Source organism: Zingiber officinale, chromosome 9B (assembly GCF_018446385.1).
Source record: "Zingiber officinale cultivar Zhangliang chromosome 9B, Zo_v1.1, whole genome shotgun sequence".
Lineage (NCBI taxonomy): Eukaryota > Viridiplantae > Streptophyta > Magnoliopsida > Zingiberales > Zingiberaceae > Zingiber > Zingiber officinale.
The window spans coordinates 104,623,546-104,695,634 of NC_056003.1; the positions used below are offsets into that span (position 1 = coordinate 104,623,546).

At 42.4% G+C, this 72,089-nt stretch overlaps 1 protein-coding gene and 1 pseudogene across 1 annotated transcript; both read right to left on the reverse strand.

Annotated features, from left to right (window-relative positions):
* Positions 1-22,158: 22,158 nt before the first annotated feature.
* On the reverse strand, positions 22,159-29,622 carry LOC122023255 (annotated as a pseudogene).
* Positions 27,401-29,315, reverse strand: LOC122025510 (F-box/kelch-repeat protein At3g61590-like). The gene is made up of 2 exons (XM_042584322.1): positions 29,174-29,315; positions 27,401-29,062 (listed from the first exon to the last, which is right to left on the reverse strand). Exon 2 carries the CDS (start codon positions 29,019-29,021, stop codon positions 27,789-27,791), a length of 1,233 nt encoding a protein of 410 aa, XP_042440256.1. The 5' UTR covers positions 29,022-29,062; positions 29,174-29,315; the 3' UTR covers positions 27,401-27,788.
* Positions 29,623-72,089: the final 42,467 nt, after the last annotated feature.

Below are 72,089 nucleotides of genomic sequence, written 5' to 3' on the forward strand. Positions count from 1 at the left end.
TGGGACTTTCCCTTACCTTTAGACTTGCCCTTGCCTTTGTGCCTTTGCACCATCAGAATGGAGTTAGTCTTAACCTTCTTAAGGTTGAGCTCAGCAGTTCTCAACATGCTAAGCAGCTTGGGAGTGGCTTGTCAATTTCGTGTATGTTGTAATTCATGATAAATTGACTGTAGCTCTCTGGCAAGGACTGCAAGATCAAGTCAGTGGTCAGCTCTTGGCCAAGGGGAAATCCCAACCTTTGTAGGTTTTCTATGTACCCAATCATCTTGAGTACATATGGACCTACGGGAGTCCCATCTTGCATCTTGCACTGAAACAGTGCCTTAGAGATCTCGAATCTCTCGTGCCTTGCTTGTCCTTGATATAGTTGACGAAAATGTTCAACCATATCATAAGCACCCATCAACTCGTGTTTCTTCTAAAGCTCAGAGTTCATGGTCGCGAGCATGAGACAGGACACATCTAATGCGTCATCTTGATGCTTCTTATAAGCATCTCGGTCAGCTCGCGTGGTAGTGGCAGGAGGTGCCTCAGGAATGGGCTGCTTCAGGACGTACAGTTTTCGTTCCTGTGTGAGAATTATTCTCATATTCCTGTACCAGTCCAGGAAGTTAGCTCTATTGAGCTTGTCCTTATCGAGGACAGAACGCAGGGAGAAGGAGTTCGTGTTTGACGACATGGCAATCTACAACAAAAATGTAGAAAATAAATATCATATTCCAATTATCGTGTTTGACGACATGGCAATCTACAACAAAAATGCAGAAAATAAATATCATATTCCAATTATCATTTAATTAGGTCTTTAATTAAACGATGCTCCTAATGAATTATAGAACTTTTGTAGAATCAAGTCAGGGATGTGGTCAAACTACACTTACTAGATTCTAACCAACTAGCTATAATTTTGTGGGACAAGATCCACATCATACTACGCCTTGAGTTAGTTTTGGCTAAATCGCCCAAGACTTAGTATGATTGGTAGGTAACTAATTACCAATTACATCTCTATGCAACTCTTGTTTATATGATCAAGATCCGCATGTATATTAAAACTTGAGTTAGCTTTGGCTAAATCGCCCAAGATTTAATATAAATGTGTTTTTGTCCTATCTTCCAACTATTGGATAATGCCTACAGTTAAATCTGATTTAACTAGTTATACTCAATCTAATTGAGTTTGTCGTCACCCATGCGTTGATAGGCGGGACCAAGATTGTCCCTCCGCACCCTACCAAGATAATATGCGTTGCTCTGCTTTGGCAGATTCAACAACAACATGTGATCGAGGTAGTGATGGGTATCACGGCATGGTAGCCATTTTGAGTTGACATGATTTAGATCTAATCTAATCGTTAATGTGTATCATATATGCGATTTAGATCTAATCTAATCGTGGTGCATCATATACGCGATTTAGATCTAATCTAATCGTTAAGGCACTAATTAATTACTCTACTCTAGCATGCATCACATACACGCACACAAGCAATTAATTAAATTGTGATTAGTCTTGGCCCTACTACGATCTTCTCAAGCCAATGAGAAGATCGGATGGTCAACCTAGGGTCAACAGCTTCTCCAAGCTCCTCCCTTTGACCACAATGTGTTGCTCGCACCCTCCTTGTAACTCCTCCTCGAGTGGACCTTTCACCGGTTCAATTTTTGTACATTACAAATTTGAAACTTGAGTTACATTCGAGTCTAAACTATTTACAACAGGAATATAAAATAAAGGACGGCACGACGCGCAGGTCGCGATCATATACAACACGCACAAACACACAAAATGGCACGCAGGCCATATTATGAATTACAACACATTTTGTCCAATCTTATTGGGTATTTGGGTCATGACCATCAAAAAAATTATACATAATTCTAAATTATGTAATTTTCATAATTTCTGTGATTTTACTACTGATTTTTACGATTTTACCAGTCGCAACTTCTCGGCGGTTCTGTATATCGATTTTCGAGCGCGATCGCTAGACAATGCCCCTTGCGGGGTTAGGGGCAGCGCCCCTTCTCGCGATATGAGTCTCACAAGTGTCCTATGACGATCTTACAGCGCCTTGACCCACTGTCCCAAAACATTTTGGGCAAGACCTTGCCGTTTCGGAAGGTGTTTCTTGGTAGTCGAAGCCTACAAGTGTTCAAACACTTGTTGCTTCGCTTCTACGAAAAAAATACCTATAAAATACATAAAAATAGTAAATTTACAGAAACTTATAGATCTGTAATTTTTCATAAAAATTAAAATAAAAATAAGTACATGTTCGCACGTGGCTCTGATACCACTGTAGGGATTTTCGAGCCGCAAAAATCACTTTTTGCGTTGCGGAAACCCTGAAATTCCATGCCACCAGATCCGTGTGAATATTAAATTTTCATATACATGTTTTCTAATCCTAGATCTACTTTAGATCTACATGTTTAGGAGTTTATACCTTTGATGCGAAGCCCTTCGCTTATCCCGCTCGTCCAAGAAGATGTCGGATCTCAAGGGTGTCAAGTGAACACCCCTCTATGTGTATCCACACGAACAATTAGGTGGAGAAGAAACCTTAGAGTGTGCTAGCACTCTTTGAGGGTTTCGGCCAAGGAGGAGGAGAGGGAGAGAAGAAGAAGCAAGGAGGAATAATAATGATCGACTATAAAATAAGAGTAAAAAATGGCTTAAGTATTTTTCATCTAATGAAAATACTTAATGCTCATTAACACCATTAATGAGCCTCATTAATGAGCCTTAATGAATATTTAATGAATATTCATTCTTCATTAAATGGTCATTTTGAAACTCATTCAAAATTTGAATCTAGAATTCAAATTGAATTCCATTTATCATTGAATTCAAAATTCAATGAATATCATTATTAAGCCTCACTTGAGTCTAACTCAAGTCTAGCCTCATTTGAGTCTAACTCAAGTCTAACTCAATCGAGTCTTACTCAATTAATCTAATTTGGATTACTCTTAATCCAATTTGGTTCATCACATGAACCTAATCCTCTTGGTTCATCATATGAACCGAATCTCCATCTAATTGTCATTTGTGGGTGACCCTATAGGTTCTTGTAACGTTGGCAATACTCCTAAACTCATTTAGAAGCATAAGTAATGAGCGGTATCTAGCAACACATCATTACTACCCAAGTTACAAGAATGTTGAGATCCAACATTACCTTGTGACTACTAATTGTGACACTTCACAATATATGACAATGTCCTTCTATCCTTGACATCTAGATTGATCAATGTGAGGCATAGATCGTGTCATCCTCTAATCAATCTAAATCTTGAACTCCAAGTAGACTCGCTCTAATCAAATGAGCTCAATATCTCATATTGACTCATTTGGGCATGGTCATGCACTTAATGGTCTCACTCTATCAAGAATAATGATGTCACTCCCGTCATATAGGAGGGATAGATCTCATCTACATCACTCACATCCCTCCGCATAATTTGTTATATACCCAGTAATCTCCTTTATAGTCCACCCAGTTACGGGTGACGTTTGACAAAGCCAAAGTATGCAACTCCTTATGTAGGGAACCATGGTGACTTCAGGTCCAAGGACTAGTAGTCATACTAATAGCCACATGAGAAAGTATATGACACTCATATAACGATCCATGATACTTTCTCATGGCGGATCATTCAGTATACATTCTCCAATGCATACCCATGTGTCAACTTGACATCTCTATATCCAAGACTTGTGAGATCAATGTTGGGACCGAAAAGTAGCTAGAGGGGGGGTGAATAGCTCGTCGCATGCTTCGTGGTTGGCGTTGCTTGTTTCTTCAAAGATGTGCAGCGAAAATGTACAAGAAACAAAATACTACGCTAACAAAGAGATTTTACTTGGTATCCATCTCACAAGAGGTGACTAATCCAAGGATCCACACACTCACGCACCCTCCACTATGAAACAAACTCCTCTATGGTAACTACCGAAGGCGGAGAAGCCTTTACAAACTCTCAATACAAGAAGAAAGGAAATGATATGAAATACAAGCAAAAGCTTACAATAAACCCTAACCCTAACTTCTCTTCTTGCTTTTGATCCGCCTCTTGACTTGGAAAACCTCCAAGAATCTTCAAGAACTGGCGATCTGAACTTGAGAGAGAGATGTGGAGTCGCTGGTGAAGATTGTGATTCAATAGTAGAAGTTCTGCCGAAGAAGACGCACGCCAACGGCCTTTATCTGCGCCAACGGTCGGATCTCGATCGATTGGATTGCTCCCAATCGATCGGGGAGGCTTTGGATCGATCCACGGATTGATCCAGAGTGCCTCTGTGCTCTGGAAATTCGCCTGGATCGATTGGTTGATCGATCCAGGGCTTATCGCGACATACAACACCTTCCCAATCGATCAACTGATCGATTGGGACCTCTGGATCGATCGGCTGATCGATCCAGAGGCATTCTGTGCGCTCGCGACTTCCTCCCAATCGATCCACTGATTGATTGGGATGAAAGCTTCTCGTAGGGACACTCGAATCGATCGACCGATCGATTGGGCTCCAGCCAATCGATCGACTGATCAATTCGGCTTCTGATTTTTGCCCAAAACCAAATCCCAAGCCTCCCAAACAAACATCCGGTCAACCTTGACATGTTGGTTTATCATGCCTAGCATCCGGTCACCCTTGACCTGCTAGGACTCCCTCACCAAGTGTCCGGTCACTCCCTTTGACCCACTTGAACTTTCTCCAGATGTCTGGTCAACCTTGACCCATCTGGATCTCCTTGTGCCTGGCTTCACCCACCAGGACTTCCAATCTGCCTAGCTTCACTCACTAGGACGTCTCTTCTGTCTGGCTTCACTCACCAGGTCTTTCACCTAGCTTCACTCACTAGGATTTTCACCTGGCTTCACTCACCAGGACTTTCACCTAGTTTCACTCACTAGGATTTTCACCTGGCTTCACTCACCAGGATTTTCTTCTGCCTGGCTTCACTCACCAGGACTTTCACCTAGCTTCACTTACTAGGATTTTCCTCACTACCTAGCTCTTCACTCACTAGGTCTTTCCTTCTGCCTAACATCCTAGTTAGGACTTCCCAGTCAAGTATATGGTCATCCTTGACCTACTTGACTCTTCTTCAATCAACCTTGTATTGTCAAACATTGAAACCCAAACCAAGACTCAAGCTTGGTCAACCAGGTCAACCTTGACCTGAGGGATGTTGCACCAACAATCTCCCCCTTTTTGATGTTTGACAATACCAATACTATCACTTACAATACCACATGTAAGTTAGGCTAATCCCATAGCCTAAGCCTTCTTCATGCCACTAGGTAATGAATACATAAGTTAATCCCTTCATTCTCCCCCTAAGAGGGCAAACTCCCTCTAGGTAATGAAAGCCTAACTTACTCCCTTTCATTCTCCCCCTATTGGCACACATCAAATCATGCCCCATTTTTGGGCACACATCAATAAATTTACTTGTTGAAAACTCTCCCCTTGAAGAGTTACTCATCGTTGTTCACAACTTCACTCGTTGTGATCAACATGATAATGAAGGTCTCATACCCTTCATTATCCTTAACCCTACATTCTCCCCCAATGTAGGCAAATGCCCATCCTTGAGCATTATCCACTGGAAACCACTTGAACAATGAGGATATCCACTCCCCATTAAAGTTGAAACGCTCAACCTTGAGCATGTTCTTAACGAAAGGTTAACCACCTTCCAAGGTTCATGAAAAATAATTTTCATGTCTTTTAAGAGTCCCTCCCCCTAAAGACATGGTGGTAACTTCTGTCATTGCACCAACAATGACTTGGAATCCCTAAAACTTTTGGAAACCCAATTTTAGAAGTTTTGAGTTTCAAATATTCAAAATTTGAAACAAACCTCAACCTAAACTTCAACTTAGCCTTCCTTAACCAATCCATCCTTGTTTTCCACATAAAAACACCTTTTTTATATATACAAATGTATTTTCAGGGGTTTGGAATGGTTACCTAGACTAAAATAGGTTCAAAAATGCTGAAATTAGGTCTTCCCAGCCAAAATCAGCAACTTGGATCGATTGGAGTTGGGTTCCAATCGATTGAACCTTGCTGAATCGATCCACTGATCGATTCAGGAGGGCTGGATTGATCGGTGGATCGATCCAGGAAGCTTCCATTCGCGAGAAGCTTGCTCTCAATCGATCGCCCGATCGATTGAGACCCTTCAATCGATCGGGTGATCGATTGAGGTCTGATAGTTGCTGAAATTCACTTTCTGTGAATTTCAGAAGCCCCTAGAAAAATCTACAAAATTCCAAAAATCGTAAAAATTTGTGTAGACATTATTTAGGGTATATATTATTAAGGAAAAATAGTTTTCTAAGAAAATACTTCATATTTTCAAAGATTGACACAAACTTGAAACCTTGCAAAAACTTTAGTATTTTCTTCGAGTTTGTGTCTAACTATTCAATGGTGATTACTCTCAAAAGATAGCCTTCACCAAGATTTTCCAAAATTATTTTTAAAACATTTTCAAAACCAATATCCCACCATATTCCTTGGGCTTAATGCACATGACTTGTACATTAGCTTTCCCAATGATGGGAAAACACATAACTATGTGTTTTGATAAACTTAAAACTCAAAAGAATGCACTAAATCAACATCTTGAGTTTTGTTCATCATCCTAACATCTCACTTGTATCTACTGTGCACTAAAACACATACAAGTCATCTTATTGGTCTTTGTGAGATGTAAAGTTTGGTTTTGCCCTAATCTAGGGATCATGCATATCTATCTAGGCATTTTGTGGATATTGAACATCCACTTAGGATGTTACTTGTTAATACCACTTGTTGACAACACTTGTTGAAAACACTTGTTGATAAATGTCATTTGTCCTTACTTTTAAGGAATTAAACATAATGCATGATAATGTTATGGCATACATCAAAATGAAATAGCTTTCAAAAGAAAGATTCCTATAATTACATGATGTATGTATGACATGACATGATATTTTTGCATTTTTCATAATAAGTCATAAATGAAAAATACAAAACTAAATATGGTGTCATGGCATGTGATGGGCAAACATAACATGGCAAGGTTTAGCATAAATAAAATTACCTAGATTACCTATCTAAGTATCCTTAATCTTAGCTAACTTAAAAATTAAACCTAGATTGCCCAAAAGTGCTTCAAGAAAATGCCAAAACCTATATTGGCATTTCTAATTCTCTTGATTAATTTTTTGCCAATTGAAATTAAGTGTATTCCTCAAATATTGGCAAATTTCATTTTTCCACAAGAGTAGCAATTTAAATTAAGGCTTAGCTTGCCTTTAATTTCCTAAGAACATACCAAAATCCCAACTTGGTAGTTCTTATGTTTTCTCAAATTGTGCCAATTTAAAATAAAATCAATACTTCTCCAATTTGGCACATTTTACTCTTTCAAAGAATAAATCATAAATCCATTTCTTTTTCAAAGGTTAATAATAACCTTGAAAATGCTCCTTGAGTGTCAATTTCTTCAAAGTTGGGTTAACTGCCCTTCTTCTTAGAGTTGACACTCTCTAACCCATCTATGGGGTAGAGAAGATGCTCCTAGGAACCCAAAACCTATTGGTGCTCCTTGGATGCTCTAGGTATTCATTAGGGATAACTTCCCTAGATACCTTCCTAGTGACCTTGTTTGGCTTCTTAGAAGCCTTGGTCACTTTTTCTAGGTCAACTCTAGGGATTGCTTCCCTTGTAACCTTGTTTGTGACTTTCTTAGACTTCTTAGAGGCCTTAGTCACATTTATTGTAAAAATACTCTTAAGGATGACCTCCCTAGTATTTTTGGCTTGCCCACTAGACCTAGGATTGATTCCATAACTATATGGAACCCTATGATAAGAAATTACATCCTTCTTGGCCTTTGATTTGTATCCCAAACCTCTATGATAATTGAATGACTTTGATACTCCTAGCCCTAGATTTTTACCCTTAGACCCTTGTGTCATATTTGTGATTTTTCTAAGGGTCTTCTCTAAATTATCAAGTCTTGACCTCAAGACTTGATTTTCCTGCCATAATTCTTCAACCTTAGGTTTTTCACTAAAACCTTGATTTTTCTTCTTCTTAGGCAAATACCTAGAATCCTTAGGGTTCTTGCCTAAATTTCTATCTACCTTTTTAAACCTAGGTTGAGAGGTTTTAGCATAATAAGATATATGTTTTTCTTTAATGCTATCATGCTTCCTATTTTCATGGTAAATAGCATTAAAATGATATAGATTAGAACTAGCATGCTTTTTACCATAATTTAAAGGGGTAGGCTCAATGAAAGTTACCTTTCTTTTTACCTTGGAGGCTCCCCCTTGAATTGAGCTTCCTCCTTGAGCCTTTACCACCTTCTTCCCCTTTGGGCATTGACTTCGGTAATGCCCCTTTTGATTGCAAGAGAAGCACACAATGTGCTCCTTGCTCTTCTTTGTTGTGAGGATGCTCTCCTTGGGCTTCTCCTTACTCTTTTGTGCCACTTGGCCCTTCTTCTTGGCCAATTTAGGGCATTTGCTCTTGTAATGCCCATGTTCCCTACATTCAAAGCATATGATATGATTTTTATTATTAAATGAACTATTTATACCTTCTTGTGTAGGGGTGGCTTCTTCTCCTTTGGATCTGGATGCGGAGGCTTCCTCTTGATCCGATGATGATTCTCCTCCAATAGATATGTCTTGATTTGTGGAGGTGGAAGCTTCTTCATCCTCTTCTCTTCTTGACCCGGATGTGGAGACTTCTCCTTCTACTTGATCCGGTGTCACCAAAAGTTGCTCCCCCTCAATCCTAGAGGTGAAGATTTCTTCATATTCATCTTGTACATGGAATAAGGAGTATGCTCCCTCCTTGCCCTCTTCATTGCATCCCTTTGAAGATGAAGCTTCTTCTTGGACTTCTTCTTTGGAAGTTGAGCATCTCTCAACTTCAGAGTCCTCCTCTTGGTCTTGATCCAATGAGTCGCCCTCTTTGGATTCCTCTTGATTCAGTACAGTGGAGGGGATCTCATGGATTGATGCCAATTTGCTCCAAAGCTCCTTGGCATCCTTGAACTCTCCAATTTTTCCAAGAATGTGGCTAGGCAATAGATTGACCAAAAGCTTGGTCACTTTATCATTTGCCTTGCTCCTTTGAATTTGCTTCGAGCTCCATTTGCTTTTCTTGAGGACTTTTCCCTTGGAGTTCTTTGGAGCTTCGAAACCTTCCATAAGAGCAAACCATTGCTCTATCTCCACCATCAAGAAATTCTCGATCCTTGATCTCCAAAGATCGAAGCTTGTAGATGTGTATGGTGGAGCCACCCTCGTGTCAAATCCAAGTCCATCTTGGAATTGCATCTTGAAGTTGAGCTTCTTGAATTCTTTGACTTTTGATGAGTTTGCTCCAACTTCTTCACCCTCTAGCTTTGCTTGTTTTGTTTACCCCTTCCGGCGATGATTCCGGTGAAGAGCGACCTCGCTCTGATACTACTTGTTGGGACCGAAAAGTAGCTCGTCGCGTGCTTCGTGGTTGGCGTTGCTTGTTTCTTCAAAGATGTGCAGCTGAAATGTACAAGAAACAAAATACAACGCTAACAAAGAGATTTTACTTGGTATCCACCTCACAAGAGGTGACTAATCCAAGGATCCACACACTCACGCACCCTCCACTATGAAACACACTCCTCTACGGTAACTACCGAAGGCGGAGAAGCCTTTACAAACTCTCAATACAAGAAGAAAGGAAAGGATATGAAATACAAGCAAAAGCTTACAATAAACCCTAACTTCTCTTCTTACTTTTGATCCGCCTCTTGACTTGGAAAACCTCCAAGAATCTTCAAGAACTGGCGATCTGAACTTGAGAGAGAGCTGTGGAGTCGCTGGTGAAGATCGTGATTCAATAGTAGAAGTTCTGCCGAAGAAGACGCACGCCAACGGCCTTTATCTGCACCAACGGTCGGATCCCGATCGATTGGATTGCTCCCAATCGATCGGGGAGGCTTTGGATCGATCCAGAGTGCCTTTGTGCTCTGGAAATTCGCCTGGATCGATCGGCTGATCGATCCAGGGCTTATCGCGACATACAGCACCTTCCCAATCGATCAACTGATCGATTGGGACCTCTGGATTGATCGGCTGATCGATTGGGACCTCTGGATCGATCGGCTGATCGATCCAGAGGCATTCTGTGCGCTCGTGACTTCCTCCCAATCGATCCACTGATTGATTGGGATGAAAGCTTCTCGCAGGGACACCCCAATCGATCGACCGATCGATTGGGCTCCAGCCAATCGATCGGCTGATCGATTCGGCTTCTGGTTTTTGCCCAAAACCAAGTCCCAAGCCTCCCAAACAAACATCCGGTCAACCTTGACATGTTGGTTTATCATGCCTAGCATCCGGTCACCCTTGACCTGCTAGGTGTTGGTTGCTACTCGGAAAGCCTAGAGGTTCCACTGTACAAAAATTTTGTACAAAGGTCTGAACCTTTTCCTAGCTACCATGTGTTCTTTTAAATTAAATTTTGGATCGCCTGCGGAACTTAACACGTTTGATCCAAAACTTAATCTATTTGTTCTTTTAGGTTTTGACTTGGATCTCCTGCGGAACTTAACACGTTCGACCCAAATCACCTTAAGTTATTAATTCCATTAAATATTAATTTCCATAATTGGTTCCCAGTACTGACGTGGCGAGGCACATGGCCTTCTTGGATATGGGAGCAACCACCACCGACTAGACAAAACCTTTTATAGAAATCTAATATTTAATTTCCTAAAATAACTTTAGGTTAACCGAAAAGAACAATCAAATCACAAGGAAAAATAAAACAAAAGAACACAACTTCGAAAAATATATTCGAAATACTAGAATCGTAAGCCTCTTGTATTTGGTATTATTTCCAAAATAACTAGTATGATGCGGAAAGAAAAATACTAGTTATACCGTTTAGAAAGACCTCTTGATCTTCTACCGTATTCCTCTTCTAACCTCGGACGTTGTGTGGGCAACGATCTTCCGAGATGAGAATCCACCAAAGCACCTTCTTCTCCTTTCTTCAAGTTTCGCCAAGCACAAAGCTTCCAAAAGATGAAGATCTTTTCCACCAACCAAGCTCCAAGGGATACAAGCTTTGTCTCCTTCTTCTTCTTCTCCAAGTAGTATCCGGCCACCACAAGAGCTCCAAGCAAATAGAGAAGGTTTGGCCACCACCAAGAGGAAGAGAGGAAGAGAGGTTGGCCGGCCACAACACCAAGGAAAAGAGGGAGAGAAATAATAGAGGTTGTTCACCATGAAGCCTTCTCTACCCCCTCTTTTATAATCCTTGGTCTTGGCAAATAAGGAAATTTAATTAAAAACTTCCTTAATTCTTTTGCCATGAAAAGGAAAAATTTATTTAATTAAAAACAATTTTCCTTTTCTCAATTTACATGGCCGGCCACCATCAAGCTATAAACAAGGAGAGTTTTAATTAATTAAAACTTCCTAATTTGTCTCCAGAAATTTATAAAATTTCTCCAATAATTTAATCCCTTCATGATTGGTTTATAAAAAGGAAATTTAATAAATTAAAATCTTTCTTTTAAACATGTGGATAAAAAGAAAGTTATCTCTAAAAATTAAAATCTCTTTTAATCTACAAATAAGGAAAGATATCAAATCTTTTCTCAATCTTTTGTAGAAACTAATAAAAGAGAATTATTAATTTTTAAACTTTCTTTTAAATCATGAACATGGTTAAAAAGGAAAGTTTTCTTAAAATTTAAAATCCTCCTTTAATCAACAAATAAGGAAAGATTTCAAATTTTAAACTCTCTTTTAAACATGTAGATGATTTACAAATAAGGAAAGTTTTTACCAAAAATTAAAATCATCCTTTTAATCTACAAATAAGGAAAGAGATTAATCTCTTCTCTTAATCTTTTGTAGAAAGTTATAAAAGGAAATTTTTAATTTTTAAACTCTCTTTTAAAATCATGATATCCACATAAGAAATAATTTTAATAAAAATCCTTTTAATATTCTAGTGGTCGGCCACCTAAGCTTGGGACCCAAGCTTTGGCCGGCCACCTACATGGCTCATCCACTTGGTCTTGGCCGGCCCTAGCTTGGGTTCCAAGCTAGCTTGGCCGGCCCCATTGGATGGGTAAGAAGGTGGGTATGCGGTGGGTATAAATCTCTATATATTAGAGGCTACGATAGGGACCGAGAGGAGGAATTGGTTTTGGTCTCCCGATGAAATTAAGCATCTCGTGTTCGCCCCAAACACACAACTAAATTTCATCAATAATAATTCATTCCACTAAAGAACTATTATTGAACTACCGCACCAATCCCAAATTACATTTTGGGCTCCTTCTTATTATGAGTGTGTTAGTCTCCCTGTGTTTAAGATATCGAATGTCCACTAATTAAGTGAGTTACTGACAACTCATTTAATTAATATCTAAGTCCAAGAGTAGTACCACTCAACCTTATTATCATGTCGGACTAAGTCCACCTGCAGGGTTTAACATGACAATCCTTATGAGCTCCTCTTGAGGACATTATCAACCTAGTATCTCTAGGACACAGTTTCCTTCTATAATCAACAACACACACTATAAGTGATACCATTTCCCAACTTATCGGGTTTATTGATTTATCGAACTAAATCTCACCCATTGATAAATTAAAGAAATAAATATCAAATATATGTGCTTGTTATTATATTAGGATTAAGAGCACACACTTCCATAATAACTGAGGTCTTTATTCTTTTATAAAGTCAGTATAAAAGGAACGACCTCAAATGGTCCTACTCAATACACTCTAAGTGTACTAGTGTAATCATATAGTTAAGATAAACTAATACCTAATTACACTATGACCTTCCAATGGTTTGTTCCTTTCCATATTGGTCGTGAGCTACTGTTTATAATTTATAAGGAACCGATAACATGATCTTCTGTATGTGACACCACACACCATGTTATCTACAATATAAATTAATTGAGCAACTACATTTATCATAAATGTAGACATTTGACCAATGCGATTCTTATTTCTAGATTAATGTTTATACCAAAAGCTAGGCTTTTAGTATACACTCTAACAATCTCCCACTTATACTAAAAGACTAAGCTGCCATATCTGCTGCCATACATCTGATTCCCAACCCTTCAACATGTCCATCAAAAGCTCTTGCCTTAAGGACCTTAGTGAAAAGATCTATAGGTCATCACCTGATGCAATCTAGGCAGCAACAACTTCTCCTCGTTTATATGATTTCTCGTATTGGGTGGTACTTGCGCTCTATTGTGTTTACTTGCCTTATAGACTTATGGTTTCTTCGAGTTTGATACTGCACCAACATTATTACATTAAATTGTAACAATCTTTGGATAAACCAGAAATCATATCTAAGTCTATCTTGAGGTTATTGAGTCATTCAGCTTTTATGGCTACCTCAGAGGCTTGCCATATACTAAGCTTCTATGGTGGAGTCCAGAAAAACACCTATGCTTATCACTCTTCAATAGTTATGACTTTACCTCCTAAAGTAAACACAAAACCCCGAGGTCGACTTATTATTGTCCCTATCCGATTGGAAGTCAAAATCCATGCAGCCCACAGGGACCAAATTAATCGCCTTGTAAGCTAGCATATAATCTCTAGTTCCTCTAAGGTACTTTAATATATGCTTTATCGCAGACCAATGTCCTTGTCTAGGGTTACTTTGATATCTGCTAACTATGCCCTTGGCAAAACAGATATCCGATCTCGTGCATAGCATACATTAGGTTTTCTAACAGCCGAAGCATAAAGAACTGCCTACATGTCCTCAATCTCCTTTGATGTCATCGGAGACATCTCTTTAGATAAAGACACTCCATGCTTAAAAGGTAAGAAACCTTTCTAGGAGTTTTGCATGCTTAAAATGAGCAAGGATTTTTCCGATGTATCAAGCTTGGGATAAGTAAAATATTTTTTTTTTCTTGCGATCCCTTATTACTTTGATCTCAAGAATATATACATTCTCCCAAGTCCTTTATATCGAATTGTTTGGACAACCATACCCTTACTTCTGACAATATTTTGATATTGTTTCCAACTACCAAAAATGTTATCTACGTATAGTACAAGAAATACCACCACGCTTCCATCACACCTTTTGTATACACAAGACTTATCCGGTTACTAAATCCATAGATCTGGATTACTTTGATAAACCGGATGTTCCAAGACCTTGAAGCTTTACCTCAGTCCATAGACTGATTGAGCTTGCACACAAGATGCTCTTAGCCCTTTGCAATGAACCCTTCTGGTTGCTTTATATGGATGCTTTCTTCAAGACTTCCATTAAGGAATGCTGTCTTGACATCCACTTGCCAAATAGATAAAAGAATCCGGATAGACTTAAGCATGGCTACCAGTGAAAAAGTTTCCTTTTTCATCAAGCCTTGCTTTGAAAGTTACCACCTTCCTGTCTATCCCTCTTTTCCTATTATATACCTTTTTACACCCAACGGCTTTTACACCATTTGGTGATTCTATAAGCTTCCAGATTTTATTAGAATACATATATTCTAATTCTGTTATTCATTACTCTTTGCCAAGATGCTGCATCTTTATCTTGGAGTACTTCATCATATGACCGGAGATCAGGTTCATGTCCTCCAGGGATCGAATCCAAAAACTCTCCCAAAACATGAACCTATTTAGGTTGCCTAACAACCCTCCCACTATGACAAGGCATTTTCTGCAATTGTGTATCATATGTGATACGTGTTGCAGTTTTCTTGTGGTATCTCATCTTGTACAGTTGGTACTAGGTTAGACATGTCCTTTATTATTTCTTTAAGAACAAATTTACTTATGAGCACGTGGTTTATTATATAGTCCTTTTCTAAAAATCAGTCATTGATGCTAACAATGACCTTCTGATTTTTAAGACTATAAACCTACTTTTTTTTATCTAGGATAACTTACAAACAAGTGAACTCCTATCCAACTTATCATTATCTCTCTTTAACATATGTGCTAGATTACCCGAATCCGAATATGCTTCAAAATAGGCTTACGCCTATTCAACAATTCTATATGAGTAGAGAGTTATGACTTGGAAGGCACTATGTTCACTTTCATTTTCAGAGTTTATCCTTAAAACAAATTTGGTAATTTTCTGAATAACTCATCATCTATCTAATTATTCCATAAGAGTTCTTTACCTTCTTTCTACTACACCATTCTGTTGGGGTGTACCAGATGCAGTTAGTTGGGATTGAAATCCAACTTCTGATAAGTGACTCCTAAAATCTCTCAAGAGGTACTTGCCACTACGATCTTCCATAGTGACTTTTTACTTTATTTCTCCGCATCAACCTTATACTCTTTGAACTAATCAAAGTACTTAGTCTTGCGGTACATTAAGTAAATTTATTTGTATCTTGAATAGTTGTCTATAAATTAGACAAAATATTCAATACTACCTCTTGTCTGGATAGTCATAGGATCACACAAATCAGAATGAACCGATTTCAACATATCTTTGACTCCATACCCCTTGGACTTAAAAGCTTCTTGGTTATTTTTCTTCCAAGTAAGACTCGCAGGTTGGAAAGATTTCCACTACCAATGAACCCAAAAGTTCATCAGCTACCAATGAATCCTACTCAAGTATAACCTAGCTTTAGATGCCAAAGACATAATTGGTTCATTTTCGAAGGTTGCTTTCTCTTAAAATTAGAAGATGTGTTACTAATTTCCATTTATTACATCGTGGGAGTTATTGGATTATAAATTGTCAACCATCATACCAGAATAGATAACTTTCCTATTTTTCTTGATAACAATTTTGTTATCAAAATAGACATAATATCTATAATAGTTTAGAAACTGAAATCAGGTTCTTTCTAAACTTGGTACGTAAAGACAATTACTTAAAATCCATATTTTATTCTTATCAAAGGATAAACATCTCCCACTGCAACAGTTACCACTTTTACAGTAGTGCCCATATGGACGGTGATTTACCTTTCATTTAGTTGTCGGGTTTCCTGGAACCCTGCAATGAATTGCAGACATGATTAATGGCATCTTGTATCTACACTCCAGGTTCTGGTAGATAACACCACTAGACATGTTTCAACTAATGAATTAAATACACCTTAATTATTCTTAGTTCTAAGAAGACAGTCTACCTTAATGTCCAAGTCCTATTTCTAATCATTACAATTGGGACTACTAAGTCTTTTTCTATAGTATGACTACTAGGGATTGACAAACATCCTAAGAATCACAAAAACATTTGGTCAATATCAACTCCTTAAAATCTCCATGAATTTTGTGTATACAAAATCGAAGAGGAGATTTTATTCATTAATTTTATTATCTCGTCAACTTTACTTTATGACGAATAAAATTAATAATTGATCTGTCTTTGATCAAATATTTGGTCAAAACTCTTTGAATTTAAAATAACATTGATTCCTCAAACAATATTATTTAAATTTACCAACACCTCAAACACCGTGAATTTTGCATGCCACGTTAGTGTGGACGTATACAAATTCAACATTTGTAAAAGGAGGGTTTTACCCATTAACTATCTTGTCAACGTATCTTTATGACAAATAAAATTATCTCAAACACCGTTAATTTTGTATGCCACGTTAGTGTGGACGTATACAAAATCAATCATTTGTAAGAGGGGTTTTAACCCTTTAATTTTATTATCTTGTCAACCTAGTTTTATGACAAATTAATAGTTGGTTTCATTTGGTCACACAAATAATAGCAGTGACTCCGATGGGGAGGATACTATTAGATGTGTCTAAGTGTATACCATTACTTGACACTAAGTCCATTAATAAGATTATGCCCCTTCCGTTGGGGAAGATCACACGCTCTTAATTAACTTCCTATAGTCATCCAAAAATGGAAGTCTGTTCTAGTGATCCACAAACAAGCTCATCCGTTATGGAGGAAGGCACTCAGAGCCAACGCGCAAGCTTGTTTGCATCACTTACAAACCAGTAATGGAGACCATGGGATTTATTTAAAAATCCCTCTCCCACTTAGTTATTTATAAACGAGGAATTTTAACTATGCTAGCCTACTAGTCATGTATACTAACATGCACACACAACACAATATAAAAGCAATAAATAGAAAATCTAATTTTCAACTATTATGGCTTTTATCTCTAGTTGTCCTCCGTGTGTTGTCATCCCAAGCTGCTGCCATATTTGGCCGGGTCTAGCTGTCGCATCCATCTTGCTCCTAGTTCCGCTGCGCCTCTAGTCCTTAGAAGGTTCCACGCTTTGCAAGATTCGATCCATGACATAAATAGAATTTTACATTTTAATCCTATATTCCATAAAAGGAATGTACATGTATCTAGATCAAAATAAAATCCTAATAAAACTAAATATAGCACCTGCTGTATTTTAATACAATCATGCACACACAGATAAATGCCCTTGACATGTCCAAGGGTCCAATCACACACATAATAACTAAAAGCCATAATAGTTGGATCCTGCATCCACAAAGTTAGCACATCCTACTATTAACCTGCCTAAATTATGTATGACATATGCATAATTAAACTAATACCAAATACACAGAGGCAAAACCCTAGCTCTGATACCAATTGTTGGTTGCTACTCGGAAAACCTATAGGTTCCATTGTACAAAAATTTTGTACAAAGGTCTGAACCTTTTCCTAGCTACCATGTGTTCTTTTAAATTAAATTTTGGATCGCCTGCGGAACTTAACACGTTTGATCCAAAACTTAATCTATTTGTTCTTTTAGGTTTTGACTTGGATCTCCTGCGGAACTTAACACGTTCGACCCAAATCACCTTAAGTTATTAATTCCATTAAATATTAATTTCCATAATTGGTTCCCAGTACTGACGTGGCGAGGCACATGGCCTTCTTGGATATGGGAGCAACCACCACCGACTAGACAAAACCTTTTATAGAAATCTAATATTTAATTTCCTAAAATAACTTTAGGTTAACCGAAAAGAACCATCAAATCAACAGGAAAAGAAAAACAAAAGAACACAACTTCGAAAAACATAATCGAAATACGAGAATCGTAAGCCTCTTGTAGTTGGCATTATTTCCAAAAATAACTAGTATGATGCGGAAAGGAAAAATACTAGTTATACCTTTTAGAAAGACCTCTTGATCTTCTACCGTATTCCTCTTCTAACCTCGGACGTTGTGTGGGCAACGATCTTCCGAGATGAGAATCCACCAAAGCACCTTCTTCTCCTTTCTTCAAGTTTCGGCCAAGCACAAAGCTTCCAAAAGATGAAGATCTTTTTCCACCAACCAAGCTCCAAGGGATACAAGCTTTCTCTCCTTCTTCTTCTTCTTCTCCAAGTAGTATCCGGCCACCACAAGAGCTCCAAGCAAATAGAGAAGGTTCGGCCACCACCAAGAGGAAGAGAGGAAGAGAGGTTGGCCGGCCACAACACCAAGGAAAAGAGGGAGAGAAATAATAGAGGTTGTTCACCATGAAGCCTTCTCTACCCCCTCTTTTATAATCCTTGGTCTTGGCAAATAAGGAAATTTAATTAAAAACTTCCTTAATTCTTTTGCCATGAAAAGGAAAAATTTATTTAATTAAAAACAATTTTCCTTTTCTCAATTTACATGGCCGGCCACCATCAAGCTATAAACAAGGAGAGTTTTAATTAATTAAAACTTCCTAATTTGTCTCCAGAAATTTATAAAATTTCTCCAATAATTTAATCCCTTCATGATTGGTTTATAAAAAGGAAATTTAATAAATTAAAATCTTTCTTTTAAACATGTGGATAAAAGAAAGTTATCTCTAAAAATTAAAATCTCTTTTAATCTACAAATAAGGAAAGATATCAAATCTTTTCTCAATCTTTTGTAGAAACTAATAAAAGAGAATTATTAATTTTTAAACTTTCTTTTAAATCATGAACATGGTTAAAAAGGAAAGTTTTCTTAAAATTTAAAATCCTCCTTTAATCAACAAATAAGGAAAGATTTCAAATTTTAAACTCTCTTTTAAACATGTAGATGATTTACAAATAAGGAAAGTTTTTACCAAAAATTAAAACCATCCTTTTAATCTACAAATAAGGAAAGAGATTAATCTCTTCTCTTAATCTTTTGTAGAAAGTTATAAAAGGAAATTTTTAATTTTTAAACTCTCTTTTAAAATCATGATATCCACATAAGAAATAATTTTAATAAAAATCCTTTTAATATTCTAGTGGTCGGCCACCTAAGCTTGGGACCCAAGCTTTGGCCGGCCACCTACATGGCTCATCCACTTGGTCTTGGCCGGCCCTAGCTTGGGTTCCAAGCTAGCTTGGCCGGCCCCATTGGATGGGTAAGAAGGTGGGTATGTGGGTATAAATCTCTATATACTAGAGGCTACGATAGGGACCGAGAGGAGGAATTGGTTTTGGTCTCCCGATGTTCGCCCCGAACACACAACTTAATTTCATCAATAATAATTCATTCCACTAAAGAACTATTATTGAACTACCGCACCAATCCCAAATTACATTTTGGGCTCCTTCTTATTATGAGCGTGTTAGTCTCCCTGTGTTTAAGATATCGAATGTCCACTAATTAAGTGAGTTACTGACAACTCATTTAATTAATATCTAAGTCCAAGAGTAGTACCACTCAACCTTATTATCATGTCGGACTAAGTCCACCTGCAGGGTTTAACATGACAATCCTTATGAGCTCCTCTTGAGGACATTATCAACCTAGTATCTCTAGGACACAGTTTCCTTCTATAATCAACAACACACACTATAAGTGATACCATTTCCCAACTTATCGGGTTTATTGATTTATCGAACTAAATCTCACCCATTGATAAATTAAAGAAATAAATATCAAATATATGTGCTTGTTATTATATTAGGATTAAGAGCACACACTTCCATAATAACTGAGGTCTTTATTCTTTTATAAAGTCAGTATAAAAGGAACGACCTCAAATGGTCCTACTCAATACACTCTAAGTGTACTAGTGTAATCATATAGTTAAGATAAACTAATACCTAATTACACTACGACCTTCCAATGGTTTGTTCCTTTCCATATTGGTCGTGAGCTACTGTTTATAATTTATAAGGAACCGATAACATGATCTTCTGTATGTGACACCACACACCATGTTATCTACAATATAAATTAATTGAGCAACTACATTTATCATAAATGTAGACATTTGACCAATGCGATTCTTATTTCTAGATTAATGTTTATACCAAAAGCTAGGCTTTTAGTATACACTCTAACACTAGGACTCCCTCACCAAGTGTCCGGTCACTCCCTTTGACCCACTTGGACTTTCTCCAGATGTCTGGTCAACCTTGACCCATCTGGATCTCCTTGTGCCTGGCTTCACCCACCAGGACTTCCAATCTGCCTAGCTTCACTCACTAGGACGTCTCTTCTGTCTGGCTTCACTCACCAGGTCTTTCACCTAGCTTCATTCACTAGGATTTTCACCTGGCTTCACTCACCAGGACTTTCACCTAGTTTCACTCACTAGGATTTTCACCTGGCTTCACTCACCAGGATTTTCTTCTGCCTGGCTTCACTCACCAGGACTTTCACCTAGCTTCACTTACTAGGATTTTCCTCACTGCCTAGCTCTTCACTCACTAGGTCTTTCCTTCTGCCTAACATCCCAGTTAGGACTTCCCAGTCAAGTATCTGGTCATCCTTGACCTACTTGACTCTTCTTCAATCAACCTTGTATTGTCATACATCGAAACCCAAACCAAGATTCAAGCTTGGTCAACCAGGTCAACCTTGACCTGAGGGATGTTGCACCAACAATCAAGTCATCGAGTTGACCTACATGCTAGTCTCATCGCATTAACATTGTTCCTGAATGTTAATACTTGATTAGGAATGATTAAGAGTAGCGTTCCCTATATCATCTCACTATCGATTCAACCAATCGATTGATATAGGTAAGAACCTTCTACTCAAGGATGCTATTATACTTAGTTATTTGGCACCAATACAAGTAAGTATAATAACCAAAACAAAAACTTTTATATATATAGGAATATGATACAATGAGTTCATACAATAATTATCATATGATTGGCTCTAGGGCTCTAACTAACAGTTACAATGGTGCAGTAGCTGCTACAACATAGCAGTTACACAATAATATTGCTACACGTTATAGCAGTTTCTGTATAGTAGCTGCTATAACGTGTAGCAGCTATTGTGTAGTAGCTACTACAACGTTGTAGCAGCTACATCACCTTTAAAAATTAGTAGCACAGTGATTGTTGTATGCAATCAGATTATGAGAGAGAGATTAAAAAATTTTATAGTTGCATGTAGATGAGAGAGAAAAGTTGTTGCATGCAGATGAGAGAGAGTTTAAAAAAATTAGGTTTTGGCCACGTCAGATAGCCCACGTCGGATTTCGCTCACAGTCGCACACAAAGTGTCGCTTAGCATTTGATACTTGTAAGAATTTGCCATTCACGTTTTCCTCCAGAATAAATGGCAATCAATGCTCTTATACCTGCATCAAATATATATATATATATATATATATATATATATATATATATATATATATATATATATATATATACACCCAACCAATCAAGCTAGAGAGTATTCTTCGACAATCTTGTGACATAATAGACTAGTACACAGTTTTTCTTAGGAAATAATAGCATGCCATGATGTAACCACTAGTGATAGAAAGTAATGACTACGTTGATTTCTAAGACCTCAACAGGAAGGTAAGATACTTATTAAATCCTAACATGGGTTATTAGCAACCAAATAGAAATGAAGACTCATTCATAAATGCAACTTATAGTTCTCTGGGGATCAATGTTTGCAATCCTGAGAGTGTGCTCAATGGTAATATATATATATATATATATATATACACCCAACCAATCAAGCTAGAGAGTATTCTTCGACAATCTTGTGACATAATAGACATAATAGACTAGTACACAGTTTTTCTTAGGAAATAATAGCATGCCATGATGTAACCACTAGTGATAGAAAGTAATGACTACGTTGATTTCTAAGACCTCAACAGGAAGGTAAGATACTTATTAAATCCTAATATGGGTTATTAGCAACCAAATAGAAATGAAGACTCATTCATAAATGCAACTTACAGTTCTCTGGGGATCAATGTTTGCAATCCTGAGAGTGTGCTCAATGGCTTCAATGGATGGTTTACACAATATTGATGTCTTTGGTAGATCAACATTTGGATCAGGTTGTTGGATCGAAAAGAATTTAGATATCTCCACAATAGCATGATATTGTCCACTTTGGGCCTAGACCCTCATGGCTTTGCTCTTGGGCTCTCCCCAAAAGGCCTCATGCCAATGGAGATATCTTTTCTCTTATAAACCCATGATCTTTCCCATGTGTTTCCAATATGGGACTATGTTTGCAACCTTGCAACCCCAACAATCCCCCCCTCAAACAAAGGACCATAGGCTTCCCATGTCTGATCCTCGACCCACCAGGTCTTCCTGCCCCTCGGTCCACCCGACCTACTAGGACTTCCTTGCCTAGCCTCAACTAGGACTTCCTGCCTGGTGTCTGGTCCTCTTGATCCGAACATAGGAGCCCCCACTTTCTTTGTTCGAGGTCAATATTGTACCCACATGGTTCAATCAGACCATAGCTCTTGTGCACAGTCGGCGGCTAAACCTTCTGGCAGTCAGGGCTCTGATACCAATTGTTGGATCGAAAAGAATTTAGATATCTCCACAATAGCATGATATTGTCCACTTTGGGCCTAGACCCTCATGGCTTTGCTCTTGGGCTCTCCCCAAAAGGCCTCATTCCAATAGAGATATCTTTTCTCTTATAAACTCATGATCTTTCCCATGTGTTTCCAATATGGGACTATGTTTGCAACCTTGCAACCCCAACACAGGTTTCGATAAGTAGCCAATTATGTCGAAGATGTTGGCTGAATTATCTTCTGTAGATGAAGAGGATGGTGGGTTTAGTGTCTCAAAGCAAATAACAATATCAAAACAATCTTCCAGATACAGTTTCTTAAGCACTTTAGCAGCATGAACTTGATCACCATTAGTGAATATGTATTCATTCAGGTCAATTCATGAGCTTGTTACTGAAGTGAAAAAAAACAAAGTTGAATCAGAGAGTTTCAACATCCATGCCCCAGAAACTCGTAACTTTTCGAACTGGAAGGCTCAGCAAGAGTTGACTTATAACAGGATTTGGCTTTAATGTTTCATATGGTAATCTTCCATGGACAAAGCTATTAAACCATAGGAAATCAGTAAACTCTTTGCTTCACTAAAACCATAGAATGAAACATGTGAAGCAAAGATAAAAAAAAATAATGATAGAGCCAAACCTATGGAAATCATCATAATCGAAGTTATAGCCAATGACCTGAAAAACAAGTAGAAAGTTTCTCATTACTGCAAGTGCACCTTTGTCGAACATGAATATAACAATTACCTTTAAACCAGCCATTGTTGTTCTATAGTGCTTATACAGAACACTACACAACTCTAGTAAATTGCTTTCTTCAACCTCTTAATTTTCAAGCATATATTCTGAAAAATGATAAAATATGTCTCAATTCTTAGGGAAAAGTTGATATAGAAACAAAATAGAGACCATACCTAAAATATTTTTGCAGCACTCGGCGGTAATTCCGGAACTCAACGGATAGAGGGTGTCATCAAGATTTGAAAAAAAAAATCAAAGGCAAGCAATAGTGAATTAAGAAAGGATTCGTATACTATAACTTCAAACCTATCACCAAATAGCCAAATGTCAAAATGTACCGAAAAAAAGGCAATCATATCCGATATTAGCTTTCGTGCACATCTCCTTTGATTCCATATCTATAGCTCACAGCTTCAGAATCATAAACCTAAGGTTAGGAAAAAGCAAAGCATGACGAATAAAGGTTTGATTTGGACCAATCTCTCCCAAAAGATCAAGGTTTGTTCGGGAGAGGAGACAAGGGCCTGGCTGGAAAATTCTTGTGAGGGGAAGACAAGGTCGTTCTCCTCGAATTCTAGGGGCTCACCAAGGATGACGGCGTTAAGGTGTGAGATCTGACCAGTGCCTGAGGGGGTGCAAGGACATGGATTCCACGTGCCGAAGGCGGTTGGAGAACGCGACACCCACCTTCGGAGACGTTGCCGCCGCCGCCGCTTCATCGGTCGTCATCACACACCGATCACGACACCCTTCGGAAGAGGAAGAAGACCGGTGAGGAGGGAAGAGGTTTTGGCGAAGAGGGACCGAGCACAAGCAAGGAGAGGATTCGCCATTGAGATCTGAGACACCCTAAGCCTTTCGCATCCTCTTCCAGGATGAAGAAGAGGAGATAGCAAAAGAAGCGCGGATTCATTCCGCCTTCCTCTTTCAGGATGAAGAAGAGCTCGTCGAGGAAGTTGGGGGGATTTTGGTGGCAGCGAGGTGGCGGTAGAGGGGGGGGGGGGGGAATGCTTAGGGATCGAGAAGAGATCAAGAAAGAAAAATGCGAAGTAGGTGAAGAGATCGTAGGTTGGACGGAAATGCTTAGGGATCGAGAAGGTAAAGGGGCGGAATGCGGCGGTAAAAAATTTCAGGGAGAGGGAAAGAAAAACTCGGCTACAAAAAATGACGAAGGGAAAAAAATGGCGAGGGAAAAAATAATGGTATATAATAACACTTAATAGACAACAGTTTTTAAAAATCGTTGTCGTAACCCAAAAAAAATGTACACATAGACAACGATTTTCAAAAATCGTTGTCGTAGTTTTTAAAAATCATTGTCATAGTCCCAAAAAAGCATAAATAGATAATGGTTTTTAAAAACCGTTATCGTAGGCCAAAAAAATTGCTAAAAGACAATGATTTTTGTTAAAACCGTTGTTAAAAGACAAAAAAACAACGATTTGATATAAAATCATTGTCGTTTGAGTGTTGTTGAATGAGAATTTTCTTATAGTGCATTTGGCTAATCTACTCGCTTGCTTGATCTGCTCGCTTGGTCGCTCAGCTCGTTCGGATACTGTGCAGTCTGCGTTCAGCACTTAGCCGAAATCAGTCTATGATAACAGCTTGAGATTATCTATTCAGGTTATCTCGACAGATAAGTTAAATTTAATTTAATGTAATTTATATTCAACTAATTCTTAAAATCTTTGATACATTGTCCAGTAAATATAAATACTATTTTAGATTATCTTGTGTCCCTGTTGAAGAAGAATGTTCAATTAATATGAAATAAGTCCATATAATTTATCCCTATTATATCACTTTATAGAGTGTATGGGGCCGTGATGACTTTATTTTTTACCATTAGAATATTTTGATAAGTTGATAAATTTTTTTTAATATAATAATATTCGATTTGTTGTCATTTAATTCACTTCGAGCAATTTTATTACGATTATAGTTACTAAAAGATGATAATTACTAGAACAATGTTAAACTACTCTAACTAAATTAGAATAATTTTAATTAAATTAATAAAAAAAATTATATAATAATATTGTATATATAATAATTTTGTCAAATTAAATTAAAATAAATCGAACTAATTTACCTCCAAGATAGATATGTTTTCTTACCTCCAAACGAGCTGACAACAAGAATTTGGAGCATGCAGACTTAGTTCCAAACGCATCTTGGACCGGCTCCAAAATGGACAGGAAAAGGACAAAAAAATACTAAGTGGCCCATTTTGACTCGATACATTGGACACGTAACATGTGATCCATTGTTGGGTCATGAATCAATCCGACTCGATACATTGGACGCGTGACATGTGATCTATTATTGGGCCATGAATCAATGCATAAAATATGGAATCGACGCCTTTAGAATTAATCTCATAATTAATCTCATAGATATAAAAAAAAGGTAAATATAGAAATATAGTTGAAAATGTATGACCATAACACTAACCCCAAATAAGGCCATGAATCAATCCATAGTACTAGATATGGGAGAGATAGTTTGTCCTCACAAAGTCAAATTGATTTGTAAATTAGTAGTCAAATAAAACCAAGTCGGATCACGACGGGATCCGAGTTTACACTCTCCGAATTACGTTCAAATCGGATTTGGCTTACGTCCAATATGAATTTGACTTCAGGACCAAGGCTACTCAGCACCCTACTCTCAACTCCGGGATCAACGTTATTCAACTCCACACTTCGGGACCAATACATTCCTTACTCCGGAACCAATGCTACTTGACTTCTTATTCTCAAATCTAACTTTATCACTCGGTGCTTGTGTATGGAGAGCATGGTCAACTAAGAACGTGGAGAACGAATGTAGATGAGACATCCCCTCAATCCAAACGTGTAAAAATATAGGGGTGAGCATTCGGTTAAAATTAAATCGAACAAATAAAAAATTGAACAAATCAAAATTTTTTCTAATCAACATCAAGTTTTCTTAAAAAACTGAACAAATCAAATCGATTAAGGAGCAGTAAATTCAATTTTCGATTGAATTTATCAAATTAATCAAAATTTTAAGACAAAATTAATCAAATTTAAATTTTATTTAATTAATTACATTTTTAAATAAAAAAATTAAATTAACATTCTTATTAGTTTTATTAGATTAGCCGAATTATAAATTTTAAAATTGAAATAGTACTAAATTAACTAAAAATCAAACTGTAATTAAAAAATAAAAAACGAATTAAATTTCTAAATTTGATTGGTTAAATTTGATTAATTATTATTATTTTACTTATCCCTACGCAAGCGGAATACATGAGCCCACTTCACGGATATACGCATACAATTTCAACGACTTTTCTTCTATTTCACCGTACTTTAGTTTTCGATTACCGAAATTGAGACGTCGGAATGGCTGCGCTAAAATCGATCTCAACTTTCATTCTAACTCTCTTAAATTTCGCAGAGACTCGTCTCGAAGAACTCCAATCCGTGACCAGCTTCTTCATTGATGGTTGACTACCCTTACGGAAGCAATTCACCGGCCATCGTCCCCAAAGCAACGATAAAATAAAATCTCTTGTTAGGAGATGTAAAAACAACGTAGGTGAGCGATAGATTACTGATTACTCTCTCTGCCAGCGCAGGAGCAGTAGCGGCACGGCAGCGGCAGGAGGCGGGGCAGCTGCCGTTACAGCTCAAAAGCCAGCAGTACCACCATGGCTCTGCTTCTTTTGATGGCTGTGGAAAGGGCAGTGGAGGCCAGAAGTCAGGCCTGTGGGCAGGACAGCGGCTGACATGCCCCTGCCCGGAAGTGAGAAGTGGGAAGTGGGGGAAGAGCTGTGGAGAGGCCCCCCAGCGCACAGATCTCCCTTCCAAAATGGTCCTCGTCTGTTGGTGTTAGGCTGTAAGCTGGTCACTTCCCACCGTAACAAAAGCTGATCATCAACGCACTGGCTTCTTCCTCTTCGCTTTGCCATTTTTATGCTGCTCTTCCCCAGTAGCCTTTCAAGCCTTGCCCCAACTGATGAGTGCTGCTGCAGCAGCAGTAGCTTGTCTGTTTCTCATTTCTATTTCCATTTCCATTTGGGTAGTGCATCTTCTTGCTTTTGCTGCTATTTTAAACATGAAGAGTGGAGCAATTTGCTGGAGCAAAGGGATCAAACAGAATTGTGCGTGGATGATATAACTAAATCATGGACTCTCAACTCTCAAAACAAAGTAGGGTGTGTGGCCAAAACTAGAGTAGACAACAGAATTGGCATCTTTGTTGAGTTGTAAAGCAAAAGGCAGAGGAAGGAGCGAAGGAAGAGAGATCAGGAAGCCACCTCGAGCCTGGGCTCGAAGCAGAAGCCGGTGAAGAGTTGGAGGGGGAAACGTTTGGTCACGGGGCTCTTCACCGACCACTTCCACAGCTTCTGGCTCATGTCGAAGGTCAGCAGCGCCGGAGAACCGAAGCTCTGTATGTAGACTAGGTCGTCGGCGCCGCTGCTGGCGAAGACGTCGTCGAATTCGCCGAAGCCTTGGAAGAATTTGTGCGGCATCCGAGCCACCTCCCACCATTCCTTCTTCTCCAGCTCCCAAATCCCGATCCCTTTGATGATCCCCGGTCGGTCATGCTTCCCTATCCCGCCGACCATGACCAATCTGTCGCCGAGATTCATCAATCGGCCGCAGGTCAGAGAGCAGGGCGCGGGGATAGCCATTTGCATCAGAGACGTCCCGGACGAGGAGGGCCGCGCGGCCAGGTCGTACATCACCAAGCAATGGCGCGACTCCACGTTGCGGAGGACGCTGGTGGAGTAGATCAGCAGGTAGAGGACGCCATTGCAGATGACGCACTCATCGCCGCTCCTCCAGCCGGCGAGGACTTGGGTGAAGAGGGTGACCCAGGAGCTGGTGGCCGACTCGTAGATGTGGATGGAGAAGTCCCACTGGTAGTAGTCCTGCGGCACCTGCTTGCACTTGGCGACGGCCACCGTGTAGCCGTGCGTGCGCCGGTCGACCGACACCGCCAGGGCGCAGTAATCGGGGGAGCACCCGCCGGGGGCGTCGCCCAACCTCTTCCAGTCGCGCGTGACGGGGTTGCAGACGAAGATGCGACTCCGGTCTTCGCCGTCCATGACGCAGACCAGGCCGCAGGAGGAGGAGGTCAACCAGTTGCTCTTCTCGATGCACGGGAAGTCGAAGCTGTACCACTTGCGGAGGCTCGGGTCGTAGGCATAGCCGGAGACGGCGTCGTCGCTGCAGGTAAACATAAAGTACCATGGCTTCTGCGGCGACATCTTGGCCCACGACGGCCGCCCGGAGTGCACGGCCTCGTACCACCGTTTGCAGACGGAGCTCGACCGGACGATGCTGGCGATGGGCAGGAAGGAGAGCACCTTCTCCAGTAGATCGTCGGGCAAAATCGCGTCTAACGAGATCAATGTGTCCTCCTCCTGGTCGCTGCTGTCTCTATCTCCAGGCGGCATGGGCTTCAACACTGCAATCTCGCGGTGGAAGTAGGCGATGGGATAACTCTCCTCCCACGATGCATCACCAGCCATCAGGAAGACGAATCCAAAGAAGAAACCCTAAATTTCGGATCCTGAGCAAATTTGATGACAAAATGGAACAGCAACGGAAGATCAACCAAACAATTAAGGAAGGGAAGGGAAAAAAAAACAGAAATTTCTGCATCGGAGCGAGGACTACCTACCGATCGTTTCGGACGGCAAAGACACTCGCATTGCCAAATAATCGAACCTCTTCGGATTTAACAGCCAAATCTCCAAGAACCAAAAAACCAACCAAACAAACAAAAAAAAGGCAGACAGAAAGAAGAAAGCTCGTCGTCCCTTTGATTGCGATTCAAGAAGCCGCCCTACCCTATCCACTCTACAACTGTACAGTAGCAGGGAAAAGGACAAGACAGCCAATGAACACTTTTCGGTGAAGATCAGGAGTGACGCAAGGGAGAAGCAAGGAACCTACTAAGAACCGATCGAATGAAACAGTTGATAAAGTGGCGGAAGGACGTGCCTTATTTGCATTGAGCGCGGCTATAGAACGGTCGCGCGCGCGCGCACATATATAGTCACAGGCCGAAACGGAGCGCACCTGCCGCTTTGGATTAAAGCACAAGCCTGTCACGCTGTCACCGCTCATCGAGGAAACGATGGCTACCTTCCTCGACCACGACCTCCTTCAAACTGATCATGTGCGAAGCAATCCTCCTCAGGAATCTAACTATGCTTATTTGTATTTGTTTTTGTTATTATTATGTTAGTTAGCATAAGTATTCAGTCATTTCAAACAATTAATTCTGAAATGATCGATTCAATCTTAAATTTTTTATTATGAATACTTAAGTGAACGAGGCTTTCCCACTTTTGATGGTAGAAATGACATGCTGAATAGGGTTATCAATTAGTTTAAAATTTAATAGATCCAATAAATTAAAATTGATTTAATTAATTTTTTAAAAAAATAAATTGATTTGATTGAATTTTATCATCGCGATCAAATAAATACCGAACTAATATAAATTGATTATCTAATTCATTAAATTTTTTTATATGAATTGATTGCCAATGTTGTCAATTTTTTTATTATCAGATATTAAGATTTTACAATCTGATTAATTCTGCGATTGTTCCTGATGTTATGCTCCGCTTCATCAATAGTTCAATCTTCATATATGTACCCTATAGGATAATTAAATTATAATTATTTGAGAAATATCATATATCTCTTCCTACCAAGCACGGGACATTGACCATATTATCAATGGATTAATCAGACATTTATCAATCAAACTATGTCCGATTAACATATTATTTGTCTGAATATAATACATCAATCACGATTGTTCAACTTACTAGATTTGTGAAATTTAAAATTAAAATTGAATCGGATAAATATTTCAAATTGGCTTTTTAAAAATAATTTAATATTTAAATTTAGTAAATTTGTAATATATTATATAAGTCAAGTTTTTAAAAATAGTTAGTATATTCAAAATTTTAATTTTAATTTTTTATTATTCTTTTTGAATATTTACAATTGTACCACATCCCTTAGAACGTGTTCAGGGCCGGCTCAAGGTATAGGCCATTAAGGCCTATGCCTAGGGCCCCTATTATATTGGGACCCATAAATTTTACATATATATATCTATGTAAATTAAATATGAATATTAATTTAAAAGCATATGAGTATGGATATTAAATATTTAAAATTATGGTTAAAATAAAATTTAGTTGAGATTTATTTTTATTGGTAATTGTAATTTTTTACTAGCTAAACTATATTTGGTCAAAAATTTTAAACTTTTTATAGATTAAATTTGGATCATTTTTATTTTTTTACTCGTGTTAGATTTAATTGATCATTTTAATTTTTTATTATTAAAATTAGATTTAGTTAGTAATTTATTTTTATTTTTTTATTAAAATTTAATTAGTAATTTTAAATTTTTTAATGATATATTTATTGATTACACTTAATTTATATATATATATATATATATATATACACACTTTTAATAGTCAAAAACATATTGAAAATGTAGAATTATTTCTTTCTTAAATTTTATTTTTATTTCATTTTTTTAATAATTCATCATCAATATTTTCTAGCTAAATATTTTTAGATAAATAAATTTTATTAATAATTTATCAAAATTAAAATAAATAAAAAGACAATTAATTCATGAAACTCCCGTCAATGAGGAATTTTGAGGAAGAGTCTATTATACATAATGACTATATTTAGTATTCGAACATATTTCTTCTAGGTCATACAATAATTTTATTATTGTGTCGAAACTTTCCTTCCTCGAAGTTAAAAATGATTGATATTTTTTTAAAAAAATTATAATTAAAATGTATATTAATAGTATTACAATAATTTATTATTGTTTCTAAATTAGATAACATAAAATATTTTTTATTTTTAAAATTTTACTAATAATAAAAAAGTGAGGTTTGACATAAGATAAAATTTTTGTGACCTAGTTGGTCACTGCTACTAATTGTATAAATAATCATTGGTAATATATGAAACTACCCTTTTAAATTTTACTAACAAAATTAAATGTCGCCCTCGGGATATGGTTGAGTTGGCTATACGGGTAGATATTGTTACAATGGGCAAGGTGTCGAATCTCGGCAAAGTAAAAAAAAAATGCTCTCCCCACAGTGGACAACTGCTTTCCGATTTACCTCCTCACAGATGGTCGTAAGATTGGTCATGTTGGGCTATTAGGGTGACAAATTCCACCTTTTGCTATAACTAATAAAATTAAATGTTTCTAATATTTATTTAAAAAAATATTAAAAAAAAATTTCGCCTAGGGCCTCAAGAATGGTTGAGACGACCCTGCGTGTTCATTTAAGAAGGGGGAGAAGGGTGGATGGGTCCCAGGGTAAGGTAGGCTTGTGTTGGGTTCTGATTGGTGGGGGCTGTGGGGCTTCTTCCACCTAACCTCGGGCCACCAGCATTGCCCATGCTTTTGTATCGATTAGCTGGTTGCGCATTCTCTAATGGTCCGCGAGGGCATGCAAGACACTGTGACTAGGTGAGCATGCTCTTGCATCATTTCTTTGAAAGCATGCTCATGCCTCTCCTTCCTCGTCGTCTTCTCCTTAAATGGAGAGCCTCCATGTGCTGTTGTAGCAAATATTCAAATGATGATCAAACGCTTTGGGAATGTGTTTGTTGTGTTGCAAGGCATGCTTCACTTCACGATCCACTCCAAAGCTTATATATGGAAGGATGGTGAATTATGATATTGAAGGGCCTAAATGGAAGAAATTATTTCCTTAAGAGAATGGATCTCAGGTGTTTCAAATGTTGCTCCTGTGTTATAATTTTATCACCTAGTACCAAGTTGACTACGTCCGTAGGGGTCCGGTTGTGTTTGTTGTAGCATGATAAACTAGGGAAGGGGAGAATTAGCTAAAAATCCATAAGAGGAACGATTTTATATCAAAATTATTTTTTTTTTCATCTTTTACAATAATTTTAAATCGTTGTCTTTGAACTCTTTTTTAATCAAAAATAACTGTTTATAAAAAAAATAATTACCTTTGTGTGATTTTTTTCAGTGCTACAAGTGAAAATCATTATTTATATGTATTTTTTTAAGATTATGATAACGATTTTTGAAAATCATTGCCCCCTTTTTAAAAATTTTTCCCCCCTTCGACTATTTTTTTTCGTTGTTTTTCTCTCTTCATAGTATTTTTTACCATCATTGATATGGTGCATGTTCGTGAGGTCAGTAAGATGATGTGGTTAGGAGTCAGGACCACAAGATGATCAGAAGTCAAGCTTACGTGGAGGTCAGAAGTCAAGCCTCTGTGGCTGGTCAGAAGTCAAGCTTACGTGGAGGTCAGCAATCCAGCCTCCGTGGCTGGTCAGAAGTCAAGCTTGCGTGGATGGGGTCAAAGTCTCAACTGACAGGGCGGTCAGACGGGGTGGTCAAAGGATAGGATTATAGGTCAGACAAGCGTCGGGCCCGATAGTGGTCAAGGACCGGGCCCACAAGCCAAGTAAAGGTAAAGGAAAGAAGACCCCTGGTGTAGAACAACCGAGGCATGCAGGTCGGAACGAACAAGCCATGGAAAATAACGGACAGAGGCAGGTCGGGATACAGACCTGAGCGTGCAGGTCGGAACGGATAAACCATGGATAACCACATAGGCAGGTCGGGATACAGACCTGAGCTACAGGTCGGAACGGACAAGCCATTGATAACCACAGAGGCAGGTCGGGATACAGACCGAAGTGTGCAGGTCGAAACGGACAAGCCCTGGATAACCACAAAGGCAGGTTGGGATACAGACCGGGGCGTGCAGGTCGGAACGAACAAGACATTGATAACCACAGAGGCAGGTCAGGACACAGACCGGGGCGTGCAGGTCGGAACGGACAAGCCATTGATAACCACAGAGGCAGGTCGGAATACAGACTGGGGTGTGCAGGTCGGAACGGACAAGCCATGGATAACCACAGATGCAGGCCGGGATACAGACCTGGCGTATAGGTCGGAACATATAAGTCATGGATAACAACATACAGAGACAGGTTGGAATACATATCGCAGAGTATAGACCTAGCATCCAGGCATTACAGGACAAACAAGTCAGGGAATCGCAACTTCCTGTCAGAGAATGCCAGAGAATAATCAATGTGTCAGGGAATATGCTAACAGTCGGGGCTCATTACCCCTTTTGATTCCATCGCCAGCCTATAAGAAGGTGCCACGTGTCATTCACCGCCAGACAAAGCCTGACAGCCGACATTCCCTGACACCCGTCAGATCCAGAAACTTCCGTTGCAGTATAAAAATGGAGGCTTTGTCCCTTACGCAGGTAGGCTCACTCGTCATTTCTCACTAGTCTTTACTTTTCGTCCTTTCTCTGTGTTTTTCTGGGGAAAAAGTACCTGACTTGAGCGTCGGAGGGCCTGACCCGGGGACTTTTTCCCTGGTTTCTGGTCTCTAACGACTCAGGTGCTCGTTTGAGTGTGCGCAGAACCGTATTGTCATCACCCTGGTCATCTCCCTTCGTCAGCCACCCGTGCGAACCTTTCCAGGGGGTGCCAAGTAGATCTGACGCCTCGGCGACTTTCTGTCAACTTCCAGTACAACGAGGCCCGCCTTCATAAGAGTCAGTTTCCGGACGGGATCAAATTTGGCGCCTTCTGTGGGAAACACTACAGCCTGTTCCAGAACGTGACGATGGGGGACTCAGGACGCATCAACGTGACCATGACTGTTGGAGAATATGAGCTCTTCAAGGAAGCAAAGAAGAGGGTTGCCTTAGAAAAGCAACAACAAACAACGGCTTCTCGACCAAAAAAGCTACCGGATGTCTCTAAAGAGCCTGCTCACGCCTCATACCGGGGCTCTAAGCGAAAACAACCTCTGGAATTTCCCCCTGCCTTCTACAGAGAGCCAGGCCAGGGATATTATCAGCCAGACCCTGGATGTTATAGCCACAAAGAGTAGCCGCAAGTCTCAGTGGCCGAGAGTTCTTTACCTAAAGACTCCAAGAAGGGGAAATCTATCATTCCCCGCAAGGAATGCTGATCGGAGCCGGAAGAGAAAATCCCCTTTTCTTCTAAAATCTTGGAAGAAAAGTTGCCTAAAGGGTACCGCCCCCCTGCTATAGGGGAATATGATGGCAGTAAAGATCCTGAAGATCATCTTTGTAAATTCAAGAACGCAACCCTGTTACATCAATATAGCGACGCTGTTAAATGTCGCGTGTTTCTGAATTCTTTATCGGGTTCTGCCCAAAAATGGTTTGATGGACTGTCACATGGGTCCGTCACCTGTTTTGCTGACTTCAAGAGTGTCTTCCTGCGCCACTTCGCCAGCAGCAGGAAATATCAAAAGACAGATCACTGCTTGTTTGCCCTCAAGCAGGGATCTGCGGAGCCATTGAGAAGCTATATTAAATGCTTCAATCAGGTGGCTCAAGATATTCCTTCAGCCACATCCGAAATACTCATGAGCACCTTCTCCCATGGGTTAACTGAAGGAGAGTTCTTTAGGGATCCCATTAGGAATCCCGTAAAGAATTTCGATGAGATGTTGGAAAAAGCGACCAACTATATCAATGTGGAAGAAGCGCAGGCGGCGCGAAAGAAGGCAGACAAACCGCCTCCCATAATGAACCGGCCAGAGAGGAGAGTACCTCCGCCGCCTGCTCAGCCTCTCCCACATGCTCGGGATGCTCGACCCACTTTCCACCCTGGTCAGGATACCCGACCGGTGCCACGGGTAGCTGCAGTTCAGGTCCCCCGACCTAGTCCCTAGGGACCACGCTATTGCACATACCACCGATCCCACACGCACGCCACCAATGACTGCTACCAATTCACCCAGGATGCCCGGATAGCTGCTGAGAGGCGTCTACCGCCACCAGAATTGGCCCCTCAAGTTCAGCGAATGATGGAGGAGCGGTGCAATGCTACAAGGCAGGCTGGCCGACCCCACGTTGAGCAAGAAGGACCAAGCATACAACCACTAGGGCGCGTCGGAGAAACAGAAGGAGCCCGTGAGGTGGAAAATCGAGGCAACGCAACATCAGTTTTGAACTGCAGGACCTGGAAGGACTAGAACTACCCCATGATGATGCTCTCATTATCAAAGTCATCATAGCCAACAGCCGAGTGGCTAGAGTCTTCGTGGATACAAGCAGTTCGGTAAATGTTTTATTCCGGTCAGCTTTCGAAGAAATGCAGATCGATGCCAATGAGCTCCAGCCAGTGGTTACCTCCTTATATGGTTTCACTGGCAATGAAGTAAGACTCATGGGCCAGATCAAATTAGTTTTATCTTTGGGAAGCGAACCATTGGTCAGAACCAGGAGGAGCATTTTCCTTGTAGTGGACTCGCCCTCCTCTTACAATGTCATTTTGGGTCGACCATCCTTGCATGAATTCCAGACGGCCGTCTCCACATTTCATCAGAAGATCAAGTTTCCGGTCGGTGATCAAGTTGGAGAAGTTAGGGGCGAACAGCGAGTCTCTAGGAAGTGCTACATTGATATGGTCAAGGTAGAAGCTCGCAAAGCCCAGAGAACTCATGATGGAGCTGTACATGCTATCCAAGAAGAACCTTTGCCTTTGGCCGAAGAGCCTATCCCCTGGGAAGAAGTTCAGCTCTACCCTGAATGCCCAGAAAGCCTCACTCGCGTGGCAAACGATTTACCTCCAGAGCTCAAAGAGGAACTGGTTCGGTGTCTGACTCGTAATAGAGATGTCTTCGCCTGGTCCACTGAAGAATTACCTGGGGTCAGGCCGGAACTAGCTGAGCACAAGTTGCATCTTCTACCAGACGCCCGACCTGTGAAGCAGAAGAAGAGGAATTTCTCGGCGGACCAAAATAAAATTATCAAAGCTGAAGTAGATCAGCTCAGGAAAGCAGGGCATGTTCGCGAAGTGCAATTCCCATCTTGGCTTTCCAATGTCGTCTTGGTAGCAAAACTCAATAACAAATGGAGGGTCTGCATAGACTTCAGAGATCTCAATAAAGTCAGCCCTAAAGATTGCTACCCCTTGCCCAGGATTGATCAACTGGTGGATTTGACGGCAGGTTGTGAAAGAATTTGTATGCTAGATGTTTATCAGGGGTATCATCAAATCCCCTTGGCCACGGAAGATCAAGAAAAGGTTAGTTTCATCACGACAGATGGTACTTTTTGTTACACAGTCATGCCTTTTGGACTCAGGAATGCTGGAGCTACATATCAGAGAATGATAGACAAGATCTTCCGCAAGCAGGCCGGGCGCAACGTAGAGGTATATGTAGATGACATACTTATCAAATCCCCCCTAGCCACGAATCTAATATCTGATGTGGAGGAGACCTGCGACACCTTGCGACAGTATGGGTTGAAATTAAATTCTTTGAAGTGCCTCTTTGGAGCTAAGGGAGGGAAGTTCTTGGGTTATCTTATCACTGAGCGGGGAATTGAAGTCAATCCAGAGAAAGTCTGAGTACTCCGAGATATGAGGGCTCCCCAGAACTTGAAGGAGGCTCAGAAGCTGGTTGGCAGGATAACAGCATTGTCTCGGTTTATTTCCAGAGCGACGGACAAAGCGGCACTCTTCTTCAAAGTCCTCCGAAAAGCTTCTAAATTCCAATGGGATGAGGAATGCACACGGGCCTTTAAAGAATTAAAAACCTATCTGGAGACACTGCCTTCCCTGTTTAAACCCGTCGCAGGGGAACCACTCTGGATTTACTTATCATCTACCCCCGAGGCTGTGGGGGCAGTACTGGTGAAAGAGCAAGATAATGTACATAGACCGGTGTATTTTTTCAGTCATTTACTAAAAGAGGCTGAGTCTCGATATACAGCTCTGGAAAAATTAGTTTATGGATTGGTACTTATGGCTCGATGTCTGCGGCCTTACTTTTTGACGCATCCTATTACGGTCCTGACCAATAGTATAATGGGCAAAGCTCTAACCAGTGTTGAAGTTGCAGGCCGACTCATTAGATGGGCGACTGAATTGGGAGAATATAACATCGCATACCAACCTCGAACCGCTATTAAAGCACAGGCTTTGACTGATTTCCTGACTGAGATTCATCAGCCCGACTCAGAGGAGACCTGGAAAGTATATGTGGATGGATTAGCTACACGTTAAGGGAGCGGTGTGGGAGTTCTTCTGATATCTCCTCAAGAGGATGTTTTACAGCTGGTCGTGCGACTAAACTTCAGAGCCACTAATAATGAAGCAGAATATGAAGCTTTATTGGTAGGCCTGCAAGCAGCTCGGCATGTGGGGGCTGCCCAAGTTATCATTTATTCGGACTCCCAATTAGTAACTCAACAAGTAGCTGCCAACTTTGGGATCAATAGCGACAGGTTACAAATATATCAGGAGGCTTATGAGAAAATGAAGACAGAATTCAAGGAGGTCATTATAAGCAAGATCCCCATATCTGAGAACAGCAAGGCTGATGAGTTAGCAAAGATGGCCAGCTCCTTAACCACGTGGGTGTTGGATAGGCCAACATCCCAGACCTTCTTAATAGTCCAGATAGATCTGCTAAACAACCTGGACGGGATCATTGACTAGCGGGCACCTATGATTAGTTATCTTCAGCAGGGCACCTTACCCACAGATTTGGAACAAGCGCGGCTAATCAAGAAAAAGGTCCATGCATACACCATGGTAGGGGATCAACTATACAAGTGGCCGTTCTCTTGACCTTTACTCAAATGTATAAGTATGGAAGAAGCTAATCAAGTCTTGCGAGAGATGCACTTAGGATGCTGTGGCAGTCATGCAGGAGGTCGAACCCTTGCTCGTAAAGTGCTGCTGGCCGAGTATTTCTGGCCTACTCTGCAAAAAGATGCTCACCAGTTGGTGAGCACTTGCCTGTCTTGTCAAAAACATCAAAATCTGACACATATACCTACCTCGGTGTTAAAGACGTCTATGGTTTCTTGCCCCTTTGATCAGTGGGGTATGGATATTGTAGGACCTTTCCCTATGGCATCCGGCCAAAGGAGATTCCTGCTGGTAGTTGTAGACTACTTCTCGAAGTGGGTGGAAGCGGAAGCTCTGACCAGGATTATCGAAGGAGCAGTTATTCAATTTTTATGGAGAAACATTCTATACAGATTAGGTATACCCCACAAGTTGGTATCAGATAATGGGAGACAGTTTCAGGGTCGGAGGATCCAGGCCTGGTGTTTGGGGTTCGGCATCATATAGGCCTTCACTTCCGTAGCTTATCCTCAAAGTAATGGCCAGACCGAGGTAATCAATCGAGAAATTGTACGAGGGCTTAAAGTCAAACTGGATCATGCTGGAGGAGATTGGGTGGACGAGCTACAAAGTGTTCTTTGGACCTACCGCACAACGCCGCGAGAAAGCACAGGTCTTACTCCATTCCACCTGGTCTATGGTAGTGAAGCAGTGGTACCTGTGGAGATCGGGGTGCCTTCAACCAGAAGAATTTTATATGATGAAGAGAACGTTGAATGACGGTTAACAGAGCTGGACCGCATCACTAAAACCCATGAACAAGCAGCAGCTCGGCTATTTGCATATCGGCAAAGGATGCGGCAGAATTATGATAAGAAGGTAGTCCCTCGTTTCTTTGGGGAAGGAGATCAGGTCTGGAAGCGAGTCAAACCCGTGGGGGGCGTGGCCAAATTAGCACCCCAGTGGGATGAGCCTTACACAGTCATCAAAAAATTATCGTCCGGAGCTTATTACTTACAAGATGACCAGGGCAAGAAGTTAGATCGACCATGGAGTGCCAACTACTTGCGACCTTACAGAGTCTAAAGAAGCATATAAAGAAGAATAGGTCGGGCTGTAGGCCGAGCTGTCACCTACTTGACAGACCAGGGTAGCAGACCGGGGAAAAAGCAGACCGGATAGAGCGGTGAGGGGATATGAAGGCGAAAATTATATATCCTAATATTTCTGTAGGCAAACTAAGTAATTTTAGCAAAAGTAAACCTTAAAGTGCAAACGGAAAAATAGTGGAGTAATTCACAAGAAATTGTTAAGTCATTACACATAAGTAGTCAAGAAAGATCATTTGAAAGAAGCAAAAATCTCATTCGGAATCTCCTTAAGGATCCGGTCATGATCTAAAAACTCGGCAGGAGGGCATGATTTCAAGTAGCCTTGTTCGTAAAGTTGTCGCAGAGCCCCAGCCGCACCATAGATGACAGATATGGAGAAATGCTGCCCTGCTTGTGTATAAAATTCTGGAGAACGCAGGTACAAAGCGCGGCTCTGTTGACAGCGGTCATTTTCTCCTTCTTTATAAATGGCCAGGGCTGTAGATACTCCTTTAGCTGTAGCTCGGGCCTGGGCCAGTTCAGTCCGGGCTGCCAGAAGTTCTGCCCCTTGAGACGTTAATTGGGTCGTCTGGGATTTTAATTTCTTATCATGCTCCTGTGCTAAAGTTTCGGCAGCCCGCAGCTTCTGGGTCAGCTGGTCAACGGCTCGTTGGTGCACCAAAGCTTGTTGATCCATGCGTTGCTGGTGCACGACATCGACCTGGCTTTTTTCTTCCTTAAGGCCTTTAAGCTCGTGGTTAGCTATCGCCAAGGATACTTCCAGATGATTTTTCCTTTTGGTCAGATCCTTTCTTTCGGCCCTAAGGGCATGACTAGCCTGCGCTGAGTTATTTAATTAAAGATCTAGTTCAATTACCTTGTCCCACAACATCTTATTTTGATGATGAACGGCATGGAAGGACTGGTTTATTGCCAAGGACTCTGCACAGGCCTGGAACATAAAGGAAACATCTGATAAGAATGGGGAGGATAATAGAGGTGGTAATCAATCATGGAAGCCTACCTTGATATATAGCTCAGAGAATCTATCCATCTGGGCAGGGGGCGGCAAAAGTTCCATCTGATACATACTTTCTTCCCACAAAGTGGCGAAGCTGTAGGTCCCTTTGGAGGCCGGCAAGAGGGGAGGGGTGAATTGCCCTACAAAATAAAACCAACAATCCTTCTCGGATATTCAACTAACTTAAAAGAACTTGTAATTAAAAAGGCAGAGACTAATTAAAACAGAAAGTAGACACAGAGGAATTACTTGGTTTACAATCAGAGGATTTCTAATCCAAGGCAAAGAAGGATCACTAATTGATTCTCCTCTGGGAGGAGTAGCCTCTTACAGCGTTGAAAGCACAGAAAGAAATAACACAAATGAAAGCACTGGATTACAAGTAGTTCATCGTAAGCTTCTGGACCAAGGCTATATTTATAGTCTTGGTCCGGGCGCCTGGAAGGGTTCCGGGCGCCCTGGGGGGGATAAATTTTATCCCCCAACGGTCGGATCGAGTCAAAACTCGATCCTGTTGAAAAGTCGATTCCGGGCGCCCGGAAGGGTTCCGGGCGCCCCGGTCGGTTCCGGGCGCCCGGAGCCCTAAGGTCAACATAAGTTGACTTTTCGACTCCGGTTCAATTCGTCTCAGTTCAGCTCGTCTTGGTCCGGGTCTGTTCGCTCCGGCTCCGCTAGCTTGGGTGATCTCGGCCTTCCGAAATAGGGCTCACCCCTGCCTTCTCCTCGAGCAGCCTTCCTTCCCGGTTTCTCGTCCCTCGAGCGCCGCGCACGCTCTTCTCGTCCACCGGTGTACTCTTCCGCGGACACCTCGTCCCTCAGATGCACCGAGCCTGTCGGCTCTCTCCCCGTGCTGTCCTTCTCGCTAGCCGCGTCTTCCGCTCGACTTCCTGTGTTCCTAAGCTCCTGCACACTTAGACACAAGGCTTCAACAAACGCAGGACCTAACTTAGCTTGTTTGATCACATCAAAACACCTTGGGGTTCCAACAATCTCCCCCTTTTTGATGTGAGCAACCCAAGTTAAGTTAGGGTAACCATATGCAATAAAAATAATTTATATTCAATTAAGTCCAAATATTTTTCAATTGAAAAATTATTTTACCTCCCCCTAGACTTAACATACTTCTCCCCCTTTGATCACATAAAAATTGGGGTTATAAACTAGTCTAAGGTAAATTCAAAAAAATTTTGAGTGAAAAAAAAATGTCTAAGTCAATTTAAGTAAAACTTAAGTTTTCAGAGAATTTTTCTTTCGAGAAAAATTTAAGTAAAACATTTTTCAGAGAATTTAAGAAAAATTTAAGTTTGAAACTTATTTTAACATTCCCAAAAATAACTTTTCTAAAAATAATTCTAAGTTAATATTCATACGAAATAATTCTAAGTCAATTTTAAGAAAAAAATTATAAGGCAATATTATCAAAAAAAAATTCTAAGATTTCTAAGTCAATTTTCATTAAAAATTTCTAAGATAATAAAAAATTTTCTAAATTTTTTTTTTTTTAAATATTTTCTAACACAAATTGAAAAACTCTTTTAAAGCATTAAGTAATTTAAATTAATACTTTTTCAGTTAGTCAATTAAACTTTTCATTTCGATACTTGGCTTCCAGGTCGTGGCGAGGCACTAGGCCTTCTTGGTTATTGGAGCAATAACCACTTCCTTAGACAAAGCCTCATAAAGAAATTAGTTGTTTAATTTCCTTGCTGAAAGTGCTAAGTCTAAATTTAATTTTAAATTAAATAGGTTTTTGGAACCCAATAGAGGTTCCTACCTACAGGATTGACCAAGTATTTCCTAGGTATATAGATTTTTGATATATTTCTAATTTGACTTTGATGAAATCTATAATACCAATTTAAACCTCTATAATTTCTAAAAGTAGAAATATTTGAACCATTGGATTTTTTCAATCTTTCTATCTCTTCTTTTAGTTTTTCATTTTCAATTTTCAATTTTTCAAAATCCTCTATAAGACATGATTTTGCCAAAAATCTCTTTGTTTCTAAAATTTCATTTTCTAATTTGGCATTTTTATTTTCTAATTTATACATGGATTTAGTCATAGCTTTGATACCGGAGTAAAGCTGATCAAGGGGTAAGAGGCATATCTCACTTACCATGTCGGACTTGAAGCCTGAATCTCCCCCTGCTTCACTGCTTTCATCCGAGGTCGCTCCCCCTTCATCGATGCTAGGTTCTGATATACTTTGTCTATCATAGCTTGCCATTAGTGCTATCCCGGCATATTCTTGAGCTTCTGATTCGGATGAAGAAGTGTCGTCCCAAGTTGCTTTTAGGTTGTGTTTCTTGGGAGACTTCCTTTTGACCTTTTTGAGTTAGTCTTCTCTTAGGTGTCCCTCCTTCCGACATTGGTAGCACCGCACCTTTCTTCCACCTTTTGATTCTTTTTTTTGCATTTTAAATTTATTAGATCTAAAAACTTTTAAAGTTTCTTACCATGTACGCTTCTTGATCGTCTTGGTCGACTCGGGTTCATCCTTATTGGTTGCGTTCAGCATAGTCCAGGTTGTGTCCTTTGATATCTCTGCACATCTAGCTCGTGTAATTCAAGGGTGAAAACAACTCTTCTAAAGTACTTACCTCCAGGTCTTTTGAGATGTAGTAAGCATCGACGATTGATGTCCACTCCGGAGTTCTTGGAAACGCGTTGAGCACGTAGCGTATAGTGTCCCGGTTTGTTACCGTTTCACCAAGGTTTTCGAGACCAGTAACTAGTTCTTTTACCTTTGCATGTAGACCGGCTACTTTCTCACCTTTCTCCAGACGGATATTCATCAGTTTATTGCGGAGGATGTCCCTTCTAGCGAGCTTTGCTTCGGACGTGCCTTCATGGAGTTCCAAGAACTTCTCCCAAAGTTCTTTAGCAGATAAATAGTTTCTGATGCGGTTGACCTCTTGAGGCGGTAACACCCTCAGCAGGTGATGTTCCGCCTTCTTTGTCCAATCGCTCTCTTCTTTTTCTTTTCCGTCTTTATCTATTGGAGCTACAAAACCATATTTCATAATTGAATTTCAAAATCTGGTTTTAGGAATACCTCCATCTGACGCTCCATCTGCGAAGTTCCCCTCGAATTTTGGTGGGGCGATGCTTGGTCCGCCATCTTTGTTGCTTCGATCGGTTAGTCCTCTGAAGCACTCGGCTCGATACCACTTGTAGGTCCTTTGGAGGCGGCAAGAGGGGAGGGGTTGCCCTACAAAATAAAACCAACAACCCTTCTCGGATATTCAACTAACTTAAAAGAACTTGTAATTAAAAAGGCAGAGACTAATTAAAACAGAAAGTAGACACAGAGGAATTACTTGGTTTGCAATTAGAGGATTGCTAATCCAAGGCAAAGAAGGCGCACTAATTGATTCTCCTCTGGGTGGAGTAGCCTCTTACAGCGTTGAAAGCACAGAAAGAAATAACACAAATGAAAGCCTTTGGATTACAAGTAGTTCATCGTAAGCACGGACCAAGGCTATATTTATAGTCTTGGTCGGGGCAGGGTTCCAGGCGCCTGAGAGGATAAATTTTATCCCCAACTGTCGGATCGAGTCAAAACTTGATCCTGTTGAAAAGTCGATTCAGGCGCCGGAAGGTTCAGGGCCCTTCGGCGCCCGGTCAGTTCAGCGCCGGAATGGTTCGCGCGGAGCCTAAGTCAACATAAGTTGACTTTTCGACTCTGTTTCAACTCGTCTCAGTTCGGCTCGTCTTGGTCCGAGTCTGTTCGCTCCGCTCGCTAGCTTGGGTGATCTCGGCCTTCAGAATAGGGCTCACCCAACCCATGTTCGGCCTTCGAGCAACCTTCCTTCGGTTTCTAGTCCCTCGGCGCGCACGCTCTTCTCGTCCACCGGTGTACTCTTCCGCGGACACCTCGTCCCTCGGACGCACCGAGCCCGTCGGCTCTCTCCCCGTGCCGTCCTTCTCGCTAGCCGCGTCTTCCGCTCGACTTCCTGTGTTCCTAAGCTCCTGCACACTTAGACACAAGGCTTAAACAAACGCAGGACCTAACTTAGCTTGTTTGATCACATCAAAACACCTTGGGGTTCCAACAGAAGCAACCTTTCATTGTCAAGGAGCTGGTGGGAACATCATGCCGTGACTGTAACTCCGCCTCAGAAGGAGCAGTGGTACGATAATAGAGAGGAACAGGTGGTGGTGGTTGGGAAAGTCCAACAGCTGGGCCAGAAGGCCCAGCAGCTGACCTAGAGGGAGCAGAAGGAGGTGTATGAGAAGGCTCTGGGCGATGCAATGGGTCGGCCTCGGTGCTCTGATGCTGCTGCGAGGTAAAAGGTTGAGCTGGCGGAGGCTCAACCGGAACCGCGGAGGGAGCAAGGGGAGCATCTGCCTCGCTCGGGACATGAGTTGGGGTTGCGATAGGAGGCGAAGGAGGAGTGGCTGTTGCAACAGGAGATGAAGGAGAAGGAATAGCGGAAGGGCCCGAGTCTTGGCGGGGATGGGGGGCTCGGCGGCGAAGTCTTTGAGCCAGAGGCTGTTCATCCGAGTCAGAATCCTCAGATGGTAGCCGAACCCTGCGCCGAGAAGAAGAAGGGGCATCACGATCCAAGCGGTCATTTGTAGAACGGGCCCGTCGAGCTGCTTGAGAAGCTTCTCTGAAGGCAGGGCTGGTGATCCGGCGGTTAGAACAGGGGACCCCCATTTTGAGGGGTCAATGCCACGCTGGAGTCAAAAGGCCAAGGGGCCGACTGAAGAAGGAGGGGCCGACCTCCCAACCGGCCCCGGCCGGCCGACCGGTGAATAGCCGAAGGCAAAAGGCGCCCCGACAGAACCCGGGTTCTGACGCTCAATGGAACAGTAACAAGGAGCCAAGCGGAAGACCTAAGAGAAGGTGACATACTGCTAACAGTCCCCACATAGTACCCTACCGAAAATATCCCCAGCATATCGATACCAACGGCAGGTCGGACGGGATGTGAGTGTCGTCCGGCGCGTAAGATGAGGGCTGGCCGGACGGACTCCCCGTCCAGCCGGCCTGCCGGACCCCCCGGCCTGTGGTCGGTAGAGAAGGACCAGAACATCTTATGACAGCTGTCAAGTCCTATGGCTAGGCCATACTCTAAGTCTGACAACGAGGTGTTCTGTTGTCCCATCGAGGACATACTTGGACTGTAGCAGTATGGTGTCAGGTAAGCTTTCTGACAGACACATACCGAGGTATGGGCTGCGGACATGTAGGTGCCTCGGTGGACGTGCAGGAGCTCTCTCACCACTCTATATAAAGAGCCTCATACTTCGCCGAAGGTAGAGGGGATACAACTTTGGAGCCACTTGTTTTACTGCTAGCTTGCCTGACTTGAGCGTCGGAGGGTCGCCGCCGGGAACCCCTTCCCGGCCCGACTTCTGTGCAGGTTCGCCGGAGCTTCGTACAATAAGCCGGGGATCTCCATCAGCGACCCGGAGAGCGCCACGTGCCCAACGTCCGTTGATTCAGCATTCGGACAGGATCAAATTGGCGCCGTTTGTGAGAACGCTCCTGCATCGAGCGGAGCAATGGGCGACAGACGACCGCGTCGGTAATGCTCTCCGGAGGAACTTGATCGTTGATCGAGACAAGAGTGCCAAACTTATGGGCGAGACAAAGTCACTGGTGGCGGGGCGACAAGCAACATCGACATCGGTGGAGGCGGAGGCATCGCGAGCCACCGTTGCATTTCATCGGGCCCTATTCCGCACCCGCGGCAACTAATAGAGATCGGGATCTTCCTCGATGAAGGCCTGAGCGAGATGACGAGAAAGAAAGCACCCGGCGGACGCATCGGCGGATCAGCGCCAATTTTGAGGCCATTCTAGAGACCCTCCCCAAGCACTATGTGCCTCCGACGATCGGCGAGTACAATGGGACAACCGACCCGGATGATCATCTGGGTAAGTTCGATAACACAGCTACTCTCCATCAATACACAGATGGAGTAAAGTGCCGAGTTTTTCTTACCACTTTATCGGGATCGGCTCAACGATGGTTTCGGAGGCTGCCGGACGGATCCATCACAAGCTTCAAGGACTTCCGGACGGCCTTCCTCCACCACTTCGCAAGCAATCGACGCTATCAAAAAACCAGCGTTAGTCTGTTCACCATCAAACAAGAAGCCCGTGAATCACTCCGAGCTTACATCCAGCGGTTCAACAAGGTGGCAATGGATATTCCAACGGCCACCTCGGAGACCATGATGAATGCCTTCACACAAGGCCTCGTGGATGGGGATTTTTCCGATCTCTCATTCGGAAGTCGCCACGAGACTATGATCACATGCTACACCGGGCCAACGAATACATCAACGTGGAGGAAGCGCAGGCGGCCAGGAAAAAAGAAACTCCAACCGAGCGGGCTCCCATTGCCGAGCGGAAGTCGCACGCTGCCCATCCACCCAAAGGACCAAGGGCCAAAGCAATCCACTCCCCCCATGCCAGGTCTCACGTGCAAGAGGTAGCTGCTGCCCGACCCAAGCCAAAGAAGAAATGGACCCCGATGTTCTGCTCCTTCCACCGGACGGATACGCACAACACAAGGGATTGTCGGAGTCTTCCCTTCGTGGCTCATCCCGTTCCCCGGATTCTCCGTATTCTGCGTCAAGCTGAGCACGCAGAATACGGAGAATTTCCCGAGTAGCTACTTCAGCTTGACCATTGCTTTGGGGGTATGCTACGGACGTGAAGTGTTGCTCGATGCCATAGCTTTGGCACCAATCTTCGAGCAACTTTCTTGTGAATTGCTGCCCGTTGTCGGAAATCAGTCGGCGAGGGATGCCGAACTGACAGATGATGTGCTGTCATATGAACTTTTTGACCATCTGTTCGGTGATCCTGGCTAGCGGCTCGGCCTCCACCCACTTGGAAAAATAATCGACCGCCACTAGCAGAAATTTCCGCTGTCCGATCGCCATAGGAAATGGACCAACGATATCCATTCCCCACTGATCGAACGGACATGAGACTGTTGATGCCTTCATTTCATCTGCCGGTCGGTGGTAGAAGTTATGGTACTTCTGGCACGAAAGGCATGTCGACACGGTCCGAGCGGCGTCTGCTTGTAAGGTTGGCCAGAAGTACCCGGCCAGCAGGATCTTCTTAGCCAACGATCGTCCACCCGGATGTCCTCCACATGATCCTTGATGTACTTCTTGGAGGATGTAAGCCGAGTCCTCTGAGGTCACGCATTTCAACAGCGGGCGTGAGAAAGCCTTCTTGTAAAGCTGATCGCCGATGAGTGTGAACCGACCGGCTCTCCTCCTTAGCAGCTGGGCTTCATTCTGATCAGACGGTGTGGCGCCCGAGCGCAGAAACTCCGTGATGGGTGTTCTCCAGTCGCTCGGAAACGTAAGGCCTTCCATACGGTCGACGTGCGTCACCAACAATACTTGTTCAATTGGCTGCTGAATGGCGATCGGCGTTATTGAGCTTGCGAGTTTGGCTAACTCATCGGCCGCTTGATTTTCTGCTCTAGGTATTTTCCGGACAATGACTTCTATAAAATTGGCTTTAAGCCTCTCAAAAGCTTCAGCGTAGAGCTTTAGCCGAACACTGTTGATCTCGAAGGTACCAGAAAGCTGCTGAGCGGCCAACTGGGAATCCGAATAAAGCGTTACCCGACCGACACCCACATGTCGTGCTGCCTGCAAGCCGGCTATGAGGGCTTCATACTCTGCTTCGTTGTTTGTAGCTTTATAATCCAACCGGACGAATAAGTGCATCTTTTCTTCTTGAGGGGAGAGCAACAGTATTCCAATCCCGCTTCCGAGCCGAGTGGATGATCCGTCCACAAATATTTTTCACATAGCTTCTGGCTCTGAATTCTGCACTTCGGTCACAAAATCTGCCAAGGACTGCGCCTTGATTGCCGAGCGGGGTTGGTACTGGATGTTAAATTCACTTAACTCCATCGTCCATTTGATGAGCCGCCCGGACGCTTCTGGATTTAGTAATACACATCCGAGTAGGTTATTGGTTTTAACAATGATTGTATGCGCCAGGAAGTATGGACGAAGGCACCGAGCGGCGAGGACCAGAGCGAAAGCCAGCTTCTCGAGCCCAGTGTAGCGAGATTCAGCATCTTTTAAGATATGACTAAGAAAATACACAGGCTCTTCTCCGCTCGCCCTCACTAGTGCCGAGCCAATTGCTTGCTCTATTGAAGATAAGTACATATAAAGTGGCTCACCCACAGTCGACTTGGCTAATACCGGGAGAGAGCTCAGATATGCCTTCAAATCTTCGAACGCCCGATCACATTCTTCGTCCCAATGAAACTTATTGGCCTTGCGCAAGATTTTGAAAAAAGGAAGGCTCCAGTCAGCTGTTTTGGAGATAAATCTGGACAGAGCAGTTATCCGACCGGTCAAACGCTGCACTTCCCTTGTATTTCTTGGAGGCGGCATGTCCTGTAGAGCTTTCACCTTGCTGGGATTTGCTTCGATGCCCCGCTCGGTCACTATGTACCCAAGAAACGCCCTCCTTTTACTCCGAACAGGCACTTATGGGGATTTAGCTTGACTCCATATTTGCGTAGCGTTCGGAAGGTTTCCTCCATGTCTTTGAGGAGATCGACCGCTCGGACGGACTTGATGAGAATATCGTCCTCGTACATTTGGGAGGAAGTTAGGTGGATGAAGTGCCGGGCGTCTTATGGGCTATCCGAACGACTCCAAAGGAAGGGACAGGCGTCACGCCTTTCCACCTGGTGTACGGCGGCGAAGCGGTCATTCCTGTTGAAGTCGGCGTCGAGTCCGTCCGGATCCAGAGCTATGATGATGGCAACGCCGAACGGAGGAACATGGAGTTGGATTTGGTCGACGAGGAGCAAGCCAAGGCGTCCGTTCGGCTGATGGCGTATCGGCAGCGGATGAAGCAAAACTGCAACCGCCGTGTAATCCCCAGATCATTCCAGGTCGGCGACCTTGTCTGGAAGAAAGTCAAGGCGGTCGGCGATGTCGGCAAGCTGGAAGCTCCCTGGGTGGGCCCCTTCAAGGTTATCGAAAAGCTCCGCTCGGGTGCTTACTATTTGGAGGATGAAGACAGACGGCAGCTGGATCGGCCATGGAGCGCGAATCATCTCTATCCTTATCGAGCTGGATGAGAGGTGCACCGATGTAACTCATTTTTGTGTATATGCTAGTCGCCTATGCCCTTGTAATGCAGGAAGCAAAAAGATAAAAACGCATTGAGCATTATCCGCCGAACGGCCTACTGCGTGAAGACCCCGTGCCGTTCGGCCGGGCATATAAATTACATGAGCCAAAGGCTCGAAGGCAAAGACCCCGTACCATTCGGACGGGGTGTATATTATTCGAAGCAAGATCGGGGGTCAAAAATCTCGCGCCGTTCGGCCGGGAGTATGTTAGCCGAGTCGGGGGCTCAATGACGAAGACCCCATGTCGTTCGGAAGTATATAATAAAAATTAGCCTTAATAGGTCGTCGAGCTCCGACGTTAAATATCGAGAGACGAGCCAACGTCTATAAACCCTCTGAGCGGAAGACCGTCGAGCTCTGACGTTAAATATCGAGAGACGAGCCGGCGTCTATAACCCTCCGAGCGGAAGACCGTCGAGCTCCGACGTTAAATATCGAGAGACGAGCCAGCGTCTATAAACTTCCGAGCGGAAGACCGTCGTCGAGCTCCGACGTCAAATATCGAGAGACGAGCCGGCGTCTATAAACCCTCCGAGCGGAAGACCGTCGAGCTCAATCGAGAGACGAGGCAGCGTCTATAAACCCTCCGGCGGAAGACCGCCGAGCTCCGGCGTTAAATATCGAGAGCCGAGCCGACGATCCGAGCGGAAGACCGCCGAGCTCCGACGTTAAATATCCGGAGACGGGTGGCGTCTATAAACCCTCCGGCGGAAGACCGTCGAGCTCAGGCGTTAAATACGAGCCGGCGTCTATAAACCCTCCGAGCGGAAGATCGTCGAGCTCCGACGTTAAATATCGAGAGACGAGCCGGCGTCTATAAACTTCCGAGCGGAAGACCGTCGAGCTCCGACGTTAAATATCAAGAGACGAGCCGGCGTCTATAAACTTCCGAGCGGAAGATCGTCGAACTCCGACGTTAAATATCGAGAGACGAGCCAGCGTCTATAAACTTCCGAGCGGAAGACCATCGAGCTCCGACGTTAAATATCGAGAGACGAGCCGGCGTCTATAAACTTCCGAGCGGAAGACCGTCGAGCTCCGACGTTAAAAATCGAGAGACGGATCGGCGCCTATAAGCCTTCCGACCGGAAGGTAGTCGGGATCCAATGATAAAATTCGATGTTAAAAGATGGGCAGCCGGAGCCGGTAAGGCCGTCGGACGAATGGCTCTAAGCGAGGTCCTCAGTTGAAAGGGCCGAACGGTGATCGGGTCGGCTGTGATAGCGAGAATGAAGCCATCGTATGGCCGAGCAGCTCCTTTGCCAAATGTACTTGGGGCACAAAAAACTTAAGACCAAGGCAAAAATCGAAAATTGGATGCTGGAAGAACGAGCAAATAACAAAAGGAGACAATTCATGCACGCCGACCGGCGGATAGACAAAATTTATAATGTTTGCCCCGAACGGCATGCATACAGAAAATTACAAAATAACCTCACAGACACTCATTCTTAGTCATCAAAATTAAAAAGATGGTCAGGGATGGAGCCCATCATGGTCGCCAGGTCTTCGGTAGGGACGGACAGATCGGCAGGAACATGGCCCTTGTTTTCCATGTATTCCACCGCCACTTTGATTGCCTCCTCAAAAGTTAAGGAGAGCTTGTCGCTAAATTTCTCACCAAACTCGTCCGAGCGGACGAAGGCTTTTGCGCACCACCTCCGATCGACCTGGCTCTCCATCTTGATACTCCTTGAGAGTAGTCTTGAAAGCATCCAGAGCAGCTTGAAGATTTTGCAAGGCCCCTTCTGCTTTTGTCTAATCGGCGGAGCGACCCTCCCGTTCGGCAGTCAGTGAGGCGTCCAGCTCTTTCACCCACTGCTCCAGCCCCCGATTTTCTACCTTCATCAGGTCCATGTCATCAATGGCCTTGAGCTTCCAGGTGGTAGCGGTCTTTACTTCTTTGTCCCGCTGCTTGACCAAGGCTTCTAGGCGGGCCACTTTGCTCGTCAAGCCAGAGGATTTACCCCGTTCGGCTTCCAACAACCTTTTGGCCTTCTCCAGAGCGGCCGTCGATTGTCTGCTGTTCCCTGCGGCCTTGAGCTTCTTCAGCTCGTCCTCCAGTTCGGCTAGGCGATTGCTGATGGCAATCTGCTCCACCCAGTTCTGCGAACGAATATGAGCAAGTTAGAGGCTCAATCCAAAAAAAAAAAAACAACAACAAGGCAAAGCGGTATACCCCGGTCGCCTGTTGAAGATTGCTGTCGCCGAGTTGACCAGGAGTCATCATGGCAATTCGGAAACGAGCATCCTCCCAAGCTTTGGCGAGGGGACCCGTGAGTGTGATTTGTTGTTCGAGGATCACTGGCCGATCAGTGGCCACCATGTATTCTTCAAGCGGGAGGCGCAGGATGGTTTTTATCAGTTTTGGGCCGCTCGGATCACCCTTCGAAGCAGCGGCCTTACCGGACGGCTCACCGGTGGAGGAAGAAGGACGGTCGCCCAATCGCTTGAGGCGTCGCAGGGTTCGAGGAGGACTGGAGTGCGGCACCTCAGAGGTAGCCCTTGGAGAGCCGAGCGGCGTAGGGGTGCTCTCTATAGAGACCGTCCCGGATAACACCAGAGCTTCATCGCCCCGCTCAGCACGTAGCGGAGCATCGTCGGCCGAACGGCCCTCTACCTCGGCTTGAGCAGAGGGTTCTATGTCGCCCGCAGCCTCGTCGGGAGAAGCAGGGGCGTCTAAGGCTTCAGGGACGGTTTGCGTCCCCTCATCCTCTTCGCCGGCCGGACTAGCTGGAGCAAGGCCCCGCTCGGCGACCTCTTTATTCTTCGCCGCTCGATCTGCGGCTCAATTTCAGCTGTCGGTAGCCTTGGCGGCCACATGACTTCAGCTGAAGTAAAAAATAAATCAGTTAGAACAAAACAAACGGGATGATAAGGGAACTTACTCATACTGCAGGGCAGATCGGCCGGGGTAGAAGACAAGCCGAATATATACATTACTCCCGGGAGGAGCAGCTTGTCGATGTGATAGCGCTGACCGACCAGCCGATCGGCTGCATGAAGGTAGGCCGCATCGCCTCTAAACTTGCCGAGCTCCGGTTGCGCTGGCATCGCCATTTGCCATTTGATACGGAAGGTCGGCGGCTCGGGGAAACGCACATAGAAAAAGTGTTCCTTCCAATGTTTATTGGAGCTCGACATGTTATCAAAAAGAACGAAACCTATCCTAGATTGAAAAACAAAAGTTCCCCACTCGGCCTGCTTGGGGTAGTAGAAGTAATGGAAAACTTTGGGGTCTAGGGGAATGTCGTTCAGTTTGAATAAGATTATCACCCCGCTTAGCAACCTTATGGAATTCGGAACTAGCTGGCCGAGCGGGATGCGGAAGTATTTACAGACTTGCAAGAAAAACTTATGGGGGGGAAAGCGTAGCCCGACCAAAAATTGGTCTCGGAAAAAAAGAACGGTGTCGGGCGGCGGTTCATGAGGCCGATCGGCCGGTGTGGCTAGTACTATGTGGTGGTCGGAAGGAATGTCATAAGTCCGACCGAGATGCAACGCGTCTTCCTCGTCAAAACGGCTCTCCATGGTCGTGTACCATAGACCAGGAGCGCCGCTGGTCGACTGCGAGGTGCTAGTCATGGTCGAAAGATAAGAATGCGGGACCAAAAGGGAAGGTTCGAGCAAGGAATGGAGGGAAACCGACTGAATGAAACGATTAACAGAAAGAAGAAAACGTAGGGAGCGAGAAAAGGGGTCTTACGAGCAAAGGAGAGGATCGACTGGGGCCTGGGGGTTGCCGAAGAGTTGAGGGGCAAGGTCGCCGGAGAAGGAAACGAACTGAGGGGCGCTGGAGGAGGGTGAAGCCACAATGCGGCGGAAAAGAAGTCGCGGGCTTTATATCGCCGCCCGGGAGCAATCTCCACCGTCTGATCCAGGTCGTAAAGAACAAGGCCATCATCCAGCCGTTCATTTCAAACGGCGGCTGTCCCATCGGACGTGATGCCACCACCATACGCTGACAAGCGCATGATCGCCATGTGTCTGCAGGATACCGGTCGCATTTAATGAGCACCCCTTACCGTGTGCAGCACACGTGATGAGTAGTAGGGGAGAGAAGTGGGCAAGGATTCCAAGAGAATACAAGTCACGAACAAGATACCGCCGAATGGATGAACATCCCCAAGCCTGGCTGAGCGGACTAATGTAGCGGTCGTTACTCAGTCAGATCGGCAGTCCAGTCAGGCGGACTTCGCCTCCTTCGACTAGACTTGAGGGGGAGGCAATTGATCCGGCGGTTAGAACAGGGGACCCCCATTTTGAGGGGTCAATGCCACGCTGGAGTCAAAAGGCCAAGGGGCCGACTGGAGAAGGAGGGGCCGACAAGGCCAAGGGGCCGACCGGAGAAGGAGTGGCCGACCTCCCAACCGGCCCCGGCCGGCCGACCGGTGAATAGCCGAAGGCAAAAGGCGCCCCGACAGAACTCGGGTTCTGACGCTCAATGGAACAGTAACAAGGAGCCGAGCGGAAGACCTAAGAGAAGGTGACATACTGCTAACAGTCCCCACATAGTACCCTACCGAAAATATCCCTAGCATATCGATACCAACGGCAGGCCGGACGGGATGTGAGTGTCGTCCGGCGCGTAAGATGAGGGCTGGCCGGACGGACTCCCCGTCCAGCCGGCCTGCCGGACCCCCCGGCCTGTGGTCGGTAGAGAAGGACCAGAACATCTTATGACAGCTGTCAAGTCCTATGGCTAGGCCATACTCTAAGTCTGACAACGAGGTGTTCTGTTGTCCCATCGAGGACATACTTGGACTGTAGCAGTATGGCGTCAGGTAAGCTTTCTGACAGACACATACCGAGGTATGGGCTGCGGACATGTAGGTGCCTCGGTGGACGTGCAGGAGCTCTCTCACCACTCTATATAAAGAGCCTCATACTTCGCCGAAGGTAGAGGGGATACAACTTTGGAGCCACTTGTTTTACTGCTAGCTTGCCTAACTTGAGCGTCGGAGGGTCGCCGCCGGGAACCCCTTCCCGGCCCGACTTCTGTGCAGGTTCGCCGGAGCTTCGTACGATAAGCCGGGGATCTCCATCAGCGACCCGGAGAGCGCCACATGCCCAGCGTCCGTTGATTCAGCATTCGGACAGGATCAGCTGGCATAGGTGACATTGGCTAATCTTCAACCAAGGCCACGACTAGGGATATAAGTCAATCGAGAGGGATTGATTGATTGAAGAGGGGTCAGAGCAAAGGGCCGGGCTGTAGTCGGGGCTCGGGGACGAGCAGGGGCGGTAGTCTGGGATGGAGGTGCAGTCCGGGGATGAGTGGGGTGAGCAAAGGAGGCAGGTCGGACAGTCAAAGATCCTCTGCGAGGGGGACTGGGTCGGAGATTTGCAGTGGTAGCCATACCGACACGGGTCGAAGTCGAGTAGGGGAGTGATCTCCTTTCTAAGATAACTCGACCGCGCCTCATTATCTCCATATCGCTTATAGGAAGAGGTTGAACCTCCGAAGCGCGGGTTAAGACCTCAGTTGTACAAGATAAAGTGGGGGGTCAGCCACAGTAGGAAAAACAAAATGCTTATGAAGCTATAACAGAACTGAAAGAGAAACTTACCCAGGGAGTGAAGCATATCAGGAGTAAGATAGCTCAGGCGGAAGTAGGATAACAACTCCTCAGACAATAAGTGTGTTAAATTTAGTTGTCATCCCGCTAAGCGAGAGGAAGCCTCTATATAGGAGGTATCCAGATGAAAATCTTCTAATGGCGGGCTCGGGGGAAGTGACGATTGCCATTGCAGGGGCCACTCTACTTCATGAGGAAATCGAATGAAGAAGAATTTGCTCCTCCAGTTTGGTTCAGAAGGTGGTAGGGGTGAGAAAAAAGCAGTCCGAAGACGAGGCTGGAAGTGGAATGTGCCTTCTTCCTGTTGCCGGAGGGTGAAAAAGCAGTGGAACAAATGGGCAGACCAGGGCAGCTCGCATACATCACAGAGCACTACAAATCCACAGAGGATCCTTATAGAATTCGGCGCCAATTGTCCCAGGGGAATTCTGAAGTGGCGGCACATGTCAGAAAAGAAGGGGTGGAGACGAAAAAGAAGGGGTGGAGAGGAAGACGAAGGCCAGCCACAAATTGCTCTTTAAAGAAGGTACAATATCCATCAGGAGGATTGAATAATTGGTGCACTCCGGTGGGGATGACCACGTGTGCATCATCCCCAACTCCGTAGGTATACCGCAGGTCATCCCGATCCAGTTCGTCAAAAGTGGATGAGCCAGGAAAATGCATTGCTACTAAAGAATACAAAAGAGAGGAGGATGCCATGAGAAAAAAAACAGGAGGAGAAGAGATCAAGCGGGAAGTTATCAACGTAAAAACAGAGATTCGGGATTAGTAATGGATTCAAGCGGAAGGAAGAAGAAAATGTGCAAAGTCTGAAGGCAAAAGCAAGAGGAGATTATTTATAGTCGTTGGGCAGAGGGGTAATTTCGTCAGACATCATCCACCGGTGCACAATAATTGGCTGGAGCAAAAAGGACCAATGGATCTTCTTTGAAAACAACGCCCGAGGGTATATTTGAAAAAGTATTAGCACGAAATACGAGGAGAAGAGTTTCAAGAAAAGACACAACCGTCTTTAAGTATTCTCTGATTCCCGGTCTGGTCTTAACGCTTGATTTCCCATTCTGGAATTATCCGGATCTGGATTACGGTGAAGAGAGCGGACCAAGGTATATGAATGAGCCACGGCGATCAGCAGAAAAAGGCAAGTTAAATAGGTCGGGCAGAAAGCGCGGACCAGGTTGATTTACTAAGTCGAGTTGAGCGGTCAGCCGAAAAAGGCAAGGGAAACAGGTCGGGGTAAAAAAGAGGGATCCCGACCGGGGCTAGATAAAACTTGAACCAGAGGGTCGAAGTACACCTCTATATTGCCATAATCCATACCGGTCGGGAAACATCAGTAACGCAGTCATATCATAACACAGCCTAAAAAGGTTAAAGAGTCTTATATAACAATAAGTTGGAAAATAGGAAATTCTTGACACTCTTTTAGCTGCACTGCCACATTAAGGGTTAGCATACAGAGCCACATCAGGGTTCATCTTCAGTAGGGGGCTCGGGGAGGAGAAACAGGTCGTCATCATCCTTAAAGGTAGGATACGACTCGGTGGGAAGCTCGTTCATCAAGTGAGCAGTGTCCAAAATTTTTTTCGAAGGGGCCGTGTGAAGTAGACCCTGCTCAAACATTTGGCGAGCTCCACCGGCCGCTCCGCTGCACAGCATAAGATTCATCAGACCTCCAATCTTCCGTAAGAAGAAAGGAGATGCAACGTAGGACCGCCTGTAGGCTCTTAGACGATAAGTTTCTCCCGCTCGGTAATCTGCTAGCTCTGCCCGAGCCTTCTCAGCATCGGTTTGGGCCTTCAGAAGATCGGCCTGCAGGGATGTGAGGGTTGCTTGGTCAACCTCCCAGCGACTCTGAAGGGCCTTCTCCCGGTTGACACTAGAAGTGAGCTGACCTTGAACGTCTGTTAAACTTTTCTGAAGAGCCTCTCGGGTTTCTTGTAGACTCTTCAGATCAGAGGATATGGCGGTCAACTGGGCGTCCTTCTCATCAAACTCAACTACTAGCGAGCGACGCCGTTCTGCCTCAGAAGCCAGTTTGGACTCACTGATCTTCAGAGCCGCCTCCAGGGTCTTTATTTTGTCAAAGGCTGCATGGGAGATGTTGCGGGCAGACTCTGCAGACTCCCCAATCAATCAGAGATAACTCGCTAAGTTCCCGGGGGTCTGGTTTAGGGGATCGCGGGGAGTTAGCGGCAGCTCAAACTCCTGGAGACGAGCCTTTAACACTTCATTCTCCCTCTGTAAGCGGGTGCGTATTGAATGACACTCAAGTTGGCAGAACAGGCCTGCATTAGATATAGAAAGAAGGATTATAAAAGATTCCAGCAGAGGAGCCTTGATAAAAGAAAATTTACAGAGACTATTTGGCGAGAAGCTTGATCTAGCCCTTCCATCGGCGGATTGTTCCAAAATTTCTGATTGTCTGATCGCCAGGACACGGCTAAATCACCTTGCAGCTGAACCAGGGCAGCAGGGGGAGGAGCCTCTTCAACAGTTTCTTGGGCGGCGTCGGGCTCGGTGGAGGAGGGCAGGCGCCAAGAGTCGGTAAAGGCATACTTCTTGGAGATTTTTCCCCGAGATCGAGAAGTAGAGGCCAGAGCGGCTACTGGAAGAGGGGCGGTTAAAGTTGTGGAACTCCCGAGTTGGTTCGTTACATGAAGAGGAAGCTGTCCAGGAGAGAAGGCCTGAGCGGGAAAAGAGGCCTGCTCGGGAGTTACAGCCCGACCGGGTGTCGAGGTTGATATTCTGAGTGATAGAGCGGGAACCTCTGGTCCCATATCAATCTCCCGGTCGGGAGTAACAACCTTGGCCGCTGAAGAGGGAGAGGTCGCGGATGAGCGCCGACCTGAGGGAAGAGGCGGAGGAGACTCCCAAATCACAGGAGTAACTTTCTTCCTTTTGCGCTGAAGGCGTAATCGTTTGGCGGGAGGGGGAGAAGCAGCTCGCTCCTCCTCAACTTGCTCCAAGGGGGCAGGGTCTTCTACAGAAGCCACATCCAGGGGAAGAGCCGAGGAAGCTTCCTCCTGGGCTGGCGCAAGTGGGGCGGACTGTGAGGCAGAAGGGGTCGACTGGGAGGAAGCTGCCAAGCCCTGTTTAAGCTCCAAGCTTACGGCTCTCAAAATGGCAACAGACTGGCGTTTTACATCTGAAGAATAAGCCCGGAGCATGGCAGCTTCTGCGAAGTAAAAGAAAAATACCTCAGTTAGCGAAGAATAACAAGAAGGAAAACAGGGTCTTACCTAACGGAGCCCCTATCTCCGCCTGAACGGGGCTGAGCCCGAAAGAATACAAAAAACCTTCCAACAGTAATATAGACAAGCGAACGCTCATGCCTTGAAGTTTAGCTGAAGCGACGTCGCAAGAAGATTGATGTTGATGCACAGGGAGGTTGGAAGGAATGTCAGAACGCCATTGGGTCAGCTCGACCAAGGGTAAAGGCGCGGGCTATCTAACAAAGAAGAATCGAGATTTTTACCCTTTATTGGAAGAGGACATGTCAGAAAAGAACTTATAACCAGGTCTAGCCTGTACCATGAATACCCCCGGTTCAGAACGTTTGAAGGAATAAAAGTGATGAAATATCTAAACTGTTAAGGGGATTTGATATATGCGACATAGAATGGCAGTGCCGCACACTGCTCTGAAGAAGTTGGATGCAAATTGAGAGGGGCAGATACCAAAATAGCGGCTCAGTGAGGAGATGAATGGATGGATAGGAAAACGAAGGCCTCCTAAAAGTTGGTACCTAAAAACAGTGATGAAGCCTGCAGGAGGATTTGCGGGGTGTTCGCTGGGGGTGGGAACTCAAAGTTCGTAAGCATCACTAAGTCTCAAGTCAGACCTAATCACAGACAGGTCATGGTTATCTATGTCAGAAATGTAGCATGAATACCAAAAGGAGGCCTTACCGTCCGCCATTATCAAGGTGAGGAAGGTCGAAGAAGAGGTCAATCGAAACGAGGGAGAGCACCAGGCATAAGGCGTCGAGAAGGGGAAGGGTTGAAACGCCAGAGATAGCAAAGCGATGAGGGGACGAAGGTAGTCGAAACGCTCAAGGCAACGACTATGGACGCCTTTAGGGATTATAAAGGGAGTTTTCCTAGGGAATATCGAAAGATGAGACGAATATATTTTTGGGTAAAGCGTCCAGTGCCGTCCGATCACATAACGACATACTCTTATGGGAAGTCGTGTACAAAAAGGAGTGGAATCGGCGGCGTCATACGGCGTAAGCAATAAAGGCGTGGGACAGGTGTCGCCCCCCTAGGAAGCGTATTAATGATGGACGTGATAAGGAAATCATGAGATAAAGCGGGTGTACGAAAACGTTCACCACGCGACTTTCTCGGGAAGTGGCGAAGAAAAGTGGCGGGAAATAAATTTGAATGTTGCAAAGCCACGAGCAAGGCCACAAGACATCCTTCTCTCAAGGGATGAATAAATTTTAATATTTTTATCTGCACAATACATCTGATACTGTATATCTCTTGCCTGCAGACGAAGTCGGAGCAATCTCTTCAAGTAATCCCTGGTCGGGAAATCACCCCCAGGTCGGTGACATCTATCCTGGTCGAGAAATCACCCCCAGGTCGACAACATCTCTCCTGGTCGGGAAATCACCCCCAGGACGGGGCCCAGACTCTCACCCTAGTGCGAGTTATAAGTGAGCATGCTCTCACGCCCAACGACGGTCCAGGTCGGGTCCCAGACTCTCGGCCCAGTGCGAGTTATAAGTGAGCATGCTCTCACGCCCAACGACCGTCCAGGTCGAGTCCCAGACTCTCGCCCCGGTGTGAGTTATAAGTGAGCATGCTCTCATGCTCAACGACCGTCCGCCCAACAACTGTTCAGGTCGGATCCCAGACTCTCGCCCCAGTGCGAGTTATAAGTGAGCATGCTCTCACGCCCAACGACTGTCCAGGTCGGGTCCCAGACTCTCGCCCCAGTGCGAGTTATAAGTGAACATGCTCTCACGCCCAAGGATCGTCCAGGTCGGGTCCCAAACTCTCGCCCCAGTGTGAGTTATAAGTGAGCATGCTGTCATGCCCAACGACCGTCCAGGTCGGGTCCCAGACTCTCGCCCTAGTGTGAGTTATAAGTGAGCATGCTCTCACGCCCAACGACCGTCCAGGTCGGGTCCTAGACTCTTGCCCCAGGGCGAGTTATAAGTGAGCATGCTCTCACGCTCTACGACCGTCTAGGTCGGGTCCCAGACTCTCGCCCCAGGATGAGTTATAAGTGAGCATGCTCTCACGCTCAACGACCGTCCAAGTCGGGTCCCAGACTCTCGCCCTAGTACAAGTTATAAGTGAGCATGCTCTCACGCCCAACGACCATTCTGTAACACCCACGAAATTATAAGATAGGTGTATGAATATTATTTTTCCTTAGAGCATAGAAATGAAAAGAATAAGAGAAAAAGGAAAATAAAAACAAAAAGAAGAAATATAGAATAAGAAGAGGTGAGGTCAAGGATTGAACCTTGAACCTCCCACAAATGATGGAGATAGATTTATGAATGATAACCATTAGGATAAGAAGAAATAATTGGAATGAAAGGAATGAAAAATTTAGTTAAAGGAGAAAAGAAAACTAAGCAAAAGAGCAAGAGAAAACCAAGTTGCTTACCTCCTTTTCCCTCTTGGTTAAGAAAAGGGAGCAAGCAAAAGAAGGATTGACTACTTTCCTTCCCTCTCTATTTTCGTGGGAATTAATGGAGTGAGGGAAAAGAGGAGTTGGGGGAAAGAATGGGGGCATGTCTCATTGGCAAGGGATAAATAGGATTAGAGAAGAAAACAAAGGGATTTAATTCATTTTCTTCTTCCTCCTTCTTCCTTCTCCATTCTCACCGAACCAAGAAACTCCTTTCCCCTCCTCATACCAATTTCTAAGTTAAGTTATTCTCCAAGAAAGCAAATTACCAAGAAGGAAACTTCAAGTTCTAGCCCTTACAAGCAAAGGAAACAAGAGAAGATACAAGAAGAAGAAGCTTCCACTTTCCTTATCACTAGAACACCTTTTTCTCTAAGGAAAACCACAAGCGAAAGGATGTAAGTTCCCCTCACCTGTGGTACAATAGCTCTTATTTTGCTATGAAGATTCGGTTGCATATAAAAAAAAAAAGAAAGAGAAAGCTAAGAAAACATCATGAAGGAATTCTAACCAAGATAAGATCAAAGGAAGGATATAGAGAATGAAAGGATCTAGATTTAATATGTTTGAATATTTCTCTTGTAGCATGTATTTTATGGTAAGGATTTATCTATGTTAAAAATGTTTGGTAAAACCTAGATCCATGAGTATTCAGCCATGGTAAAAACTAAGGGCCTAGGAGAGCTTTAAGTTAAAACTAAGTATGCCAAGATCTCCTTAAGATAAGTCATGAAACTATTATGATATGCCATGATTATATGTTTAGTTAAACTCTATTCATGTCCATGAAGGTTCGGTTATGTTGGATTTTTTTTAAAAGCCTAGGAGAATTTAAAGCAAAATCTAAGATGCTCATGATCTCCTTGATGAAATGACATGTAGCTAATCTAGTGGGCTCATGTTTATTGTTGTAAGGAAATTTAAATTCATGCTCTATACCATTCGGCCACTTCATGATTTAGGACTTAGGGAACTTAGAACCTAACTCAACTATGCTCATGTTACTCCTTGATATATATGCTATGAAAGTTGTTTAAGATTTCCATGCTTTTAGGACACTTGAACCTAAATTTTTAGTCCTATAGTATTCGGCCATTACATGATGTATAACTTAGGAAACCTAGAACCTAACTCAATTATGCTCATGTTATTCCTTAATATTTTTGCTATGAAAGTTGTTTAAGGTTCTCATGTTTTTAGGGCACTTGAACCCTAATTTTAAACCCTACATGTTTCGGCCACATCAAGACCTAGGGCTTAGGGAACTTAGAACCTAACCCAACTATGCTCATGTTATTCCTTGATATATATGCTATGAAAGTTGTTTAAGGTTTCCATGCTTTTAGGACTCTTGAACCTAAATTTTTAGTCCTATAGTATTCGGCCATGTCATGATGAAGGACTTAGGGAACCTAGAACCTAACTCAACTATGCTCATGTTATTTCTTGATATTTTTGTTATGAAAGTTATTTAAGATTCTCATGTTTTTAGGGCACTTGAACCCTAATTCTAAAACCCTACATGTTTCGGCCACATCAAGATCTAGGGCTTAGGGAACTTAGAACCTAGCCCAACTATGCTCATGTTATTCCTTGATATATTTGCTATGAAGGTTGTTTAAGGTTCTCATGTTTTTTAGGGCACTTGAACCCTAATTTCAAACTCTACAAGTTTCGGCCAATACATGATGAAGGACTTAGGAAACTTAGAACCTAACTCAACCATGCTCATATTATTTCTTGAAATGTTTGCTATGAAAGTTGTTTAGGGTTCACAAGCTTGAATGATAGTCTTTAACCCAATGCATGCTTGATAAGGTTCGGCCATGATAAGTTGTAAGTCTAAGTAACCTAGAACTCTACCTAAACTTGCTCATGATAGTTCTTATGGTATAAGAAGTGATGCTTGCTTAGGGTTCACATGTTGGGATGAAGTTTTCACCATAAACCCTAACCTATATGGTTCGGCCACAAAGAGATATTAGGGTTAGAGATCGAATTATGTTTTCCATGTATCTTATATGCCATGATTGTAAGATTTCCATGCTTCTGTGTTTAATTATGCACACTTATGATCTATACAAGATGGAAACCCTTATGCTATGGTGTGTATTATTTATGATGAAGCTATGTGCAAATTTATGCATGAAATATATGATGTGCTGTGTGCCCAATTTATGCATAAAATATATGATGTGTTGTGTGCCCAAATCTTTACATACCATTATGATGAGTTGTGTGCCCAAAAGTCTATATGGTATGATATGATAAGTGACACGATGTGCAAGAAGAGATAAGAACCATGATATGTAAGAACATGCTATTTTACTTTATGTATGGCTTGTACCAAGGGTGGGCTCCATAAGCGCCCCGGGGTCGATGGACTAAGAAACGGGCCTCGTTAGGGATGTGCTCCTAAGTGCCCCTAGGTTGATGGACTAAGAAACGGGCCTAGTATGTATGCCTTGTAGGGTTCAAGACTTGCTACCTTGGACCTACATAGGACGCGCGCATTTATGTATGTGGTACAAGCCAGGGCCCTAATCATGTTAAGATTATGTTTAAGTATGTATATTATAAGTTTTCAAAGGACATATTGCATATGTTTTCATGATACATGGTTAGGAATTTACCTTGCATATACCTTATGATTATGCCATGATATTTATGATGATGTTATGATATGTCAGGGTGAAATTGATTATTTTGTTATGTTATGTCATGCTACTTTACGCTTATGTTATGATATGCTATGATATGCTGCATGATATAATGAATTGCCTTCATGTGTTATGTCTTGTGATTTTGATATATGTCATACGGTTTTTATGAGTAGGAAAGGAACTTACTGAGCCATGAGTGCTCACAGCTTACTTTCTTGTACTACAGATAAAGGCAAGGAATGAATGAACTAGGGGAGCAGCAGGAGGGGCTGGAAGGATGTGTGTGGTAGTGTCCTGGCTAAAGGAGAAAGACCTGCTTTTTGTTTAATAAGAACCATGCCTAGTTATGTTACTGCTTTATGACTCCATGACATTTAATTTTGTGTTTGGGCATTATGACTTACAAATCATGTTAAGTATGCTATGTGATTTCTATATGTCCAGGTGATTAGTCACGTTGATTCATTTAGGAAAAAAAAAGAAATGTTTCTAAGTTTTATAAATAAGACTTCCGCTGTAGTAAGTAGGTATGTATGTGTAAGTAACCCCCGTCTCCTTAGCAGGAGGGGCGGGGCGTTACACGTTCAGGTCGGCTGTCCCAGACTCTCGCCCCAGTGCAATTTATAAGTGAGCATGCTCTCACGCCCAATGACCGTTCAGGTCGGCTGTCCCAGACTCTCGCCCCAGTGCGAGTTATAAGTCAGCATGCTCTCACGCCCAACGATTGTCCAGGTCGGGTCCCAGACTCTTGCCCCAGTGCGAGTTATAAGTGAACAGGCTCTCACGCCCAACGACCGTTCAGGTCGGCTGTTCTAGACTCTCGCCCCAGTGAAAGTTATAAGTGAGCATGCTCTCACGCCCAACGATCGTCCAGGTCGGGTCCCAGACTCTCGCCTCAGTGCGAGTTATAAGTGAGCATGCTCTCACGTCCAACGACCGTTCAAGTCGGCTATCCCAGACTCTCGCCCCAGTGTGAGTTATAAGTGAGCATGCTCTCACGCCCAACGACCGTCCAAGTCGAGTCCCAGACTTACGCCACAGTGCGAGTTATAATTGAGCATGCTCTCACGCCCAACGACCGTTCAGGTCGGCTGTCCCAGACTCTCGCCCCAGTGCGAGTTGGAGTGTATACTAAAACCCTAGCTTTTGTATAAACTTTTATAAGAATCACATTGGTCAAGTGTCTACATTTATATATACCAAATGTAGATGTTCAATTAATTTATATTGTAAATAACATAGTGTGTGGTGTCACACACAGAAGATCGTGTTATCGGTTCTTTATAAATTATAAACAGTAGCTCACGACCAAGATGGAAAGGAACAAACCATTGGAAGGTCATAGTGTAATTAGGTATTAGTTTATCTTAACTATATAATTACACTAGTACACTTTAAGTGTATTAAGCAGCACCATTTAAGGTAAGTTCTTTTTATACTGATTTAATAAAAGAACTAGACCTTAGTTATTATGGAAGTGTGCGCTCTTAATCCTAATATAATAACAAACACATATATTTAATATTTATTTCTTTGACTTATCAAAGGGTGAGATTTAGTTCAATAAATCAAAATGCCCGATAAGTTGGGAAATGATGTTACTTATAGTGTCACTTGTTGATTATAGAAGGAAACTGTGTCCTAGTAATTTAGGTTGATAATGTCCCCAAGAGGAGCTCATAAAGGTTGTCATGTTAAACTCTGCAGGTGGACTTAGTCCGACATGACGATAAGGTTGAGTGGTACTACTCTTGGACTAAGATATTAATTAAATGAGTTGTCAGTAACTCACTTAATTAGTGGACATTCGACATCTTAAACACAAGGAGACTAACACACTCATAATAAGAAGGAGCCCAAAAATATAATTTGGGATTGGTGCGGTAGTTCAATAATAATTCTTTAGTGGTATGAATTATTATTGATGAAGTTAAGTCGTGTGTTCGGGGCGAGCACGGGAAGCTTAATTTCATCGGGAGACCAAAACCAATTCCTCCTCTCGGTCCCTATCGTAGCCTCTTGTATATAGAGATTTATACCCACCACATACCCACCTTCTTACCCATCCTAATGGGGCCGGCCAAGCTAGCTTGGAACCCAAGCTAGGGCCGGCCAAGACCAAGTGGATGAGCCAAGTTGGTGGCCGGCCAAAGCTTGGGTCCCAAGCTTAGGTGACCGACCACTAGAATATTAAAAAGGATTTTTATTAAAATTATTTCTTAAGTGGATATCATTTTTTTAAAAGAGAGTTTAAAATTTAAATCTTTCCTTTTATAGCTTTCTACAAAAGATTAAGAAAAGATTTGAAATCTTTCCTTATTTGTAGATTGAAAGGAGATTTTAATTTTGAGAAAACTTTCCTTTTTAACCATGATCATAATTTAAAAGAGAGTTTTAAAAAATTAAATATTCTCTTTTATTAGTTTCTACAAAAGATTAAGAAAAGATTTGATATCTTTCCTTATTTGTAGATTGAAAAGAGATTTTAATTTTTAGAGATAACTTTCCTTTTTGGAAATTATCCACATGTTTAAAAGAAAGATTTTAATTTATAAATTTTCCTTTTTACTAACCAATCATGAAGGGATTAAAATTATTGAAATTTTTTATAAACTTCTGGAAACAAATTAGGAAGTTTTAATTCTTGTTTTAATTAAAACTTTCCTTGTTTTGGGGAGAAAGTGGTCGGCAAGAAATTGAGAAAAGAAATTTAATTTTAATTAATTAATTTTTTCTTTTTCATGACAAAAGAATTACGGAAGTTTTTATTAAAATTTCCTTATTTGCCAAGACCAAGGATTATAAAAGAGGGGGTAGAGGTGCCTTAATGGCTAACGATTCTATTCTTTTCTTCCTCTCTTTTCTTCCTTGGTGTGGTCGGCCCTAGGGTCTCCTCTTCTCCTTCTTTTCTCTTCCTCCTTTGTGGCCGGCGGCATCAACTTAAGGGAAGTCCATGGTGGCCGGTTTTAGCTAGGAGAAGAAGGAGTGAAAGAAGGCTTCGTTTCTAGCATCCCTTGGAGCTTGGTGGTAGTGGCCAGACCTTTACTTCTCATGGAGAATTAATGGTGGCCGAATCTAGCTTGGAGAAAAAGGAGCTTGGTGGTTCTCGTCTCGGAAGATTGTTACCCACACAACGTCCGAGATAAGAAGAGGAATACGGTAGAAGATCAAGAGGTCATTAAAGTTTACAAAGGAAGGTATAATTAGTAATTAATTTCCGCATCATACTAGTTGTATTTCTTTTGTATGAATTTCAAACACAAGAGGCATTAGATCTAATTTTTTGAATTAGTTTTTCGAGTTTGTGTTTTCTTCTTTTTCGAATTTGTGATTCGATTGTTCTTTTTGGTTAACCTAGAGTTATTTAAGGAAATTAAATATTAGCTTTCCTTAAAAGGCTTTGTCTAGGCAGTGGTGGTTGCTCCCATATCCAAGAAGGTCATGTGCCTCGCCATGCAGTCCTGGAAGCCAATTTTAGAAATTAATATTTAATGAAATTAATAACATAGGTGGATTTGAATCAATAGTGTTAAGTTCCGCTTGCGATTCAAATCTAAACCATTAAGAACAGATAAGTTAAATTTGGAATCAATGATGTTAAGCTCCATCTGCGATTCCTAATTTAACTTCTAAAGAACACAATAGGTTATTTAAGGAAAGGTTCGACACTTGTACAAAAAAATTTTGTACAGTGGAACCGGTACGTTTTCCTAGGACTAACCAACAATTGGTATCAGAGCTAGGGTTTGCCTCTGTGTGTATGGTTTTCAAATAGGTTATGCACATGTCATACATAATTTAGGCAGGATAATAGTAGGATGTGCTAACTTTTTGGTTGTAGGCTCCAACTATTATGGCTTATTGATGTTGTGTGTGATTGGACCCTTGGACATGTCAAGGGTAATATTTTTTATGTGCATGATTGTATGTAACTAATACAGCAGGAGCTGTATTAGCCCTAGGATTTTAGAATTTTATTTTCGATCTAGATTACATGTACATTCCCTCGTGGAATATAGGATCGATATATGTAAAATTTTATTTTTATTGCGGATCGGATTCTTGCGAGGCGTGGTACTTATGGAGCACCAGAAGCGCAGCGAAATAAGAAGCAAGATGGTTGCGACGACTCGACCCGATGGCGGTGGCTAAAGATGGCAGCAGCTAGGGTTGGAGCACATGGAGGACAGTGATGGAAAATGCCATAATAGTTGGAAAAATAATTTTCATATTTATTGCTTTTATTTACTGTGATGTGTATGTATGCATGTGATGTATGCTAGGATAGTTAAAATTCCTCACTTTAAATAACTAAGTGGGAGAGGGATTAGTATATAAATCCCACGGTCTCCATTACTGGTTTGTAAGTGATGCAACAAGCTTGCGTGTTGGCTCTGAGTGCCTCCCTCCACAACGGATGAGTTTGTTTGCGGATCACTAGATCAAACTTCCTTTATGGATGGTTATAGGAAGTTATTTAGGATGTGTGTGATCTTCTCCAACTGAAGGGGCACAATTCTATTTAATGGACTTAGTATCAAGTAATGTTATATACTTAGACACATTTAATAGTATCCTCCCCAACGGAGTCACTGTTATCACTTGTGTGACCAAAGGGAAACCAACTATTAATTTATCATAAAACTAGGATGACAAGATAATAAAATTAATGGGTTAAAACCCCTTTTACAAATGATTGATTTTGTATACGTCCACACTAACGTGGCATACAAAATTAACGGTGTTTGAGATAATTTTATTTGTCATAAAGTTAGGTTGACAAGATAGTTAATGGGTAAAACCCTCCTCTTAGAAATGATGATTTTGTATACGTCCACACTAACGTGGCATGCAAAATTCACGGTGTTTTGAGGTGTTGGTAAATTTAAATAATATTATTAGAGGAATCAATATTATTTTAAATTTAGAGTCTTGACCAAATATTTGATCAAAGACAAACCAACTATTAATTTTATTTGTCATAGGTTGACGAGATAATAAAATTAATGGATGAAATCTCCTTTTAGAATTTGTATACATCCACACTAACGTGGCATACAAAATTTACGGGGATTTTGAGATGTTGGTCTTGACCAAATATTTTTGTGATTCTTAGGATTTCAAATGTTAGTCAATCCCCTAGTTATTATACTATAAAATAGACTTAGTAGTCCCAATTGTAATGATTGGAAAACTTGGACATTAAGGTAGACTGTCCTCTCAGAATTGAAAACAATAACGGTGTATTTTATTAGTTGTTGAAACATATTTAGTGGTGTTATCTACCGGTACCTGGTATGTAGATACATGAACCACTGATTATGTCTGTAATTCAATACAGGGGTTCCAAGAAACCCGACAACTATATAAATAACCATCTACATGGGCACTGTTGTAATAGTAGCAGTTGTTGCAGTGGAAGATGTTTATTCTTTTATAGGAATAAAATATGGATTTTCAGAAATTGTCTTTACGTACTAGGTTTAGAAAGAACCTGATTTCAGTTTCTAAACTATTAAAGAATAGATATTCTATCTATTTTGATAACAAACTTGTTATCAAGAAAAATAGGGAAGTTATCTGTTCTGGTACATTGGTTGACAATTTATAACTCCCACGATGCAATAAATGGAAATTAATAACACATTTTCTAACTTTAAAGAGAAAGTAACCTTCGGAAATGAATCAATCATATTTTTGGCATCTAAGGCTAGGTTATATTAACTTGAGTAGGATTCAAAGGATATTAACCAATGAACTCTTGGGTTCTTTGGTAGTGAAAATCTTTTCAACCTGCGAGTCTTACTTGGAAGGAAAAATAACCAAGAAGCTTTTAAGTCTAAGGGGTTTAGAGCCAAAGATATGTTGAAATTGGTTCATTCTGATTTGTGTAGACCTTTGACTATCCAGGCAAGAGGTTGTTTCAAATATTTCGTCTCTTTTATAGACGACTATTCGAGTTAAAGATACATTTACTTAAAGCGCCACAAGTCTAAGTGCTTTGATTAGTTCAAAGAGTACTAGGCTAATGTGGAGTAACGTCAAAAGTAAAAGTATCAAGACACTACAGTGAAATCGTAGTAACGAGTACCTCTTAGGAGATTTTAGGAGTCACTTATCAGAAGTCGGGATTTAATCTCAACTAACTGCACCTGGTACACCCCAACAGAATGGTGTAGTAGAAAGAAGGTATAATACTCTTATGGAATAATTAGATCGATAATGAGTTATTCATAAAATTACCAAATTCGTTTTGAGGATATACAATGGAAACGAAAGTGAACATAGCACCTTCCACGTCAGAACTCTCTACTCATATAGAATTGTTGAATAGGTGTAAGCCTATTTTGAAGCATAATCGGATTCGGGTAGTCCAGCACATATGCTGAAGAGAGACAATGATAAGTTGGACAGGAATTCACTTGTTTGTGGGTTATTCTAGAGAAACGAAAGTAGGTTTATAGTCTTAAAAATCAGAAGGTCATTGTTAGCATCAATGACCGATTTTTAGAAAAGGACTATGTAATAAACCACAAGCCCATAAGTAAATTTGTTCTTAAAGAAATAATAAAGGACATGTCTAATCTAGTACCAACTGTACAAGATGAAATATCACAAAAAACTACAACACATATCATAAATGATACACAATTACAGACAGTGCCTCATCATAGTGGGAGAGTTGTTAGGCAACCTAAAAGATTCATGTTTTGGGAGAGTCATTGGACTTGATCCCTGGTGGACATAAATCTGATCCCCGGACATATGACAAAGCACTCCAAGATAAAGATGCAACATCTTTGCAAAAAGAAATGAATACAGAATTAGAATATATGTATTCTAATAGAGTCTAGGAGCTTGTAGAACCACCAAATGGTGTAAAAGTCATTGGGTGAAAATAAGTCTACAATAGGAAAAGAGGGATAGACAGGAAGGTGGAAACTTTCAAAGCAAGGCTTGTTGAAAAAGGAAACTTTTTCACCGGTAGCCATGCTTAAGTCTATCCGGATTCTTTTATCTATTTGGCAAGTGGATGTCAAGACAGCTTTTCTTAATGGAAGTCTTGAAGAAAGAATTCATATAAAGCAACCAATGAGGTTTATTGCAAAAGGCAAAGAACATCTTGTGTGCAAGCTCAATCAGTCTCTGGACTGAAGCATAGCTTCAAGGTCTTGGACATCTGGTCTAATGAAGTAATCCAGACCTATGGATTTATTCAGTGTCCAGATAAGTCTTGTGCATACAATAAATGTGATGGAAGCTTGATGGTATTTCTTGTACTATGCGTAGATGACATTTTTGGTAGTTGGAAACAATATCAAAGTGTTATCGGAAGTAAGGGTATGGTTGTCCAAACAATTCAATATGAAGAACTTAGGAGAATATGCACACATTCTTGGGATCAAAGACATAAGAGATTGCAAGAAAAGAATGTTGTGATTATCCCAAACTTTATACAATCCTTGCTCGTTTAGCATGCAGAACTCCAAGAAAGGTTTCTTACCTTTTAGGCATGGAGTAGCTTTATCTAAAGAGATGTCTCCAAAGACATCAAAGGAGATAAAGGACATGAAGGTAATTCCTTATGCTTCGGTTGTAGAAAGCCTAATGTATGCAATGCTGTGTACGAGACTAGATATCTATTTTACCGTGGGCATGGTTAGCAGATATCAAAGTAACCCTGGACAAGGACATTGGTCTGCGGTAAAGCATATATTGAAGTACCTTAGAGGCACTAGAGATTATATGCTAGCTTACAAGGCAGATGATTTGATCTCTGTGGGTAACAAGGATTTTTGACTTCTAATCAGATAGGGACAATAGTAAGTCAACCTCGGGGTTTTGTGTTTACTTTAGGAAGTAAAGCCATAACTATGGAGGAGTGTTAAGCATAGGTGCTTTTCAGATTCCACTATGGAAGTTAAGTATGTGGTAGCCTCAGAGGCAGACATAGAAGCTGAGTGACTCAGTAACCTCAAGATAGACTTAGATATGATTTCTGGTTTGTCCAAAGATTATTACAATTTATTGTAATAATAATGGTGCAGTAGCAAACTCGAAGAAACCATGAGTCCATAAGGCAAGTGAACACAATAGAGTGCAAGTACCACCCAATACGAGACATCGTATAACGAGGAGAAGTTGTTGCCGCCTATATTGCATCAAGTGATAACCTGTAGATCTTTTTACTAAGGTCCTTAAGGCAAGAGCTTTTGATGGACATGTTGAATGGATGGAAATTAGATGTATGGCAGCATTTATGGCAGCATAGTCTTTTAGTATAAGTGGGAGATTGTTGGAGGGTATACTAAAAGCCTAGCTTTTGTATAAACTTTTATAAGAATCACATTGGTCAAGTGTCTACATTTATATATACCAAATGTAGATGTTCAATTAATTTATATTGTAGATAACATAGTATGTGGTGTCACACACAGAATATCGTGTTATCGGTTCTTTATAAATTATAAACAGTAGCTCACGACCAAGATGGAAAGGAAAAAACCATTGGAAGGTCATAGTGTAATTAGGTATTAGTTTATCTTAACTATATAATTACACTAGTACACTTTAAGTGTATTAAGCAGCACCATTTAAGGTAAGTTCTTTTTATACTGATTTAATAAAAGAACTAGACTTTAGTTATTATGGAAGTGTGCGCTCTTAATCCTAATATAATAACAAACACATATATTTAATATTTATTTCTTTGACTTATCAAAGGGTGA

What these genes read in the sequence shown, in the direction of transcription:
- LOC122025510 (XM_042584322.1), bottom strand. Translation starts at nt 29,021, where the DNA reads ATGGCTGGTGATGCATCGTGGGAGGAGAGTTATCCCATCGCCTACTTC.